Below are 70,681 nucleotides of genomic sequence, written 5' to 3' on the forward strand. Positions count from 1 at the left end.
TTCCAATGCTTGTGTGGCTCCTGCCCGTGAATAGATGCCTCAGTAAGCGATGTACATTATCGGAATAAAACGAGTGATAGCTCTTATCTCTGTGTGCCAGACAATCTCTCTCCATACCAACAGCTCTCCTTTAATGCACCTTTCAAGCTCTCCAAGTGCTTATAGAGAGGGCAGAAACATTTTAAAACCGTCAAAAGCAAGTAAAAGGGCAAAGGGATAGAGATACTGCACATCTATATGAGAGAAGCCTTTCAATAGGGAAATGCTTTTCCACAGCACAAAGTAGCCCGCATCTCTAGTTCAGCTAGCTATGACAACACAATACACGTTATGTGCTTGTAGATCTGCTTTTTCTGCCAAATGTTGGCTCCCAGAATAGGGATGCTAGCCTAGAGTTTATTATAGTTTTTATGGCCAATTCAATTCATAGTCCAGAGTTTACATGGACTGGACTCTGCTGAGATGTGCGGAGACCAAAATGATACAATAGTGATGATGTGATAAGGATAAGGATAGGATGAGGTGATGAGTAGACGAATATTGATGAGTTCTCAACCTTTTCAGGCCGGGACCCCCAAATAGTCATATTTGAACTGGGTAGGCCTACCCCCCAAAATAATCATATTTGAACTGGGTAGGCCTACCCCCCAAAATAATCATATTTGAACTGGGTAGGCCTACCCCCCAAAATAATCATATATGAACTGGGTAGGCCTACCTCCCATAATAATCATATTTGAACTGGGGACGCCCGCACCTTGACAAGCACTTGGAATTGTAGCAGTTGAGGCGTTACATTTAGTTTGACTCCACAGATAAATATTGTGAAAAACGCACAATTGCGAGGCGTTGTGAGCATGTAGATCGGCTATTTTCAAAATCTTTGTTTCTTTGTTATATCATTTGACAATTTGGCCAATGTTTGACCAGTTTTTTATCTTGTATTCGTCAGAAGGCATTTGTAGAATAAATACTGTCTCGCTCCCCAAAAGTAATATTGACTTCTTGACCAAACGTCAAACGGTGACTTGAAAAGGGTACCCTTCCAGTCAAACAGTGACTTCCCGGCCACTTCCGCACTTCAGGAATGCGGGAGTGCAGTTTTCAGAACCAAGACGGTCCGAGAGTCGCCGTGCGGAGCGTTGCGAAGTCCGATCGTAACTCATATTCCCCAAAAGTCAACATGTTGCCCCGCCTTCAAGCCACCATTTGACATTTGGTCACTGTTTGCCCCAAGAAGTCACAATATGACTTTTGGGAGTTAAAAGAGCAAAATTATAAGCCCTGGTCTGGATGGCGAGAGAAGGTGACAGGTGGCAAAAGCCTCCCCTGATAATCAGCTCAAGGCGGGTTCATGGCACCACTTAGCGCGCATCCCTCTGACTTCCTCCCGTCCGCATGCCTCAAGTACTTTACATTTACAAAAACCCACCGCATGCACGCAGACCACCTAAGTCCACATTGTGTGTGTGTGTTGGCATGGAAACATCACACAGCTGTCCCAGTAAGCCCATGCAGTCTGAGTACCTGTCACTCTGTGCTGTATAATATCATTCAACAGAGCTACTGGATCCCGTAGACCCGGAACCGAAGAATCGCTTCCGAAATGACTGATGGTGGAAGAAGTACTCAAATTATAATGTATTTTTTAACCCATTAAGACCTGAGGCCGATTCTACAAATGTCTTCTAAATACTAACTGTTTTCTGAGAAACTTATGTTGCTATAATGTCAGTGGTTCTCAAACTCTTTCATGTCAAGGACCCCCAAAGTTATGTCTTTGGCTGCCGACCCCCATCTCAAAATATCTTGTTCCAGGGACCCCCAGAAGCAAAGATTTGAGTTAAAAATGTTCGCTTAAAAAAGTATATATATTCAAAGAGCAAAAAAGATTGTTCTAAAATAGCAGATCTACAAGCTCATTGCTTGAGCTTGAGCTTGTATATCTGCTATTTTTGTAGCTAGCAACTAGCAATACCACAATATAAAATGCTCTATTACAAGTAAAAGGATGTATTCAAAATTTTACTTGAGTAAAAGTACCAAATTATTTGCATTAAAATGTATTTACAATGCCAAAGTAAAAGTCACAATTTGTTCAAAACTAGCCGATCTATTGCAAGCTTGTAGATCGCCTATATTCAAATAGCCGAAGTATAAAATAGGGCTTAAGTTGGTTAATGTCCGATTTGTATTCATCTAAATCTGCAAAGTAACTGGTAATTAAGACTGTCAAATAATTGTAGTAAAAAAAAAGTTCAATATTTGCCTCTGCGATGTAGTGGAGTATTGAAAAATGTTAAATACTCTGGGGAAAAGAATCTCAAAATTGCGCTTACAGTATAAGTGCAGTGCTTGAGTCAAATGTGCTTAGTTACTTTCCACCACTGATTTACAGTGTGTGTGCCGTGACACACATCGTGTGCCAGTAACCCCCGGTGAACAGACCAGGATGTGGTCAGGTTACTATGTTGCACATGCCATACTCCCCCCTTCCTCCTTTGAAGTACATCTCCACAAGCAGCAGCGACATACATGCGATTTTTTGCTCTGAGGTCACACTGGCATGTTGAACACCACCCTCTCCCCTCTCATGCCGGCCTCATTCCATGTCATGAAAGGCAGCCCAACTTCATCAGACACAACAATGAGATGGAGGCGCACAGCACGGCCGCCTGGCATCGCCTCGCGACCACACGGCCACAGCTCATGGTCCTGTTGGAGTTTTTTTTTCCATTTTTTTTTCATGTCAAGGAGCCCCAAAGTGATATCTTTGCTGTCGGGCAGAAACCTCTCATCTCCATAACTTTTTGTGTTTTTTCGTAAATTAACGCGAAGCATATTACCTTACCATGCCCCATCTCACTGCTGTTTACCCGCAGTAACGGCTATGTAAGGTTATATTTTTTTTACATGTTATAAAAGCAGCTTAACTGGCATTCATTAAAGGTATTTACTTTGTTTTTTTTTGTTAAAGCTAAAGCACAGATGACAGGTTGCAAACCCAACAAATCTATCCAGAATATACAATAGGCTACCTGTGTGTGTGCACACAAGCATACACTGTATGTTCATGTGTGTGTGTGTGTGTGTGTGTGTGTGTGTGTGTGTGTGTGTGTGTGTGTGTGTGTGTGTGTGTGTGTGTGTGTGTGTGTGTGTGTGTGTGTGTGTGTGTGTGTGTGACATACACACGAACATACACTGTATGTTCATGTTCGTGTGTGTGTGTGTGTGTGTGTGTGCGTGCGCGCGTGTGCGTGTGCGTGAAAATAATTATGAGTCAGAGAGAGAGAGAGAGACAGACAGACAGACAGACAGACAGACAGACTGTAGTAGAGAGAAAGACGGTGAGAGAGACAGAGATAGATTGAGAGAGAGAGAGATGAGAGAGATACACAGACACACAGAAAGTCAGACAGACAGAGGTGGGTGATAGATGGCATCATAGATCACAGCAGATCACTGCTGGGTCCTGTGAGGAAAAACAGACCAGAAAAAAAAGGCCACCCAACGACCACTTAGGAGGAGGGAAAGGACAAAAAAAAACACTTTCTGAATGTCTTCCAAAAAGGTTCAAAGGCTTTGTAGAATTAACCCTGGCAAGCTACCTTGCATTTGACAAACAACTATATGACAATGTGGTCACATGCAATCAGTTCGTGTGTGTGTGTGTGTGTGTGTGTGTGTGTGTGTGTGTGTGTGTGTGTGTGTGTGTGTGTGTGCGTGTGCGTGTGCGTGTGTGCGTGTGCGTGTGTGTGTGGTGGGGGGGTATTGACAGTCTCTTGTCAGCGGCTGATCCCACTCAGCCCCAGTCATGCAGACAGGTGGTGTTTCTGCAACAAGTGAACAGGTGTGTGTTTGTGACTGAGCCACATGAACAGCAATCATCATGGGACAAATAAAGTCAACAGCCAGGGGTAGGGTCTCTCTCTTCTCTACCCCGCCATGATTGCTCATGCGAGCAGTGGTGGAAAAAGTACTCACATGTTTTACTTAAGTAAAAGTATCAATACTGCAATATAAAAATACTGCCAATACTGGTATTGGCATCAAAATGTACTTTAAGCACCAAAAGTAAAAGTACTCAATATGCAGAATGTCCTGTTTCAAGTTTTCAAATGTATACCCATCTTTTTTTGAAAATAGCAGATCTACAAGCTCACAATGCATCGCACCGCGACGCATTGTGAGCTTGTAGATCGGCTATTATCAAATGGCCAAATTGTATATTGGGCTGAAGTGGTTAATGTATGTTTTGTAATAATAATCAACATCTACAAACTATAACTAAAGTTTTCAAATAATTGTAGTCACAGCAGTTAAGCTACAGATTCTGGGCATGTCTTAATAGGCATAACATTGGCAAAAATGATCTACCAGCTCACGACTGAGAAGTCGCATTGTTTGTTGTGAGTGTGACATGTTGTGAGCTTAGATCGCCTATTTTAAGTGAATATTTGGTGTAGAGGGAAAAAAGAAAGCGACCAAGTACAGACTCCAGGGAGGTATAGGGGTTAAGTGATTAGATCAGCCATGAAGGAAAGACGAAATGTTCAGCAGCACTCTCTCCTGATTGGATGCTGTATTTTCTGTTTACTAAAGAGCTGGAGAGGGGTGGAGAACCCTGTTTCTGCTGAAAAAACACTCTATGGTAGTGATTACTATCGATAATATAGAGTTTTAACTCTTCAACAAAGAAAACGTTTCATTTTAGCAAAACAATGTCAGTACGAAACTTGTCACAGAAGTGTTCCCTTTGATCAGAACATGGCTCATGGTTTACCGCTGTGTGATGATGGAATGCTGAACTCTATTAACCATTTACTGGTTCTTATAGTATACAAATCTGTTATTTCCGTCGTGCGACAAGGCATCGCCTACCCCTAGACTATAGGCTTTACAAGTCCTGTCAGCAGGGTCTGTGATGAAGGCAAATGCTACATGTGACAACCCCCAAGGTCAGCACTCGCAAATGTCACTATAGTGTGACTTGTTGGACTGCTGTAAAGTCAGTTTGTTCGGATGGCAGTAATTAGACCTTGCCTGCAGCAAAGTGTGGCAGGATATTGTAATAACTCCTGTATGTGTATCTATGTCTGTGTGAGTCGTGAACAAAATAACCCGAGGATGGATTTCCATGAAACTCGGTGGGAATGATTCACCTTTGGGTCAATTATGTCCAAATCACAAATCACATATCTGCATGTATATTTTACATTGCAGCTGTGCATTTTCTCTGGTGCTCGCAGTTCAAAAGTGGCCTTTATCCACGGTATAGTCTGTCTGTTAATGAATGGTGGCCTTTCCACCGTAGCAAGTGTCCAAACTAAGAAGCCACCGTCTTCAATTATTGAGTGGCCACAACATATTTATATACTCAATCTGACCTAACTGACCCAAACACATCATGCTGAGATAACATAAAAAAGACATGACGCATCGTTCTATGACTATGATTATTACACAGTCAAATCCTCAGTGTTAATTTAACTCATTTGTACACCCTCAGGGTGATATGAACACTCAGGTATGTAGGGTATGGGATGAGGTCTCAACAGGAAGCTCCCAAAGACAAGTACATTTCTCCATTTTGACTGATTGAATACTTTAATACTTTACTTTTGAATTTTAATCAATTTTAAACAGCACAAAGGTACAGTAAACGTCTAAAAGGAATTGTGGGCCCTAATTACTTGATGTGATTACATACCACAAATTCTCACTGAACCCATGGGCTACATTGGGCTGACCACCTCACAATCACCAGGCTTTCCACACAGCAGAAAGCCTGCATGGCTTTCGTTCCGAACTTACTGTGTGATTTGGTCTAGGCCAGTGGTTCCCAAACTGGGGGTCGGTCCCCAAATTATTTTTTTGGGGGGGGCGGGGGGGCCCCCAGATGAAAAACAGTTTTCTCACTCAACAGTAAACAAACCAACATACAGTGTAAGTCTCTAAAGTCTAAAGTGACAATTTAAGGACGTTTACGACCGTTTAAATACCTCTAAAATGAATAAATGAGACCATTACTGCATCAAACGTGACCAACGAACTATACTATAAAGAATTGGCCAAATTGTCAAATATTACCTGAGAAAGAGGCACATATTGTGCCGATCTACAAGCTCACAACGCCTCAGGCGTTGTGACCTTGTAGATCGGCTATTTTCACAATATGTATCTGTGGAACAAGAGTCAAACAAAATGTAAATGCCTCAACTCCTATACTGTAATTCCAAGTGCTTGTCAGGATGGAGGGTCCCCAGTTCAAATAGGATTATTTTGGGGGTTCGCGGTCTGAAAAGTTAAAGAACCCTTAGTCTAGGCAAGACAGCAGCATCTCAGCGAAGCCCTCTGTCCTCAGATCCATCAACGTTGGAGGGGGGGGGGGCAGACCGGACGAACAGGGGGGGCCCCCGAAGTGGACCCCCCGGCGTCTCATCTTTGCTTAGACTAAAAAAGCTGCTAAAAGCTGGGATCAATTGGGCGGCGGTATCAGTCAGGATCATCCTTGTTTATACAGGCCAGGAGGAGGATTACCTCACTGTTACTGGAATGAATGGCCGCTACAACGGTGGGACTTACGCGCCGCCTTTTACTGTTTACATTCAAGGTAATGGGGGCCCTAGTCTCGGCTCTGTGTGTGAGAAAGACAATTATACCATGGGCCTTACGCCGCCGTACAATGGTGTCACGTGCCGAAAATTGGTGATCTACAAGCTCGTGAGCATTGTGAGCTTGTAGATCACCTATTTTGGGGGCGCGTGACACCTTTCTGCCGATGAAGTATAAATGAGGATTTACACAGACCACACCCACACATAAGCCACAGTTGTGTGCTTGATAATCACATTCAAACAGCTGAAAACGATGAGGATTACAACTCTGACTGCACGTGAGGCAGAAAATGAATACGCTTTTAACGTGTGTGGTACAGTATGTTTGAGATGACATGGAGGTACAGTGTGATGGTCTTTGGGTGTGTATGCCTGTAAGTTGTCCACAGTAGTATTAATTAAGCCCATTAAGACCTGAGGCCGATTCTACAAATGCCGTCTAAATCAGCGGTTCTCAAACTTTTCTGTGCCAAGTACCCCCAAATTGATATATATATTTGGTTGCGGAGCCCCATCTGAAAATGTTTTGTGCCAGGTACCCCCAGAAGAGACGATTTGTGATTCAAATTTCAAACGTTTTCAAGATCTTTCAAACATTTAAAAAAAATAGCAGATGTACAAGCTATTAGCTTGGCATGAAGTGACACGCTGTGAGCTTGTAGATCTGCTATTATTTAATAGCCAACGCTAAAATCTAAAATGATTTGCTTTCCCCGTTTTAAATTGTTTCTTACTGTAAATGGTAGTACAATTCTACAGTATGTTCTCTCTCTCTGTGTGTGCGTGCGTGCGTGTGCGTGCGTGCGTGCGCATGCTGAACACACTTGGGATCAACAAGTATGTTAAAATGTTACGCATGCATGTATCTACCTATACTGTAAATCTACTGCATCATCAGTCTACTTTATGTTTTGATCCAAAAAAAGAGAGAAGGATCTGGATCAGAACAATTAGCAAGTATCAAGTGAATGGTAACACCTTATGTTTCAGCTTAAAGGAGCACTTCACCCATTTCCAACTTATCTTAAAGGGTAAGACCACTTTGGTAGAGGTTTGGGTTGTGTAGTTTCCTTGCCATGATGTAACTCCAAAGGTGGGCAAAAAATCAAAAATAATTGCTCCATTGATTAGAAATTGATTATTCAAAATATGCTCCTCATTGACTTACATTGTACGGTAAAACCGCTCTCAAAGTCACTCTTTTAGCACATAAATTAACCCAAACATAGCCGATTCAGACAATATAGAGCATCACCAAACCCAGTACTGTTTGTTTTTTTAATAAAAATGTCAACTTCCTGTTGATTTTACTATTTGAAGATCTGGATCCGGATCCGCCGATCCAGTCCGGGTTTTCTACTTATTAAAAATGGCAAATTCAACAGGAAGTTGACATTTTTATTTAAAAAAAAAACAGTACTGGGTTTGGTGATGTTCTATATTGTCTGAATCAACTTTGTTTGCGTTCGTTTTTGTCCTAAAAGAGTGACTTTGAGAGCAGTTTTACCCTACAATGTAAGTCAATGAGGAGCATTTTTTGAATTGTCAATTTCTAATCAATGGAGCAATTATTTTGTATTTCTTCCCCACCTTTGAAGTTACATCATGGCAAGGTAACTACACAACCCAAACCTCTACCAAAGTGGTCTTGCCCTTTAACAGCATAATTGGTCCTCTCTAATGCTCATCATAAAATGGAACAATTTCTGTCTCTGTGTCTCAGAGGAGGACTGTGGACAGTTCAGCAACCTGTCTACCAGTGACATCATCGGTAGGCATGGCTTTGGTCATTTCAAACAAGCTTTCAAACTTCTTCTTTCTTTTATGCAAGAACAATGGCTTTATTTCAGATGTCTGAAAATCCAACATATTAGTATTTGCAAAGATAATGTATGAACAAACAAACAAATTGGAGGCTCTATAGGCACTGTGGGCACTGTGGGTTGCCTCCAGGCCTGGCTCCTCATTCGTCTGACCAGAAGTAGGGGATTTTCTGTTTGTTGCGTGGTCATCGTTGCTGCTGGGCACAAACCTAATCATTAGACCCTCCCTGCAGGTTTCACCGCAGGCTGAAACCTGCAGGGAGGGTCTAATCCATCAAGGTTCTTTGGTTCTTCCTCACAGAAGATAGTCACCTGTGGAATACTTCCATAGTCTCACATCTCTCAATAATCAGCTAAATATGGTGAACTAGCTTTGAAAGCCTCTTTTCAAGTTTTATGTAAGGTACATTATTTTGTTAAATAAATGAATGAATGAATGAATGCATGCATGAAGGAATAATTGAATGAATGAATGAATAAATAAATACATAAATCCGGTAAATTTGGAACATGTTGTATGACAGGATATTCTCTAATAATTATTGTAGATCGGCTACAAGAATTCCCAAAGTTTGACACATTGTAACTTTGAGAATGAAATAAATAAACAAAGATAAAGTTAAATGGGCCATTCAATGGTTAGGCCTGGGCTACTTTTATTTTGGTAGTATATTTGTATGTCAACATTTTTAATTTGTACTTTTACTCAAGTGACATTTTGAATACAGTCCTTTTGCTTTGTAGCCTATACAGTCTGTAGGCCGATTTCTATATTGTGGTAGGCTACTGCTACTTTTACTATAAGTAAAAAAAACAACAACATTAGGCTAGTTCTTCTGCCACTGCCTACAAATAGGCTTACATACAGGCCTGCCCCTCATCATCACCTGAGGGTTTCATACACTGTTTCTTTGACTGCATCCTATCGATTTTATACATTGCTTGATTGATTGATTGATTGATTGATTGATTGATTGATTGAATACTTTATTAGCAGTTTGCAACAAAAAAAAGCACAGTAAAGTACAGTTCAATACACGGTCTGCTAAGAGGATTTTAAACCCAAGAAAGCCTATGGCTTGTTTCTATTGGGGTCCTTTGCTGCACTCAATTCATCGAAACATTTAATGACAGACAAATAAATGAAAATACAAATAAATGACAGACGTACAGGGGCGGGGCTCTGTGTACCCACTTTAAACCCCAGCATCCGTAATTGAGGACGATCGCCAAAAAAACAGCCAATCTACAAGCTCAACGCCTTGCAACTTGAGGCGTTGTGACGTGAGCTTTAGCCTCGGATCAAGACTATAGATGTATTTGACCGATTTCTACATTTGCATACCTATCTATGATAGGCTTCTAAAGTAAAAGTCAGACTCGATAAATGACACATATGATAGTCTTGATCCAAGGATATGTGAGATTGTGCATCTGCTATTTTTGGCAAAGAGATTTGGTGTAGAGGGGAAAAAACGTCACTCCAAGGAGGCTGCAGCTTTAAGTCATGTCCGTTTCACTAAGAATAGAGGGTTTAAGTGGTTAACGGACTCATCTCTATATCCTTCTCACTTCTGAATGATCAGCGTGCCCCCGGCTCTATTAAACCCATGGTGCTCTATTAAAACCATGCCACATCGTGCGGGAAATGCCGCGCATTCATACTGCGTTCTGGCACGGAACTAGCCCAGAAACATGACTGTCATGGAACCGTGTGTTCCTGGTTTGAGAATATTTTCCATTTACAACCGCTACATCTACATACACGTTCAAATTTCAAATATAAAGTCCTTCCCCCAAGCCACTGATGTAACAAGTTAAAGCGGCCAAGTCTAAGTACCCGTATCTTCCGTATTGTTCAATAAAAAGCATTTTAATCCGATTGGTGGCCATTTTCTCCGCATTTTCTCCATATGCGTTTAACTACGCGCTCTTATCGGTTGGGAGGTGTATTGCACTCTGAAAATGGCCGCCAATCGGATTAAAATGCTTTTTATTGAACAATATGGAAGATACAGGAACTTAAACTAAAACGATTTAACTTGTTACATCAGTGGCTTGGGGGTAAGCACTTTATATTTGAAATCTGAACGTTTGTGCAGATGTAGCGGTTGTAAATGTAAAACATTCTTAAACCAGGAACAAATGGTTCCATGACGCTTGTGACAGACGAGCGTCATGTGAACCATGGATAGCACGGAACGAGTCGCCGGAAAAATGTGCGCCCTCCTCTCCTCTCCTCTCCTCTCTCCGTAGCGTTTTCGTGTCATCTCTCGACTCTCGCTGGTGCGGATCGATATTAAAACCACGATCCGGCGTTTTTTCATCACGAAAACCGTGGTTGGGAAGCGCGTCCCGTCCTTTATAACACTGTTTCCCTAAACACTGTCTCGGGACCCATTTGTGGGTCGCGGACCGATTTCTATGGTTCGCGAGTAAATGTCCCCCTTTTTTCCTCGTTTACAACAATGCATTTTAAATTATTTCAAAGAAATAAAAATTCTAACATTTTTCAAAGTAACTATTAGATGCTAAATAATCCAAGGAATTCCATAAATACAAGGATAAAAAAAAACTTTTAAGAAGTAGTGAAAATAGTACATCTGATGCAAAGTGTTGTGTGCTTGTAGATCTGCTATTTTCACTATTTCTTTCTCTTTTGGGTCTCGAGCTACAAAGTCTGGGAACCAGTGCTTTAGAACCCCGGCCATGCTTCAAGCAGTGAGATCACTGCTGTTATAAATATCTCATTGCCAGCAGCGACGACTCTCTCTCTCTCTCTCTCTCTCTCTCTCTCTCTCTCTCTCTCTCTCTCTCTCTCTCTCTCTCTCTATCTCTCGCTCTCTCTCTATCTCTCGCTCTCTCTCTCTCTCTCATACTATACTGCAGCCAGCCAGGGGGTTATAATGCCCAGGATCGTCTGCATGGTACCGCATGCGTGCGTGCGACTGCGTGCGTGCGTGGTGATTATTGTTGTCGTGCGCACAGAAGCCAATATGCCAGAAGAAGGAGGAGAAGTGGCCTAAAGGAGCGATCGATTCTCTCGGAGTCCCGTCTGTGGAAGAATGCATGTTATTCCTCCTTGGTACATTGTAACGGTCGCTCACTGGGTGATCTACGCCGTTGGAGGAGCAGCAGCAGTAGGGCAGCGCAGGGGGTCTGAGGGCCAGCAGCTTGGGGACGAAGAGCAGGTGACAGTGGTGCTGGAAGAAGTGATTTATTTTATTTTATTTTATTTTATTTTATGGGGGTAGAGCAGGTGACAGTGTCGATTTATTTTTATTGTTCATATTTAACAGTGGTGGAAGAAGTACTCTGCAGTGGTTGGCAATGTTTTATAATATCATCATTTTGTATCAGTAAAAGTACAATATTTACCTTTGAGATGTAGTGGAGTAGAAGTAAAAAGTATTGAAAATACTCCAGTAAAGTAAACATACCTCATTTACACAATACTTGTGTAAATGTATACTTTACACCACTGATATTTAAAGTAAAAGTAGCAATAGGCCTACCATAGTGTAGAAATACTCTGTTGCAACAAGTAAAAGGGCCTGTTGGCTATTACAATTTTGAGTACAAAAGTAAACTATTGGTTTCGAAATGTAGGCTATTTAAAGTAGCAAAAGTAGCCTGTAATGCAGAAAGTCACATTTCAGTTTTTTGTTTTAGCAAAATATTTCAAAATTCTCAAACATTTAAAAAATTGCTCTACAAGCTACAAGCTTGTATATCTGTTTTTGTTTTTTATATCTGTTAATGTATATTTTTTTTAGAATTAATCTAAATCGGTAACTAGTAACTATAAAGCATGTCAAATAATTGTAGTAGAATAAAACGTAGTCTATATTAAAACTAGGGGGGAAAAGCCTAACTATGCCTCTTGAGTGTGTGTCAAAAACCTTTAAGGAAACGCTCAAGTAAAGTCAAAATTGTGACTTAATGACTTGAGTACTTAGTTGTACTTAGTTACTTTCCACCACTGAGTAAATGTACTTAGTTCCTTTCCCCCCCATGCATGCACTGCCAGGGGATCAGCTCAGGGCGCAGGGCGTGCAGGCTGTACTGCAGGGTGGGCATCGGCTTCCACCTCCAGATACACCCAGACGGCAGAGTCAACGGCAGCCATGAACCCAACCATCTGAGTGAGTTCACTTGTTACTCTGACCTGCTACTGACAACAGTTCTGTCTGTCTGTCTGTCTGTCTGTCTGTCTGTCTGTCTGTCTGTCTGTCTGTCTGTCTGTCTGTCTGTCTGTACCAGCCACCAGTCAGGGGGTTCACAAACTTGTTCAGTCTCCCCAGGACACATACACACACACACGCACGCACGCACGCACGCACGCGCACACACACACACACACACACACACACACACACACACACACACACACACACACACACACACACACACACACACACACACACACACACACACACACACACACTCACACACAAAATATTATGAATTAAGCACTTAAGCCCTACTTCCAAAATAGTGAAAATAGCAAGGCCACAATAAGTCTGTTAGATGTTTTAACGATTCTTTTTAAATATTAACATTTCTAGAATGTATTTTCTTCAGAAAACCATCTTTTTTTCTTCTTTATTTTTTAAATTTTATTTTTTCAAAATCAATCATTGGTTTTATTTTATTTCTGAAAAAAAAGTTATTTGAAAAAGAAAAGAAAAAGAAAAAAAATGTAGGAAAGTAAAAAAAAAACTACATATTCACGATCCATAAAAATGGGTTTGCAAAAGACTGGTCCAAATCTCCTACACGCACATGATTTGCATTTGAGTCTCTGAGAGGGTAGGCTACACAATGGAACCAAATGGACCTTTACTCAGAGTCACAAATGGATTAAATCGCTGCTCGACTAAGATCGGGCGCCGGCAGTCAGTCAGGAACCTAAACTTAGGTTGCCTGACATGACAGTGAGAAATAGAGTGTGCTCTGGCGGGCCGGCCGGCCTCGCTGCAGGCCATCTGGTTGACATGCCTTGTTTGTGTGGCTTTAGGGATGTTGGCAGGTACGCTATTTGTGGAAGTGACAGGTGCAGCGGAATGGGAACGAGGATGTTTTGGATTGGACTGTCATCGGGACAATGCTGTGTGTGTGTGTGTGTGTGTGTGTGTGTGTGTGTGTGTGTGTGTGTGTGTGTGTGTGTGTGTGTGTGTGTGTGTGTGTGTGTGTGTGTGCTGTGTGCCCAAGATGGTTAAAGCTGCAATCCGTTAAAAAAAAAACGTATGATAACATCTGTTCTGTTGTTACTTACTGCATCATTTGATATCTTGGTAAATGTCTGTGGGTGTCCATATTGTACGTGGTAAAATTGTCTGTGTTGTTAATTCATTCATTTGTAACTTAGAGTGTACAGTACAAATGTCACCAAATGGCCTCCTAAACGGGTTCATTTGTGCACTCTCAGAGTTACATACGCACTCAGGACTGTTACTGTACTTTGAAGCTTATGAAAAAGCACTTATTTCTTTTTAAAAAAGCACTTTTTTCACGGTTCCCTTCGGAAGGAGATGTCAAGTTACATGGGACTTATAGAGACCGTGGTCTCTGTGGCTTCTACATATCACCACTGGAATCAACTAGTAAGACGAGTGTCTTACATTTGAAATATCAGGGTTCATATATCATACTGAAGTGAATTACACACGCACGCACGCACGCACGCACGCACGCATACACACGCATACACACGCATGTGCTCGCACGCATACGTGTGTGTGTGTTTGTGTGTGTGTGTGTGTGTGTGTATATATAGGGTATTGGACAACAACACAGTCTTAGAATGATACAGAGAGTCTGTACCCTCACCCGTCGCAGTTGGTATAGGAAGCTGTCATCTCTTTGTCGTTTCTGTTCACGAAAATATATTGTTTACTAAAGAGCTGGAGATACGGGACACCTCTGTTACTGAGGTGTCTGTTACTCACTGTATAGCAATGAGTACTATCACAATATAGAGCGTCAACGTTTTTACAAAAAAAAAACGTTTGGTTTTAATTAAAAGAATTATCACTTACAGCACCTTTAACCACTTAAACCCTAAATAGCCTAAATTGTTGTACATAAAATAGAGTAAAGAGCCGATATAGAAGCTCACAATGGGGTGGCGAGGCGATGCGTTGTGAGCTTGTAGATCAATTTTTTTTGCCGAATGTTCGCCAGTCATGTAGGGGTGTGTCGATATATCGTCCCGCGATTATCGCGATTTTTTTTTACAATAATAATAATCAGGCATGCAAACAGCCCAGAAAAGGGTGACAACATGTTTTTTTTTTTCGGGTCAGGTGTCACACTATTGCCCTATTTGGATTCAAAACGGCTATTGTAGCTGAAAAGCTACAAGTTTGCATGTCTGAATATAGCAAAACAGAAATATTTGTTTGCATTTGCTCCCCCCCCATATATTTTCATAATAAAAAAGTGCCATATATCGTATCGTATCGTATATCGTTATGAAATTAGTGTATCGGCACACCCCTACAGTCATGACATGGCCAGAACAGGGACGCTTAGATTGATTGTTGCTGAAAAATATCAAAAATGTTATTATAATTTTGAATTATTTAACACAAATCTTCTGGGTGTTCCTGACACAAAACAGTTTGAGAACCAGTGCTTTATCCTCCCAGGTGTCCTGGAGCTGTTCGCCGTATCCCAGGGAGTCATCGGAGTCAAAGGCGTCTACAGCAACAGATTCCTGGCTATGAATAAGAGAGGAAGGCTCCACGCCACTGTGAGTGTTTCTCGCGACCACACTAGTACTAAATGGCTTTTTTAAAAACTATTATCCTGTGTAATATAAACTCCAACGAGTGATGTGCATGAAGCTCTGAGCACTGCTTATATGTTTTGGTCAACTCTGCTCTGTTCATTATCTTAAATCTAAACATGCGCCCACTGCACTACAAAAAAATAAATATATATATATATATATATATATATATATATATATATATATATATATATATATATATATATAGCAATACCACCTGTCAACCGGTAGTGGTCCTACTCGATCACATGATCTAAATGTGTCAATAGAAGGGAGACATACTCTACCATACAGATTGGCTAAAGTAAAATTGTATTCACTAAAAAAGGTACGGATTGCAGTTTTAAGCCATATAGCCAGCCAGCCAGCCAGCCAGCCAGCCAGCCAGACAGACAGACAGACAGACAGACAGACAGACAGACAGACAGACAGACAGACAGACAGACAGCAGGGGTGGACTGGCCATTTTGCATACCGGGCAAATGCCCGGTGGGCCGCTGAAAAGTTTGCTCCCGTTTCAGGATTATTACGGTCATTTCCGGGTCGCGCGGCCCAATCATAAGTTACGTTAATGTTTGGGCTGGGATGCTTTCCAGCAGTGGCCTCAGTGCGGCTGCAGAGTGCATGTGCAACCTAGGTGGTGGCCTATGCTTTACATAGGGTTGCTGGGCTGATGCGTTTTTTTCTTCAGGCCGGGGGGTGGTGGGTCGGTTCAGACCAAAATGCCAGGGCTGAATTTTGGTCCCAGTCCAGCCCTGACAGACAGACAGACAGACAGCCAGGGAGCCAGTTCCAATGAAAAGTCATCTGTGGGGGCCTTTGGCAGGCATGTAGATAGAAGTGGTTCCCTATTAGCACGTGTTAATGGGAAGAGCAGATTAGGCCCTGTCTGTCTGGGCTGGCTGATAGCGTACAGAGCACAGCCATCATGCCACTGGGAGAAGACCAATACGGCACAGGCACATGAACAATCTGCGGGGGGGGGGGGGTGTTGATGAGCCACGCTTGCCACTGCCGCCACATCCCCGGTCAGAGCTGCCGCCCTCTGAGCCAACTGTAAGGATCCCCAGTGTCCGTCGTGGCTTACAGTTTTACCAGATGTTGGTGTTGATCAACTGGGATATGTGGCTAAGTAGCAGCCTCCCACTGTGAGTGGGTTTCAACCACTTACCCTGTTTCAGCAAAAATAACCAATCTGCAAGCTCAATTCAATGTTATAGTCCTGAATCACAGCAAGTTGCCTCAAGTTGTCTCTAAATATAGAGCAGAGACGCAGCATTTATTGCAACGATGGCAAAGAAAAACTCACGGCTCACAACAGGCCACGTGTCAAAAATGCTAAAAAAAACAAAAACAAAAGAACAATCACAATGTTTGAACAATGTTGACAATTTTCCAAAAACCTTTCCTAAAATGTTGGACACATTTTGAAACAACAAATTGAAAGCTATACACAGTCCTCCTACTCTCTCCTATTCCGTACTGTCAGAAACCACAGCCTGTGTCAGCTCAAAGGCCAAACAATGACGTCAGTTCATCGCAGCAAAGTTGTTGTGTCTGCAGACTCTGCACGACCCTGAATCCGAACAATCAGGGGAGAAAGAAAATCTGCAAGCTCAATTCAATGTTATAGTCCTGAATCACAGCAAGTTGCCTCAAGTTGTCTCTAAATAGAGCAGAGACGCGGCATTTATTTCAACGATGGCAAAGAAAAACTCACAGCTCACAACAGGCCACGTGTCAAAAATGCAAAAAAAAAAAAAAAAAGAACAATCAAAATGTTTGAACAATGTTGACAATTTTCCAAAAAAAAATCCTAAAATGTTGGACACATTTAAAAAACAAATTGAAAGCTACACAGTCCTCCTACTCTCTCCTATGCCGTACTGTCAGAAACCACAGCCTGTGTCAGCTCAAAGGCCAAACAATGACGTCAGTTCATCGCAGCAAAGTTGTTGTGTCTGCAGACTCTGCACGACCCTGAATCCGAGCAATCAGGGGAGGAAAAAAAAAAGACAAAGATAACGTTGATGCCCTTAGAACAGAACTATCCATGAGCGTCGCTTCTGGTATGCAGGGACGACACCGCTATATCCGCTGTTACTTTGTATCGAGATATGCAGCCGATGAATCCCGATTTGTAACAACTTCCAACCTGCTGTCCCTATTTTGGGCATGTCATTATAAGAGAAACATTTCAAATGTTTTCTAAATGTTTTCTAAAAATAGCCGATCTACAAGCTCGGACCCAAACATTCTGACACTGGTGGGTCGGGCTCTGGTGAGGGAATGCGGAAAAAAACAAAAAGGCCAGAATGGGAGCATGAGTGCCAGTCAGCGCTGCGGCGGACACGGGCAGCAATTAGGCCAGCTGTGGCGGTTCCATCGGCGTAGAATTAGGTGGGATTTACCTCGCGGGCCGGCTACAGTTGCACACAGGCTCGCGTGGCGGCTCTAGTGTTGACTCGGGCTGGTCGAGAAGGGGGGGGGGAGAAAAATAACAAGCCAGTGGCCGCTGGTGCTCTGCAGACAGCCCAGGGCCTCACGCCGGAGTATCCGGTGACACACTGTCTTTATCTCCTTGCGCCGTCTGTCATATTTAATATTTAGATGTTTTCACAGTGGCAATTTATTGCCCAAATAATGGGCAAGGAGACAGATGCACATTACAACCGTGACCTACCCAGCAAGCCATTGCAAACATAATCTTTTGAGGGGGTGAAAGGGTCACTTGGATTTATTGAACAAACAGCAAGTGAATGCTGGCAGGGGGGGGGGTTGGTGGAGGAAGGGAGGGGGGTGTCGATGGGGGGGGTTCAGACAAAATGAGATGGGTACAGACGCCAGGACAGAATGCTGGGAGGCCCAAAGACAATGGAGAGGAAAACAGGAATTTTGCCTCTGAGGTTTTCCTTTGACGTTATTATTTAGTCGCATGCTCTTTTCATTGGTTTAATGTTTATAAAAAATAAAATATTTTTTTTTGCCCCACGGTTTTCTTAACTTTTATATGATGTTATGATATCCTAGGATGAATGGTACAGTAGAAACATGTCATAACTCCATCCCGGGTCCGCCACAGCTAAAAACGCACGGCTATGGGCCTTGCGCTAGATCGCTTACTGTATGTTAATAGCTTTTTTTTTTGGGTGGTGAGATCTGACGTTCATAGTGCCAGAACACTATGCAACGTGATTGTCTTGAATGCGCCCCCACCGGAGGTCTCACTAGACGAGATTTCAATTTTGAGATTTCAATCTCATCTAGCGATCCGGTGAAAAAAAAAAAAAAAGCAATTAAAATACGCAATCTAGCGCAAGGCCCATTAGGTGCACGTTTTTAGCTGTGGCGGACCCGGGATGGAGCTATTGGACATTTATCATAGCATAGGATATCATAGCATCATAGAAAAGGTAAGAAAACCGTGGGGCAAAAATCCCCTTTAACTCATGAAAGAACCTTCTTTTGGATGAAATATGGAGATTAAGGTTTCTGACCAAATGCATGGACCGGGTTTAAGTTGGCCTGGCGAGTCATTTGTTGGATTAATGTCTAAAGTTTATCATGTGACCATTTTGTTCATACTGTGTACAATAGATAGATAGTTGATACTCCCCGGGTCCTATGTTCCCCGCTGTCCTAGGGAGAGCGGGGAACATAGGACCTAACCTAAACCTAACCCTAACCCTAAGCTTAGTGGGGGAACATAGAACCCGGGGGAACACAGGGATGACCCCGTTGATACAACCAGTGGTGTACCCATTGTCAGTGGGTGCTACGATGTCTGCCGCGTCATCCATGTCATTTTTTGTCATTCGCGGGCGACACCCGCCATTCACGTCGCGTCGTTCGTGGTCGACGGCCATCGATTTTCTCAGCATTGACTTGGATGCAGGTCTAGAATTTCACTGTTTTAGGGGCAAGGCCGTTTGGCCTTTTGGTGTAGTCCATTTTTTGAGGGCACAAAGGCCAAATGCCAGGGAAGCAAGACCATCAAATAAAACAAAGATTTGAATTGAATTCAAGGGTTAAGAGGGATTTCATTTTAGATGGCTCACAAGGCGTCGTGCTCACGTCGCAAGGCCTTGTGAGCTTGTAGATCTGCTATTTTGGGCTATTTTGGGCTTTCGGGCTTAACCCTGAGGATCATGGGAACGTTGTGTTTTAAAGACTGTGACCAATCCATCAGGGCAGGTGGCAGGTTCAACAGATGTGCACGCATTATGATTCCAACAATACAGAATGTGTGGAATCCACTTTGGACCATTAAAACCCACCAAACGCCGCAGGAAGCCCTCACTTCTTCATTTTATAGTGTGCATGCCTTTGTTTATACAAAAATCTCTCACATGGCTTAGGAGGATTAATAAAAAAAAGAGAACCTAGCGCTGGTTCCTCACCTATAACTGCTTCACGGTTTGGGCTTAGTGTTAGGGTCAGGATTAAATTTAACATCAGGGAAATGGCTCGTTTTGTGTGTGTGTGTGTGGGTGCGTGTGTGTGTGTGTGTGTGCGTGTGCGTGTGTGCCTGTGCGTGTGCATGTGTGCGTGCAAATCTGCAATAGAGGAGCTTGGTCAATAACATCGCACACCACCCATAGCTGTCACTAACTAAGGACCAGTGGCGGAAAGTAATTAAGTACTTTTACTTTTTACTTATAGGTGAAGAATCTGAGTACTTCTTCCACCACTGCTAAGGAGGCTTTTCCCTTTTGTATTTCTAATCATTTCTCAAAACAACAGCCAAGAGGCATGGCGGTTGGATTTGGGAATAACTTAAACGTTTGCACTCTTCGTCTGCTAGCTGCTGCTGCGGCGCGTTGCCTTGTGACTGACATGTTTACCAAACGTAATGGCATCATTTTCTGCTGTGCTGCGCTCGTCAGCAAAGCAGAACCGCTCTGTTTGTTCAGAGCGGCAAGAGAAAAGGTTATACAATGTCTCTGTCGGGGTGGAAACCTCGTATGTCCAAAACTGTTACTTTTCAGGATTAAAATTCAAAATGAGCAAAAGTAGCAAAAGTGAGCAAAATGAGCAAAAGCACCGCGAAGCGGCGCGTTTCGAGCTTGTCGATCTGCTACTTTTGATGCTTTTGTGTGACGCTGTATTATGATCAAGTAGGGCATTCATTTACGAAAAAAAAAACAATACATTAAAATATGGAGATAAGAGGTTTCTGCCTGACAGCAACGACAAGAAAGTCTTATGGCAGGGAATAAGCAGACATCCCAGGGTACACGGTATAGTTTCCCACCAGAGGTATTTTTAGCAGCTAAACAACAGCGAACATTCAACAAATATCTAAGTTTCAAAGGATGACATTGAGTTATGGGTTTGCGTGGCGCATGTACTGTATGCTGCACCGGTGCAGCAAGCCAACACGGTACGGTGCACGCGCCGTTTACGAGACCTTGGAATATGGACGGAAAGTAGAACGCTCTTAAAGCGGCGGTCCGTAACCTTTATGTCCTACCTGGAATTCGGACCTATAAGTCTCCCTGGCAACAGACCAAAGTTCTACCTAGCGCTCAGACGAGAGGTGATAGCGCGGGACCGAGTGCAGCGCTATGTAGCTTGTAGATCTATGAGCTTGTATATCTGCTATTTTTGAATAGCCAAATCAATCTTAAAATGACACAGATGCGTTCCCGGTCTTAATGGGTTAAAACAAAAGATAGGATGGACATTGGACAGACTTCCAATACTGTGGAAATGCTGGCCTGGGGCCTTGTCAATCCCAAGTGCCTTTGTCTCTGCTTAGGTTGATTCAAGCACAGCAGATTGGGAGTAGGCCGAGGAAGAGTGGATCCACCAAATATTTCAGGAATCGTAAACAACCATCCACGTCCTTTGGTTGCATGTCAACTTAGCTTGCCGCAGGATTGTTGAGTATAGCACTTTGAATTAAAAACGTATGTCTATAATATAAAATCATAGTTTTAAAACAAGTTGGAGTGAGTTCAGGAGACGAAAGACCTTCACTCGCTTGCCTAGCACCTCGCTCGGACGAGGCTCATGGGGCTCAATTCGTCTTCTGGCTGCGCGACTGCCTTGTTTGAAATGTTTGATTTTTTTTTTTTGCGGAGTTGGGACTGAGAACGGCGCTTCTGCATTCCAGTGGGCAGGGCCACCGGGAACGTTGAAACAGGAGATTGTTGGCGTCACCAACTACTCAAAACATCAACATCCAAATAAAATAAGTCCTTATGTATAAACAGAGCCCAGTGCTCACTACTGTGTAGCCCGTTACTGAGAGTGAGTTTGTGTGCGTGCAATGCGTCTCAACTTCCAAGTTCATTGTCACATCACAAGTTCGTTCACAGGTTTAAAAGAGGGGGTATTATATTTGCATACAATCTCCCACCAAGTGCGTGCGTGTGCATGCCTGCGTTTCGGGGGCGTTCCTGTGTGCATGTCGAGCCGCGCCATTGCGCTGGATTCACACGCAAATCACTGTCACCAGTGCAGATACCTCCATGATGCAGTGCTGCTGCTGGTGCAGAGGTTTCCTGTAAGGAGATAGGGGCCATTTATTTTTCTATGACATAAAGGTAATTATCTAACCCTGTGGTCTGTAGGGGAAACACAGGCTTAGGTTACATGCTACACTGAAAAAATCCTGTGTGGTTCATTTAGCTCAGAGAGCGTGTACAAGTGTAACCAAATGGACCCTTTGGTTACACTTGTAGACTATCTTAGTTAAGGATTTTGATCACAATCAGACTGTGTGAGATTCCAGCCTGAAGGGATGGAACCTTCTGATTGGTTGCGAGGCCGTTTCAGACGTAAAAAATAAAACAACCAAAAATGTAATTTCACTATGTCTTTAAAGGAACACAACTGTAAAGTAAAATACTAACTATAGCTTCAGAAACCAGGGGGGGGGGGGGTAGAAAAAACAGGGACACAGAACACAACACAATTTGTGTCCTGCTGGGGTTCAAGTGTTTGGTGTTTTGTTTTAACCAATCTGAGAACCCATCGTAAAAAAAAATCACACCCTGTGTGAAGGAAGCGGTGCCTTTGGGGCGGGGCTTCACTCATTTCAGTTCGTCCCTATTGGTGGTCTGAGTCCACTTACCAAATTTGTACTTGGTAGCATGCTGCAAACTGGAACAATGGCTGTTTAAAGCCCAGCCAATGGCCAGACAGAGGGGGCGGGGCTTAAGTAATTACAGTTCGTCCCTATTGGTGGTTTTAGTCCATGCGCAAAATTTGTACTCCGTAGCATGCTGCGAACTTGAGTTATGGCTGTTTAAAGGCCAGCCAATGGGAAGACAGAGGGGACGGGGCTTCAGCAATTCATGCTCGTCCCTATTGGTGGTCTAAGTGCACATATTAAATGTGGACTTGGTGGCATGCTGGAAACTGGAGTTATAGCTGTTTAAAATCCCGTGCTCATCCCGTGCTCATACGGGCGGACGGACATAACATACGCTGGGGGTCCCTGGACAGAGGGGGCGGGGCTTCAGCAATTCATGCGCGTCCCTATTGGTGGTCTAAGTCCACATACTGAATTGGGACTTGGTGGCATGCTGGAGACTGGAGTTATAGCTGTTTAAAATCCCGTGCTCATACGGGCGGACGGACATAACATACGCTGGGGGTCCCTGGACCCCTCTTTGATAACCAGTGGCATGTGTGGCCAATGAGAGGAGAGATGGCATAGGCAATCTCCAAGTTCGTGTGTGTGTGTGTGTGTGTGTGTGTGTGTGTGTGTGTGTGTGTGTGTGTGTGTGTGTGTGCGCGTGTGTTTGTATGTGTTTCTTCTTTGCCGTGCTCATCCCGTGCTCATCCGGACGGACGGACATACGGACAAAGTCAAGTGTAGAGCGGTTGGCACCGCTAAAAAAAGGAAAAACAGCGGCCTCTGCTGTTTTTCACTTTTGCATTTGACTCTGGGGGGGGGGGGGGGGGGGGATTAACTTTCCGTGGTTTTGTCGGCTTCGAGGACGCTATTGTTAAATGAGTTTCGGTTTGTTTCCAGAGGGAAACGAACGCACAGATGTAAATCCTGCCCACTACATTTGATTGGGTAAAGCGCGGCCGGCTTCCTGATCTGAAGGCCCGCCCACTTGTAGGCCAATGTGCATAGGTTCTCAACGGGGCTACCAACAGATTCAAGCGCGGCTCTGAATCTGTTCGTGAGAGATTATGTTTTAACATACAACATGTATCCTCTTTGTTTATGTCCAGGAGTGGTTCACGGACGACTGTAAGTTCCGGGAGCGTTTCCAGGAGAACAGCTACAACACGTACGCCTCGGTGCTCCACATGAACCACAGGACGGGCCGCCAGTGGTTCGTGGCGCTCAACAAGCGAGGCAAGGCCAAGATGGGCTCCAGCCCGCGGGTCAAGTCCCAGCACGTCTCCACGCACTTCCTGCCCCGGGTGGACCTGCACGAACATAGCCTGCAGCGCGGCTTCACCGTCGCAGACAGCAGGGCCAAGGACAGGCGGAAAAACCCGCCGCCTCCGCCACCGGCTCCGAAACCAACGCCCCCGGCGGCCAAACCTCCCGCGTCGAAGGTCAACATCCAGGAGAGCACGGGGCCAAGGCGTGCTGAGTTCAAGTACTGGCCCAAATATCGGTTTGGATAAGAGCAGTGATTCTCAACCTTTATAATCGCAAGGTTTGATACGCATTAGGCCACGGACCCCAATTTGATATGATTTTTTTAATCTCTGGGACGCCAGGCTATGCTGAAAGATCTTCAGTGTTCTTTTAACTCTGAGAGTGTACACATGGAAGCAACTCCCTGAGTCACAGACCTGTAACTCCTCAAGGACACCTGGGGGTCCGCGGACCCCACATTGAGAACCAGTACGGGACAGACGTTCTGGGTTTGGCCTCTATGGACAGGATACGTGATTTAGATTGGACTAATATAATAGATGGACAATGACTCTTTGTACATTTTCACAAGCATTCCAGTGGTTTGACAAGCTGTGCTGAAGAATAAATCCCAAAGGGCTTTCAAATAGCTTTTCCTTGTTAAAGCATGATAGAAGTTGAAAGGGTTTTTCACGTGAGACTGAGTTCAAGATTCAATGTTCTATATATTTTTCATTATTTACAACGTTTATTTATTTTTATTTTTCAGAATTGAGACCCAACTAAAAGAACAGATGTAGGCCACATAAATATGATAGTACAAACAGGGTGAATTTTATTACATTTTTGTTCAGAAACATTAAAAATATGACCATAATTTATGTTTTTCCATGACCATGGAGACAAATTGCTTATCTAACTTGACCAGAGAGATCCATATAAAAGTGTTTAAAGGTTCTGTAATTGTAAAAAAAAAAAAAGAAAAAAAAAAGTTTTGTTAAAAAGCTCTATATTCGGATAGTTGTAATCATTGCTATAGACTAGAATAACAGTAACAGGGTTCTCCCTGTCCCTCCAGCTCTTCAGGTCGGGATACCGATTGTATCCAATCAGGAGAGAGAAGCCCACACGGATCATTTATCAGCTTCAATTTTATAGTTTTCCAGTTCCAATTTTGTCCGCTCCGTTTCTTTGTTTCATCGCTTCCATTTGAATTTGTTTATCCTGTATGCTTTATGAGTTTTCTTTCCTGATTGGATGAAGTCCGTATCCCGACCTAAAGAATTGTTTTCTGTTTACTAAAGAGACAAGGAGACCCCCGTTACTGAACAAACAAACTCTATATAGCAATGATTAGAATCAGAATATTGAGCTATTTAACACTCATTTTACACTTACACCCGCTTTAAATATTAATACTCTTGTTGAGCCAGTCACTCTCCACAGAGGTATGGTATTCAAACAAACTGGGGTTCGTTCAGCTTCTCCTGGACAGCTGTTGGGGATCAGCGGGAAAACTGTCCATCAAAACTATATCGTTTTAGCAGCCGGCTGTCACCCGAAAAATCCCCAGTCGTGACCCTACGGCATTCCACCCAGGAGGAGCGACACGGCAGGGATAAAGATGCCTCCTGGCAGGAACAGATCTGTGTTTCTAGAAGGTTCAGGCCCAGGGTTCCATTTGTAAAACAAACTGAGAGGGGATGACATTTGCCCTGAGGACTATATACTTGAAAATATCCAGTCCCCAATGCGGACCCCTATCTCAAAAATGTGTTGTGCCAGGGACCCCCAGAGGAGAAGATTAGTGTTTAAAAACTTTCAAGATTTTTCAAAATGTTTCAAAATAGCACATGTACAAGCTCACGTGACTCGATGTGAGCTTGTAGATCTGCTATTTTTGAATGGCCAACATACATATAAACGGATACAGTGGTTAAAATGATTGTGATGCTACATTAACAACTTTTGCTGCAGGACCCCCTGGAACCCCCCAAAAGACCCCTGGGGGTCCCCGGACCCCACTTTGAGAACCACTGTACTAGGCATCGTGATGTCTAGAGAGCTTGAAAATCGGTTATATTTGGCCGATCTAATAGATCAGCTATTTTCCCTATTTGTCGTTCAGTAGCAGAGGTCTCTCCAACTCATCATGCCGGGATGCCAATTTTTGCCCTTCAGGAGAGAGACCTACCTCATTTATCAGCTACAATGCTATAGTGTTCCAGATGCACTTTTTTCCCTGCAATTGTTATTGTTTCATCACTTCCCATTTCACTTGTTTATTCTGTATCATCCTGTATGAGTTCTCTCTCCTGATGGGATAGAACCCTTTCCGACATGTTGTGAGCTTGTAGATTAACAGATTTTGACAAATTTACCTGGCCTGAATTATCCGGAAGCAACTCTTAGATCCTATTTTTAATACCTGGAATTCCAATACCAACCCTTGAGAGCCCATACCATACATCCAAATGGAAAAGTGCGATCTGATTGTATTAAACAACGCTAAATTCACCAACATTGTAGCTGTACGGAAAGCTTGGATTATCCTCTTTGTATCTGCCAAGTTTTTGTATAATAAAAATCCACCGTAGACATGTTATGAGCTACTTTCTGTGAATAAATACATTTTTCTTAGTGTTGGAATTTTGGAAGCGCTCGTTTTCAATAACGCAACATCCTGCCCCCTGCATTATGTGACATTTAGAAACAGGTTCTAAGCAGGACCGAGTGATTTCCCACGAGCGCTTCCAAACTCCAACACTTGCACAGAATGCATTGACAAAAAGTAGCTCATAAAATGTCTACGGTGGATTTTTATGAAACAAAAACTTGGCAGATATACAAAGAGGATAATCAAAGCTGCAATGTTGGTGAGTTTAATGTCGTTTAATACAATCAGATCAGACTTTTCCGTTTGGATGTATGGGCTGTCAAGAGTTGGTATTGCAACTCTAGATTCCAGATATTAAACATAAGATCTAAGAGTTGCTTGCGGCTAGGCCTAAATAAACGGCCCCAGCGGCCATAAAAATGAATGACCGGAGGGGGGGATATCAAAAGCAGAGACATAGATCCCCCCTAAACCCTCCAGCAAATCCAACCCTGCATGTTAAGTGTATCAGATGGCAGAAAGCACTGGTGTGTCCGGGGAGCAGGGAAGATATGTTGTCCTGAAGATCACAGCATGAACATGCAGGGCCTCTCAGGCTTGATGTCTTTCAGTGTTCTGTGCAACAGCAGGGTTCTCAACCTTTTCAGGCCGTGACCCCCCACAAAATTATCATATTTGAACTGGGGACCCCCCAAAATGATCATATTTTAACTGGGGACCCCACAGCCTGACAAGCGATTGGAATTGTAGGAGTTGAGGCATTACATTTAGATTGACTCGGTTCCACAGATATTGTGAGAATAGCTTAGCAGCTATTTTCATAATGTTGGCCTCTTTCTTATTATTTGACAATTTGGCCAATGTATGACCAGTTTTTATAGCACAGTTTGTTGATTACCTTTGATGCAGTAATGGTCTTTTTTTCATTGCATTATTTTTTTTTTCATTTGCTTTTTTTCAGATATTGATATAATTTTCATTTTACTGTCATCTGGGGACCCCCCAAAATCACGTGGGGACCGCCCTGGGGGTCCCGACCCACAGGTGAAAAGAATAGGGAGGGACAATCAAAACGTCAACATACCGAATTGGCTGGTAATTGCTTGAATTCCAACGCTGTGAAGGGAATGGGGGCATTACGTTAAACGTTTGCCTGGTCATGGGTTGGATTTAGCTGTCAATTATTTACTATATAATTTCTCAAGACAGATTCTGCTGAGAATTTTCTCTTTTTCTTTACCGAATGCGTTCCCAGATAGCTTATTTACTAAGCGTTGTATATACTGGTATACTCCTTGTCATTTCCTCTGCTATTTTATGTGATGAAATAGGCTCTATGCACAGCAGCCATATTGGAAAGAAATCGGGCCTCTACTTACTTCCTTCACAGGTGTTACCAATGATACTAATGAAGGCTCTGTTCCATTCTGATCAGAGTGCTGATATCATGCATGTTGGCTCACTACAAACACTCCATTTTGGTTCCCAAATGGCCCCTTATGGTGGATGTGTAACTCTGAGAGTTATGGGGGTCCTTGAAAATAAGACAACCACTATGCCACACTAAATGGAACAGAGCCTTAATTAGTATAATTGGTAACACCTGTGAAGGAAGTAAGGAAGGGGCCCAATTCATTCCCAATAAGTCACTCACATTTAAAATACGAAATATCTACAGTGGAGAAAGCTTCAGCTACAATACAGAGTGATTTGACAAGTATTAGGTCATTGGAAGTTTTCAGTGGCTGAAATACAGTACATGCGAATATTCTAATATGACCTCTAAACGGCCTGGTGGGTGTGGAGCACTGCAGTACAACTGATCTTGAAGGGAAGGAAGACAGATGACATACAATATAGAGCCCCTACACGCGTGCAGATGCGTGCACACACACGCACACAATTTAATTGACATTACTCAGTTCCATATCATGGTTCTTAACATCAAAACATGCTTTAGCTGCAGTTGGGACTTTTTTTATACAATTGTTTTGTTTGTTTTAGTTTGCCTTTGTTACATTTTTGTCATAAATGTCCTAAAGGAATATTTGTTTTCTATTGAGATTTTTTATAAAAACTTATGTATTAAGTCAAATTATATGTGATATTATATTACAAATAAATATATCTTAGTGATTAAATGTTTCTTAAGCTGAATTTCATAATATAATATACAAGTGGATTTAGTCTATACAGCATTGCTACATTCTTAAAAGGAGACATTGATTGCATTGTATGTTAATCAGACAAATCTTGAATGCGGTGACACCACAATGCCACACAAAAAGGAATTAGTTGCACAAAGCTGAAAAAAACAAAACAAAATGAATTTGTTTAACAGACAAAATTATGTTGCACAGAAAAAAACTAGAAAAAGTGCTCCTCGGAGCACAGGTCTCCGCCAGGTTAGGTAGGTTATTGTGGCCTCCTGGTGGCGCTATAATAGGCCAATGTGAAAAGGGTGCCATTTCTTCTTGGGCCTTTCACGGCAATCGGACCTTGCATTCATGATTTGAGGCATTTTGTTCCAAAAATGTGTTTTGCTAAATTATACCTGCTGGTGGCGCTATAACAGGCCAATGTGAAAAGGGTGGCATTTCTTCCTCGGCCTAGTGGGAATGTGCGTGCGAAATTGCATGGAAAGAGCAAGCTGCGTTCATGATTAGGCATTTTGTTCAAAACGGACCGATCCTGAAAATTTTGGAAGCCAACCTTAGCCAATGAGGTTGAAATATGGAAATCGGACAGATCCGTGTTGATCACATGACTATAGAGATACTGTGTATCAATTTGCATGACGTTTGGATAAAATCTGTAGGAGTAAATGGGTTTTGCACAAATCGGCCTCCTGGTAGGGCTATAACAGGCCCATGTGAAAAATGGAACTATAGCCCATAGCAGCCCGCTTTGCTGCGAGATCAAAGCGTGACGTTACTCTCTCTTCTACACACTGGAGGACTCTAGTCATGAGCTCGTCACCCAACCAGGCTCAGCTGGTCCTCACAGCTGATGGCACTCATGGCAATCTGATTCTTCTAGGCCACAGGAGAGGTGAGGAGATTGGCTGAGGGGAGGGAGTGAGCAGGAGCAGAGTCACAACAGGGCAAAACAGGGGCACGCTAGACAGGACGGGACTTCCTCTTTCTTTGGCGCATAAACCCTAACCTTTTACCTCACAAAAACTATGCCTAAACCTAACCTCGAAACCACGTCCACCTGGGCGAAACACCGGTCAGGTCAACACAGAGAGTGTCCGGACAAGGAAGGTCAGAGGCAGAGGCCATGATCGTAACAACAACCAGTTAGTTGTGGCTGTTCTCACCCCGGGCTTCACACACCTGATCAATCATGTTTCAGGTTTGAATATTTGATTGAATATTTTATTAGGCAAAAATGTAAAACAGAACAGTTACATTTAAAATACTTTGTCTAAAAGGTCCGTTCAAAAAAGTCACTTTTGGTGAGAGAATAAAAGCATCCAAATCCACCCTTAGTCATTGCATGCAAATGGATGCTTACCTGTCTGTTCACTGTCACTGCTAAAGAGCACCTCTTTGGGAAGGGTGAAGCTCACACACATCATCTCCTTGTTTGGAGATACATTTCGCACCAAATGCACAGAGCATCGATCCTCCAGGGAGAACCCAAGGCTAGAGGACGCCCTTTCCACTATGTCCTTCTTAGGGTCGTCGTCTTTAGAGAACCCGTAACAGTGCACTATGGGCAGGTTGTTCTCACAGGAAAGCCCCTGGCTCAGGAGGCCTCTGAACGCATCCAGAAACTCCAGAGCCAAGGCGGGCAGGTTCATAACCACGTGAATGCCGGCTGTTCCCTTCAGCAGGGCGGGAAGCTCCTGCTTCATAGGCCCCTGAATGAAGGCCCTGCCCTCCAGGTTGAAGGCCCTGACCTTGCTGTCCACTTTGTTCAGCTTGCTGTTGTGCTGTAGCCAGCGGTAGGACTCCGGGTTGAGGTCATTGGCAAGTACGATGGCACCACGGCGGGCAGCAGGGAGGGCAAAGGGTCCCACACCTGCAAACACATCCAGTACGGTGTCTCCGCGTTTGAGGAGGTTCACCACTCGCTCGTGCTCCGTGCTTAGCCTGGGGTTCCAGTACACACGGGAAAAATCAAACTCGTAGGTCACCCCATTTTCTTTCACTTTAGCCACCATATTCCCCTCTCCAGCTAGCACCTCCATCTTGAAGTTGCGGTAAGTCGAGTCAATGATGTTCAACTTATTGACCACACAGGTCACCCCTGGGTTTTTGTCCATTATGACCTGGCCTATGAGGTTCCTGTAAGGCAGCTGATGGTCTCTCAGGTTCATGTGTACGATGTGTCCGACTCGACTGAACCCTGTGGCGACGTCTTGGCCCTCAGGAAGCACGGCTCGTAACACCTCCTCACTCTTCAGGTTATCGTAGGTCAGAGGCAGCACATAGTACTGGAGCTCCTGAGGAACATCAAACGAGCGCATGGCCTCAGCTTCAGCCTCACTGAAGGAACCTGCAGAAGACACCCTGCCGGGATCCAACAGCAGTAAGCCGAAGTTATCCGTCTCACTGCTTTTCTCCTCCTTCACAACTCTGGGGACCCCTGAGCGCGGGATTGCGCATCTTTTCAGAGTTTTCACAACTTTGTTCATCACTCCTTTGGGAACACGCAGGGCTGGGACCATAACTGTCTGGGCGAAAGCCTCTTTGTCTAAAGTGGTCATCCCACGGACCTCTGGAGGGGCCCTGTAGAACTGTGGCTCCATCTGACTCTGCTGGGAATCAGTCATAGCCTTAGGAACAAACGCAGGATGGGCTGAGACTCGGTGTGAAGCTGCAGAACAGAAGCTGCGCTGCAGGGTGGGGATGTTCACCTTTCTTAGAGTGTACACAAGTGTGAAGACCCTAGTGGAAATCCTTAACATTGCCTCTGTGTGCTAACACAGGTATTGTAGGAATAATCTGTATTATTCCTAGAAGTTACTGTATACATTTTCATACGTATAGTTGACTTTTCTAATCAATAAATTCCAAAATATTTCTATTCACCAAAATACAGAAGAATTTGGATCAAATTATATTTAAATCACCAAAAGTAAAACTACTAATTATGTAGAGAAGCCCATTTCAGAATAATACATATTACTTTGTTGTATTGTCCTCTTATAAATTCACAAAATCTGTATAGGACCCAGGGAGTACGGTGCCGAGTGGGAAGTCGTCCGGATCGCCGCTAGTCCAAAGATATGAATAAATCCGCAAATATCCATATATGGAGTAACCTGATGTCATAATGTCATATACTGGCCTGGACTCCATATTTGGGCATGGCTGTTACGGACCTCCATATTTGGACATAAAAGATACGCAGGCAGACAGACAGATACAGAGATCTCCATATAGGAATAAAAGGGAACACAGAATTATCAGTGAGTGTGAGTTTTTGAAATAATGTAAACATGTTTCTCACTGCTGTACATTTGGCGAAGGCAAAGTCCAAGACAGTCCTGGTGCAGATGATGAGCGCTGCAGGGACAGGATATTTCTTCAACACAAAGAGGAATCGTTTCAGAGAGAAACTGGTGTTTCGTAAACACGATCCGATTGTGAACAAGCACGTCCTTTTCTTTGAAAAGAGGAAGATCAGATCGATTTAACAACACATTAGGATATGGATACTTTATGGACAACAAAGGATCTCAAATGGACTCTTCAATTGTCACAGATTCTAAACAGCCGTCTGATTGGTTGACTTGTTCTTGTCAGATTATTCATTGTTATTTTGATCAGCCTCGATCCTAGGTTCTCTGTCATGTAGTACTAGATCTGTTCTGTTGAAACTGATGTTATATAATGGAAAGTCCTTGATTATGATTGGCTGAGACATATTCCCAGCTGTTGTAAAATGCTTTTTGTTTGTGATTTTGTTGTGAATTTTGTACAAAATGTACAAAAACTGTTTCTCGTAACATTGTAGGGGAGAAATGGCCTGTGTGCACTGGCTCAACATTGATTAATTAACTAATAATGCATGACCCATTCACATTTACTTCCATTTACAATGTGTGTCCATATATGGAGATCCCTGCTCATTTAATGTCAATGTGAACCGTCCGCCCGATGTCAGTACTATATGACATCATATCGATGACATCAGGGATCTCCACATATGAAAATAAAGGGGACACAGACATCCACCCATAAACTCCATTTATGGGCGTAAAAGCGACCCAGGCAGACAGACAAAGATTTCCATATATGGGCATAAAAGGGACACAGACAGACAAGCCTATCAATCACCATGGTCAACTCCAGCCCAATCGCTGATCTGATTGGCTGAAGAATCAGTATAGCAGTGCTGGGTCTATACTTTCATGATGTCAGAGGGAGGGAGACGTGAGGAATGACATCACATTTGTGGAAGACAGTCCAGGAAAATGATCTGCATATCTGGGTAGACTGTAACTCCAAATGTGAGATATTAACCTCTATAATCTCCTCTTAGTGAAACTGAGCTACTTTAATGGGAAAAACAACATGGCGGCTTCCTTGACAAGGAAAGTGCCTGGTTTGCTGAGGCCGCTCATTGTCAGCACCGGAGCACCAAAGCTCTGCCTGTTCTCTCACATCATTCAACCTCCAACTCTGCTGCAGAAACCATCAGCTCCTGTCTGGGCTTCTATGTCTGCTTCTAAGTCAATGGTTCCGAAACTGTATAACTTCAAGGACCCCCAGTTTTGTCCCATTGGGGCCACGGACCCCCGTAACTCTGGGAGTGTGCAAATGGAACCAAATGGACCCGTAAGGGTCCATTTGGTTCCATTTGCACACTCTCAGAGTTACAGACCGGTACGACGGGTCCATTTGGTTCCTAACTATCAATGGAACCCCTGGAACCCCCTCAAGTTTGCTATCCCGGGCCTGTTCCGGCAGCCAATCAGAAGCCTTACATACATCAGCGTGAAGAAGGGGAAGAGGAAGTCAGTGGAGTCCGTAAAGGACAGGTTCTTGAGGCTGCACTGTGGCCTCTGGGTCAGACGCAAGGCTGGACACAAGAAGAAGCTGTGGAGGAAGCTGCCCGCTCGAAGGAGCCGGCTGAGGCAGCACGTGTTCTGTAACAAGACACAGAGCAAGGTGTTGGACAAAATGACCACCAAGTTCTGGAAGAGGAGGAACTGGTACCTTGACGACCCGTACTTTAAGTACCACGATCGGGTCAACCTCCAAGTGTAGTTACTTTTTCTGATGTGTGGTATTGCACTGATTCTCTATATACCAGAGTCCTCACATCTGCGTCGCAACGCCGATCCGTCCTTGTCCCTTTTATGTCCATATATCGAGAACCCTGATGTCATCAGTATATGCCCATGTATGGGCATGTCCCCTTTTGTGCCCATACATGGGGCAGACTGATTTGTTTGCGCCTGATGCCATGACGACACATTGAGGTTAGATAACACACTCCATATTTGGGGCCATGGCCGTCGTAGACCCTCAGTTTGGCCACAGTGGCCTTAATGCCCCAGCTGACTGTACCACTTTCTCCTCTGTCTCTTTCTTGTCAATATGTAGACGCCAGTGTCTCTTTCTTGTCATGTGTCTTTTGTTGAGAATCTGAATTCTTAACTCCCCTGAGGAGTCCCCATCTTTAAACCAATCCAGCTTTGATTGGTGCAGGGCTGAGCGTGGATCAGATTGTAAATACCATAATTTATGTATTTCAATGCAGATAGTCTACATTCTACAAATTTAAAACCATCCTTAACCCTTACATTCAATATTTTTTTTCAATGGACTAAAATCTTGTTTTATTTGATGGCCTTTGTGCCCTGACATTTGGCCTTTGTGCCCTAAAAAATGGACAACACCCAGCATCTAATATGAGAGTGACGACACTATAGCGTTGACTCCCATGTAAGAATGGGATGCGGAAATGCTCGTTCTATCTCAATGTGATAGTTCCAATGTTTGGAACTACAGCCCATAGCAGCCCGCTTTGCGGCGAGATCAAATGGCGTCACAACCCTCTCTCTCTATGGGTCTGACAACACCAATACAGGCCAAGTGGCCTTGCCCCTAAAATTACGAATCCAGGCCTGCCAGCGACTAAAACAGAATTGTCAAAACAAAAGGCTTATGATGTACAAGAACATTTTAAAATATTGTAATGAATAAAATGGCTGTCCTACAAAAGGTCATTATAAAGTTCATTCAGTTGAAGACCATCAGGTGACAGACACCTGTTTATTTGTGTTCTAAGTTAGTAGCTCTCACTCACAGTGAACAACCATACCGTCTGCACTTTATTAATTGACCACTTGATGTCACTGTTGAACTATTTTCCATGCGTCTTTGATCGGTTTCTCGTGTAGGGGGATTTCTTTTTCCAGTGGTCTTTTTTTTAAACCCTAAATAATAGGCTCTATGCACAGCTGCCATACTATCACTTCCTTCACAGGTTTTACCAATACAATACCAATACTAATGAAGGCTCTGTTCCATTGAGTATAGCACAGTGGTTCTCAGACCTTTTAATTTCCACGACCCCCATAACTCTGAGAGTGTAGGCTACAAATGGAACCAAATGGACCCGTTACACACCCGTACAGGGCCATTTGGAACCCCCTCAAGGAACCATGAGGGTCCCTGGACCCCAATTTTAGACCCACTGGTGTAGCAGGGTGTTTCCAGTGAGCCAACATGCACAATATCAGCACCCCGACTCTGTTTGACCAGAATGGAACAGAGCCTTCATTAGTATCATTGACAACACCCGTGTATTTCTTCACAATATGGATGCTGTGCATAGAGCCTATACACTCACTCTGGTTGAATAATGACCGCTGGTCCATATTCGTCAAACCTTGCCTTTATTTTGTTGTCCAGCGGCCATGATTTCAATAACATTTAGGCTACCAAAAACGTCGACTGTTCCCCCCTCATAATTGTCTGAAATATCTTAATCCATTGTTAACTGAGTGCACAAAAGGAACCAAATGTACCCGTTAGGGTCCATTTAGTTCCTTTTGTACTCTCTCAGTTAGATTAATATTCAGAATTTTAATGGTGTGTATATAGCCGAAGCAGTGGTAAATAGTAGCGTGTACTCAAGTAGCGTAGGCCTACGGGCCTACTTAAGTACAATTTTGAGGTATTTTTTTTACTACTGGAGTATCTCCAATTTTCAGTACTTTTACTTTTACTCCACTACATCTCAGAGGCGAATATTGGACTTTTAGTCCAATACAATTATTTGAAAAGTTTAGTTACTAGTTACTTTTTATATATACATTATTATATTATAAAACATACATTAACCACTTTAGCCCAATTTCATACATAGGGTATTTGAAAATAGCCGATCTGCAATGCAGATCAATCTGCTATTATCAAACATTTTAGTACTTTTACATTTGGTAGCCTACTTTAGGTATATTTTGATGCCAATACTTTTGTACTTTTACTCAAGTAACATTTTGAACACAGGCCTTTTTACTTGTAACAGAGTATTTTATAGTGTGGTAGTGGTTGTATTGCTACTTTTACATACGTCAAATATCTGAGTAGGCCTACTTCTTCCACCACTGAGCCAAAGAATGTAGCCTTGAAACAGACCCTCTTGGCTAGTGAAGGCCTGTTATATTTACTACACGGCACCTTCTCTCATTTTATCGCCATTAGAAAATGATATCAACATTTCTGCTGATGTCAGGAGGGAATTAACGACGTCCCTTTACGACGAAGCTTATAGAGGTGAACGAGTTTAAGACATATATAGGATATCCATTAGTTTATCACAATTGTTAATTTCTGCTTTGGTGAAATAAGGAGATATAATTATACTGTTTAATGTCATGCTTTCTGAACTAGAAACGGGACGCGGCTGTTCTTATGGCCTACTGATTAAACTGAACAAACCTATACATCTCAGAAGTTGTTGTATAAGGCAAGCAATGGGTCTTGCGTTGTATAATAATAATAATAATAATAATAATAATAATAATAATAATAATAATAATAATAATAATAATAATAATAATAACAACAATAACAATAATTTTAATAATATGAATAGTATTAATAATATTATTGATAATAATAATAATACGTGATTATGATGATTATGTTGTTATTTTTATTTGTTGTTTTTTCCTGGGTTGACGGCTTATAATAGGCTTTAAAAAATAAATAAATTGAGAAGCTATAGGATTATGTCTCATATTTATTTGATGTCTTCTTTAACTGTTTTATAGCTAGGTTAAATTGTACAAAAGCGTAACGTGTATTTGTTCACTGCAATGCTTATGTTTTTTTAAAGCTTAGAATATAGCTGGATATTACTGAAGGCAAACAGCTTGCTGTCAATTAGTGGCCATATCAAATATAATGCAGTAGAGAAGCCTAATTTCCTACAGTTTCCCTACGTGTATACAAACATATAATTAACGTATTTATTTATTGTTGCTGTCACCTTGTATGTCCAAAATATGTATGTCCTTCCTTTTTATTATTGTTAAAATAGCAAAATAGATCAAAATAGCAGCTCACAACGTTTCGTTCACATTGCTGAGCTTGTAGATCTGCCATTTTCCCTACTTTTGCGTGACACTCTTGTATGAGGAATTAGGGCATTAACACACACACACACACACACACACACACACACACACACACACACACACACACACACACACACACACACACACACACACACACACACAGGTGCTGGATTCAAACAGAAAACAATAAATCAGGGGAGAGCCAGTTGAAAATAAAGCTATTTTATTGTCAATGCATTCAACATGATTAGATAAACAGCACTGTAATATCCTGAGTGTTAATTCAGCTCTAGTGTACAAATGGAACCAAATGGACCCTTAAATGAACACTCAGGATTTTACAGTTTCCAGTTGTAATCGTCAGCAAAAAAAAGAAAAAAGAGAACCACAAACTATTCCCCACTGACACAAAATATTACACTTTGTATTTCAATTAAAACAAATATTTACATTGCAGTGTGTACACTGCATCAATATTATTTAAGTTAATAATATTAAATCAATATCGTTTAATATTACATGCACTCTGAAATATAGTCTGACATAATATTCCGATTTGTGTCAATATTCATTGTAAACATAAAAAAACGTGTTCGCCTTGTAAACCGTGAAGTGTCTGTATCTCTTTCTCTAGTATATTTGCATTTCTATGATATAAAATACAACTTCCTGTACATTTACACATATTTATAACCGTCCCTCATTTTCAAATGTTAAGTGCTTCATAAATAGATCCTTTTCCAAAAGTCAAAACGTTATTTGCATACACCCCAAAAAACGTGACACGTCGAAATAGTAAAAAATCGACATACTGAAAAAAAAAAGAAGAAAAAAGAAAGGAATACGAGAGCATCGTCCGTGAAAGTGAAAGTGACAACAAAGTGCACAGGCTTTTGTTATTTTCTCCATTGTTGTTGTCTCTCCAGGGTTGTGGGGGGGGGTGACGCCTACTCCGGTGTCGCGGACCAAAAATAGGCGATCTATAAGCTCACAATGCTCACATTGTGAGCTTATAGATCGCCTATGCTCGGCACACGACGCCGTCCTACGACGAAATATAAATCGGGCTTAAATCCACGCCTGAGCCAGGCAGCGTCAATGCCCCTCCCCCGCCCCAAACCGTCCGCTATTAAAGTCAGTTGTGGGAGGTCATGTGACGTGACAGGTGATGGCGCTCCCGGAACGACTCGTTGCAGATGGGGCACTTGAGCTTCTCCTCGCGCCGCCGCTTGACCAGCGGCTCCATGGCGAACTCCTTCTTGTGGTGCGAGCGCATGTGGTAGACCAGGTCCGAGGTCATGCGGAAGGACGCGTTGCACTTGGCGCACCAGTTCTGCGCCGGCAGGCAGAGCGAGGTGAACGATGGCGGCAGGAGCGTGAGCGCCGACGGCATCTGCAGCTGGATGGGCCCCGAGCTCTTGGGCCAGAAGGCCGTGGCGGCGTACACGAACGGGCTCTGCTTGGCGGCGGCCATGCCGCCCGGCACGGGGCAGTTGGCGCCCAGCTCGGCGCCGTGCAGCTTGGCGGCCAGGTGGTCCGCCTGGTAGAGTCTGCTGGAGGAGATGGTGTCGCCCACCGCCGGGTGGCAGTCCAGCAGCTTGGGGGGCATGACGAGGGGCGAGATCTGGGAGAAGGAGGAGCGGTGCGGCTGGCTGAACGCGCTCTTCCTCGGCTCGCCGCCGTTGATGCCGTGGCCCACCGAGGTGAAGGCGCTGCCCACCGGCGACGTCTGCGGCGGCTGCGTCTCCGACAGGACCTGCCTGATGTTGAGGTGCTTCTCCGAGGGGCCGCCGCCGCCGCTGGGACGGCCAGCCTCTTTGTTCTCCGAGTTGGAGCTCTGGAGGGTTTTGGCGGCGCCGTGCTGCTTATTGGCGCTCTGGGCGGACTTCTTGACCTCCGTGAAGGCGCTGCGCTTGGCCTCGCCCGGCTCGCTGGTTCTCGGCGGAGAGAAGGCTCGCCGGTTCTCCTCCAGGCCGTAAGCCCCTCGGTAGTTCTGCGCCGAACTGGCCAGCTCGTCCTTGGACTTGGTCACGGGGAGGCCGGGGACCCGGGGCTCCCGGTCCTCCACCTCGGAGAACTTCCTCTTTCCCAAGCTCTCGCTCCGTATTTCGGCCTCCTTGTCGCTCGGCGGGCTGCTGTTGTTCTCCAGGTCCCGGGCCAGGTTGTGGAAGTCCATGGAAGGCTTGTTGGTGTCCTGGGCGGCCGGGAAGCCCTCCGAGCGGCCCAGCTTAGGGCTGGTTCTGGTCGGGGTGGTGGTGCTGGAGCGCTCTTCGGTGCTGTCCTTATTGCCGGCGGGTTCCTCCTCGGCTCCCGCCAGGCTCTGGAGTCTCTTGGTGCAGCGGAACCTCAGGTGGGCCAGGAAGGGGAACTCGAACTGGAAGCGCTGGCTGCAGTCGGGGCATGAATGAGGGGACGGACCTGGAGATGGAGACATGAGCCTATGAGTTCAGTCACGAAGAAAGTGTTCACTACACTGTAAAATAGTCACTGTTCATTTTATCCTGAGTGTAAAAATATAATAAAATATGTAATAAAAGTGTCATATTGGCATTTAACGCACTAAATAAACAGAGTTAAACAAAGCTGAGACCTTTGTTTAAAGCTGCACTATGTAACTTTCCTATGCTACCCCGGATTTGAACCTGGTTTCCTGTGCAAGTGCTGACATTGAGCAAGAGCCTGCCTTGCTTGCTCAGGGGATACATTGAATCTTGACCATCAGGTCAAAATTCTTGTCAGATCCTGTGTCTAGGTGAGACATGACCTTTGACACATCTAAATATCTCAATAGAAGAGCAGGAACACAAAATACAACCACCCCAATTGAATAAGTTATATTGTATTAACATACTCTACCATACAGATTGGACACAGTTACATTTTATTCATTAAAAAGCAGTTACATAGTGCCGCTTTAACACTGTTTATTTAACTCTGAGTGTGTCAAATATAAAAATAAATAAATCACATCAAATGGGGTGGACTATAATGCTTGGAATAAAAAAAGGTTGAGAATAATTGCATCATTGTACTTTATAGGCTATACTCATGAAGCAAAAGAACCAATGGCCTATATACTTTGAGTGTACAGGCTATTGGTTCTCAAAGTGGGGTCCGAGGACCCCCAGGGGTCCTTGGTGGGGTGCCAGGGGGTCCCCAGCAAAATGTGTTAATTAATATAGTGTACAATCATTTTAACCACTTTAGCCATATTTTATACTTAGGCTATTTTTTGAGAAATCGTGAACATCTGTGCAAATCTTTGAATGTATATGTTTTAAACTCAAATCTTTGCTTCTGGAGGTTCCTGACACAAAACATTTTCAGATGGGGGTCCGCTTTCAAATAATATATCAATTTGGGGGTCCTTGGCACGAAGATGTTTGAGAGCCACTGCTTAATAGGCTACTAGGCTATAGGCTAACTCACCCTTGCTTTTGGCTGCCGGCGCTCTGGTGGAGGTGAGCAGCAGCAGCTCGATGAGGTCCTTGCCGTACCAGACCAGCAGCTCCTCGTCCTTCTCGATCCTCCGCAGCGAGCGGTAGAAGAGCTGGCCGCTCTTCACGTAGGCCTCCAGGTTCTGCTCCTCCCTGTCCCGGGACGACTGCACCAGCCGCAGCCACATCAGGCCCTCCGAGGTGCTGTTGGTGGCCGAGGTGTCCACCTGCACACACACACACACACACACACACACACGTTTGTGTTAATATACTTGTGAGGACACCAATGCCTTACTTGATTATACTACAGTGTCACACAAAGGCATCAAAAGTAGCAGATCTACAAGCTGATAACGCGTCGCTTCGCGCCACGTTTTGAGCTTGTAGATCCGCTACTTTTGCTACTTTTGAAATTTGAATCCCGAAAAGTAATCGTTTTGGACATATGAGAGGTTTCCACCCCAGCAGAGACGATACAGGAGTTTGATTTTATGCCTGTTTATTTTATTTCCGGGCACCAAAATACCTGATTTACAAGTTCACAATTCAATTCAATGGAGCTTTACTGGTATGAGAAAACATGTTTACATTGCCAAAATACGTGTCAAAACATAATAAAAAACAATTTAAGAAAACATTGGGGAAGTATGTATTTAATTTGGGGTGGGGGGGGTACAGCATTGTGTTAAACAGCTCTATATCACATTGCAATGGTATAAAGCTGCTCACAAAGCGTTGCAAGCTTTAAATCGGCTATTTTCGGTGAGCAACACCGGCTTGCAACTACAAATCGAACATAACTCTAACCCTATAACCTCAGTCCTGACCTCCTGACCTCGACCTGCATCTTTTCCTTCAAGGCTTTTCTCTAAAAATCGTTTTTAACCAAAAAACAACAAAATTCTCTTGCTGGAAACGTGTCTAGGCCTATTCCTTAGATTCGACTACAATACGTTATGTGGAGACATTGGCCCCACTTGGCCCTCACAAGTACACACAGTCACAAGTAGGCCCACACGCACGCACACACGCGCAGTTGAGTACATATGTACTTAGTTACTTTGCACCACTGGGGCTTACCCTGAATAGTAAGGTGAATGGTAAAGTAAAATTGCACTTAAGCACAGTACTTGAGAAAATGTAGTCTACTTAGTTACTTTCCACCACTGGGGCTTACCCTGAATGTGCAAGGTGAATGGTAGGCTAAGGTAAAATTGTACTTTAAGTACAGTACTTGAGTAAATGTACTTCGTTACTTTCCACCACTGGGGCTTACCCTGAATATGTAAGGTGCCGTCCGTTTGTCCGTGGCTTTCAGGGCGATGAAGGCTATGCTGTCGTACAGCGACGTGTGGCTCAGGACGCAGGGCCCGAAGATGGCGTTCTGCGGGATGTCACAGGTCGTGTAGACACTGGTGAAGATGTCCGTCAGACACTGCTGCACCGCTTTGGCGTCCCCACCGTCCCACACTAACTTAGGCTGCGAACTGGACTCCTCCATTTTATTTACTGCAAGAAAATAAACAAATAGAGAATTAGGATGTGGAGAGAGAGAGAGAGAGAGAAAGAGAAAGAGAGAGAGAGAGAGAGATTCCACTTTTGTGGTGGAAGAAGTAGGCCTACTCAGATATTTACTGAAGCAAAAGTAGCAATACCACAATATAAAAAAGGCCTGTGTTCAAAATGTTACTTGAGTAAAAGTACAAAGGTATTGGCATCAAAATATACTTAAAGTCCCAAAAATAAAATCACGAAATGTTTGAAAATAGCTATTTTCATTCCCATAGGCTATTTCCAAATAGCCTATGGTATAAAATAGGGCTAAAGTGTTTAATGTATGTTTTATAATATAATAATTCATATCTGCAAAGTAACTCAAGTTTTCAATTGTAGTGGAGTAAAAGTACAATATTTGCCTCTGAGATGTAGTGGAGTAGAAGTATAGGCTAAACTAAAGTATTGAAAATGGGAAACACAATGGGAAACTCAAAATTGTACTTAAGTACAGTACTTGGTAAATATAATTAGTTACTTTACACCTCCGCTTTTGTTCAATGTAGACGTACGTAGCCTATGTTTTCTCATGCCAATTAACTCCCTTTGAGAGAGAGAGAGAGAGAGCGAGAGAGAGAGAGAGAGAGAGAGAGAGAGAGAGAGAGAGAGAGAGAGAGTGAGAGACACACACACACACACACACACACACACACACACACACACACACACACACACACACACACACACACACACACACACACACACACACACACACACACACACACACACACACACACACACACACACACACAGAGAGAGAAAGAGGTTTCGTTTTACAAAGGTGTCGCACCAAAAATAGCCGAATCTACAGGCATTGTCTATAATAAATGTCATTCATAAATGTGTCCCAGGACAGATTGGCCCAAACAGCTGTCAGGGGGCGTGGTCTGGCCAGGGTTTCTAATGAATTCAAAGCTCATAATAAGTTCATTATGATGGCTTCACCTTCTCCGCTACATGGATGCCCTCCTTGTCTAATGTAGCATACACACCAATACATGATAACGGTATAAATAATATACATTTAGCCAGACACAAAAAAACTGTTTAGCATCATATAATTATGCACAATGTGTGCTGCTGCTATTATTATTATTATTATTATTATTATTATTATTATTATTATTATTATTATTATTATTATTATTATTATGTTTAACCTGAACAAATGTTTTAACTGGACTATTATGTGTCTTGCTATATTGTTATCATCATTTTAAGATTTTTGTGTAAAAGGCTATAGTGTCACCCCCGCCCTGTATTCAAAGGTTGTTTTGATACATATGGCCTATGTATCCCACTCCGGAAAAACAGCAACAAAAAAACGCTAGTGGTTCCCAAACTTTTTAGCTCAAGACCCAAAAAAGAAATGATCGACATTTGCCCGGGAAGTGAAAATAGCAGATCTAGCTCAAAACGCTTTGTGACACATTGTGAGCTTGTATCTGCTATTTTCACTACTTCTTAAACATTTGTTTTCTAATTTATGGAATTTATTTTGAATAGAATCATTGCATTTGTTTCTTGTGTAAGTGTATTTACTTTTTTCATTTTTTGAAAATGTTTTGAAATAATATGATTTTAAAAAAATGTAGGAAACCAAAAAGTAAAGGGATATCTTACTCATGAGTCATGACCCACACAAATGTGCGCGCGACCCACAAATGAGTCCCAACCCACTGTTTGGGAACCAGTGCTAATAGGCTATCATACAGTAAAATCCTCCTTATTGTATCCATGTGTATGCCTGGAACTCTAAGTGTATATGAATGTAATTTCAGACTCAGAGCATATCTAATGGATTTGAAGTGTGATCTAACCTTTAACTCCTATATTCTACTGCTCATTAACATAATATATTACATATAAACATATACATATCTAATGGATTTGAAGTGGACTGTTATAGTGTGATCTAACCTTTAACTATATTCTACTGCTCATTAACATAGTATATTACATATGCAAATATATATTTACATATACATGTCTAATGGATCTGAAGTGGATTGTTATGGTGTGATCTAACCTTTAACTCCATTCTAACTGCTCATTAACATAATCCACCGCTTTCCCTCTGAGACCGTAATTAAGCCTCATTTAAAGCCTCATTTATAGACTCACTCAGCTGTGTCCAACGGTGTCGAAAAGAACGCGTTAGCATGCACGCTTCATTATTATTGTTATTAGTATTATTACTATTATTATTAGTATGACTATTATTAGTAGTATTTCATTTATTTATTTATCTCTCTCTGTGTGTGTGTGTGTGTGTGTGTGTGTGTGTGTGTGTGTGTGTGTGTGTGTGTGTGTGTGTGTGTGTGTGCGTGTGCGTGTGCGTGCGTGTGTGTGTGTGTGTGCGCGCGCGCGCACGCATGGTGAAATATGTGACCTCACACACACCTTTGAGCCTCTCAGTAAGTTATTTAGGGTCATACAAATAAATAAATACAAATCTTTGAAATGGATTTACCACATTAATCTGAATCAAACACGTTTTTGTGTTGATAAATTGATAGCTGAATGCAAAGTACAGTTAATTATCCAAGTCTAAACTGAAAATAATAATAATATATATTTTTAAATAGCACAAATACATATGTGTTGGGCTTCTATAGATTCACTGTGCCTGCTGTCTCTCCACTGAATGACTCATATTCTGATAAAACCGCATACATGATAAATCATCTGTTAGGGCCTCACAGCGCGGTCCGACAGGCGTTAAAAATATATTGATATCAATTAAGAATTGTGCAATTCTAGCCTGTGGTTTATTTGTATAACGGGTGTAGATTATAGTGATTATTAGAGTGACACAAATATTGTCACCCAAAATGTATAAGCCACTGTGCGTAATGCCAGCATGCAAGCTTTGCAAAATGATAGACATTTTTGCTGATTGACTGATTGATTGAATACTTTATTTCTTCAATAGGCTACTTTATTAGCAGATTGACAAAAGTTGCTTTCATTTCTTTTGTGAGAAGTGCCGCGTGGCGAACACACGCACAGCTTTCACTAAACTGACGGATGTATAGAATCATAATCAAAACGTCCAACTGCGTGATACGTAGCCTACAGTAGGCTAGGCTACAACTAAAGATATTTTCTTCGCCGATGCAAAACTCACCGTTTTTTATTTTTTATTTATTTGTTGTTGAGGTTTAAATTGTATATTTGCCGAAAATAACTACATTTACAAGCTGACAACGAGTTTTTTTAATCTTACGGCAAGCAACACCATCAAAGAGAAATTTGATGTCTCCCCGGCACCCAAATAGTATAGCAGATAACAAACATTGAATTTGTTTCTAATTCATGTTTGTTTTTTCTTGAAAATGTTTTGGAATAAAAATAATAAAAAACCTATATAGGAAAAAAACACATACATAAAGGGATATTTATTTACTCGTGACCCATACAAATGTGTCCGCGACCCACACATGGGTCCAGACCCACTGTTTGTCATACACTGCCATACAGCCCAGTGGTTCTCAACTTTTTCCGCCCGTGAACCCCCAAAATAATCATATTTGAACTGGTGACCCCCCCAAAATAATCATATTTGAACTGGTGACCCCCCCAAAATAATAATATTTGAACTAACTGGCGACTCCTCAAAATAATCATATTTCAACCCTGACAAGCACTTGGAATTGTAGGAGTTGAGGCATTGCATTTTTGACCCGGTTGAGTCGGTTCCACAGATGTTGTGAAAATAGCAGATCTACAAGCTCACAAGGCGTTGTGAGCTTGTAGATTGGCTATTTTCACAATGTTTGCCTCTTTCTTATATTATTTGACAATTTCGCCAATATGTATGTGGGGACCCCCCTGGGCTCTCGACCCACAGGTTGAGAACCACTAGCCTACACAATATATAAATCTGGCTTTAAAACGGTGGCTCTGTCACCACACACACACACACACACACACACACACACACACACACACACACACACACACACACACACACACACACACACACACACACACACACACACACACACACACACACACACACACACAGTGCGATAAATGCGCATCTGTGCGCTGACTGAACGTTGGGACTCCCATTTAATGTCCTCTTTTCTCCCAACTTGGGAGAAAAGAGGACATTAAATATATGCATCCACACAATAGAGGATACGTTTATTCTGTCCAATTGCTTGAAAAAAAGAAGTGTTGTTATTAATCACTTGAACCTCAGCATCCATATTATATGGGGGGACCTAAGCCAAAAAACGCATTGTGAGCTTGTAGATCGGCTATTATTTTTTGTGAAGATGTAGATGATATTTGGTGTTTGGCTGTTAACCCCTTGAACCCCATCATCCATATTATAGGGGGAACATTAGCCAGAAAAAAACGCATTGCGAGCTTGTAGATCAGCTATTATCTTGGACAAAAATATATTATGCAGATCCATAAATAGGAGGAGACGTTAATTCTGTCTATTTGCTTGTTTTCTGAAAAGCCCATGGTGTTGACATTTTTTTTGTTATTAACCACTTGAACCCCAGCATCCATACAACACAGTCCAAAAAAAGCATTGTGAGCTTGTAGATCAGCTATTATTTGGGGTGATCGATTGATTCATTGATTGAATACTTTATTTGACAGAAATGCAAAACTGCACGAGTACAGTCATACACTTGGTCTAAAAGGATTTGCACAGAAAAGGTCCTAGTGGACTTGTTTCCATTGAGGTCCTATGTATTCAATTCATCAATATAACATAAAAATAACACCAAAAATCTATATCATCACAAATATAAAACGCTATATGTGAAGATATTTGGTGTATAGAGGAGACGTGAAATAAGGGATCCATGTGTTGTGGCTCAAGTCTGTTTCTCTACATTAGAGACCAGAGGGTTTGGTGGTTAAATTACGGCTTTTCTCTTTTTGACTGAGGCGTTTTGTCTGCATGTATGTGCGCTCCCCGGACCCCCCGAACATCTGCGGTCCCCCCCAGACCCACAACACAACACAAGACAACACACACAACACACTGCGCCCCTTTCATGCGCCTTTTGCAAAAACCAACAAGCACACTGCGCGTCTGTCACCGTCCACACACACACACACACACACACACACACACACACACACACACACACACACACACACACACACACACACACACACACACACACACACACACACACACACACACACACACACACACACACACACACACACCCATTCCAAACCAAACCAAACCAAACCAAACCAAACCCCGGTGGAATAAAATAATAGCAAAAATAATAATAGTGGAATAAAATAATAGTATTATAGCCTTGGATCAAGAAGACTATCATGTATTTTATGAAAGTCGGACTCAATAAAATACATCTATGATATAGTCTTTCTTGGATGATGTGTGAACGATGCTATATAGGATTGGATCGAGACTATATCAAATGTGATCAAATACATCTATGATAGTCTTGTTCCAAGGCTATATACAGCGTCATTCACACCCAGAGACGGTCAAGTTTATCCTTTAAAGCAGAAAGAAAACGTACCTTTTTTGGTTGATTCCAAACAATAATCCACAAAAAGCGTCAAAGTGATGCTATACTGTGGAGTATAGGCTGTAACGGTGGCAGTCAGATATATATAGGGATGGATAAAACGGTCGCCAACGGTCGCCAAAAGCGGACTAATGTGACGCCTCGGTCCTCCGCTGTGGTCAGTACATTGTCCCTTGTTTTAGTGAGAGTGACAGTGGATACACTGCCGTTATAAGAGCCTAGTATACCCTGCTGGAGGATAGAGAGACATCGAGACACAGAGAGAGAGAGAGAGAGAGAGAGAGAGAGAGAGAGAGAGAGAGAGAGAGAGAGAGAGAGAGAGCGAGAGAGCGGGGGGGGGGCGTGCAGATGGGGCTTTGCGATGCACTGACTGGCTGACTGGCACACACACACACACACACACACACACACACACACACACACACACACACACACACACACACACACACACACACACACACACGCACGCACGCACGCGCGCGCGCGCACACACACACACACACACTTTTTGTTTGTGGCACATAATCTGCCCAATGAGGCGTGTCACTCTGCCTCTGTCTCCTCCCTTTAACACTTCACTGGCCGACTGGCATGGCATCCGATGACATGCATGTATTAGAGAGAGAGAGAGAGAGAGAGAGAGAGAGAGCCTAGACCCGTTTTTTTATTATCATAAACAGTTTGCGGTTGTTTCCTAGCTTATACAAGAAGACTATAGCCTACATATAATTCAATTACTGTCTGAAGGTGTAAGTCCCTCCGGATAGATAGGCTAGATGTATGTGTGTCTCAAGAAGACATTTAATATATATATATATATATATGTGTATATATATATATATATATTAATGTAGGGTAGCCTACTTATGGGCAACTTATTACTATTTTTATTATATTTTTATTATTATATTATTATTATAATCATGATCATTATTATCATTATTATTAATAACAATAATAATAATTAATGATAATAATATCATTATTATTATTATCAATACGCATTGAAATATCAGTTTATATTCGGTATGAAAATAGGTTTTGAGGTGTGTCTCTTGGGGAAAAGAACAGCTCTTGATTGACGCGACACCGTGGTACCAGTGGAGTATACATGCTTAGTAGGCTCGCTGTCCCGTGGAGCTGTGTGTGTTCAGCAGGTTCATTTATAGGGGGCGCCAGTGTCGCATGATTTGCATTTCTTTGGTCGATTGGTTTCACATAGAAGTGAATCGAGCCTCCTTTTCTCTTCAGCTGTAGAGGAGCTGGTTGGGTCTCTGTTATAGTGATTACCAAACCTTTTCAATTCAAGATGGACCCCCAGTTTGGCATACATTATTAGGCCAGTAGTTCTCTAAATGTTTCATGTCAAGGACCCCCAGATTATAATATGGATTTGGCCACAGACCCCCATCTGACAATATTTTGTGCCAGGGACTCCTATTCATAATTTATTGTTGTTAATATGTTTGTTGAGATTTTTTTTTTTAATAGCCGGTTATAGGGTTAAAGTGATTAAACTGGGTTTGATGCTATATATTTACTGAATTGGCTGTAGGGAACCCCCTGGCACCCCCGTCAAGGACCCCTGGACGGACCCCACTTTGAGAACCCCTGCTTAATACCATAGACCCCCATGAGACTGTACACATGGAACCACATGGACCTTAAATATCCATGTGGTTCCATTTGAACACCCTAAGACTTACAGACATCATATAAGGGTTCATTTGGTTCCATACTCTCAGAGTTACAGACCTATAAGGGTCCTTCTGGTTCCATTTGCACACTATCAGGAGTTACAGACCTGTAAGGGTCCATTTGGTTTCTAACTATAAAATCATTTTACTGGCCCCCCCCCTGGAACCCCTTAAAGGATGAGCTTGCAGATCTGCTATTTTTGATCAATCTTGAAAATTTGTCAAAGGTCATGGCACAAAGTTTGACCTGATGGTCAAGATTCAATTAAGAATGTGCTAATATAGCATCACAATCATTTTATCCACTTTAACCATATTTTATACAAGCTCTTACAAGCTTTTACAAGCTCATGAGCTTGTAGATCTGCTGTTTTTGAAAAATCATGAACATTTGTGCAAAAATCAATAAGTATATTTTTTAAAGCGAACATTTTCAACTCAAATCTTTGCTTCTGGGGGTCCCTCATGGCACAAAATACTTTTGAGATGGGGTTACGCAGCCAAATACATATCATTTTGGGGGCCTTGCTTCCATCTGGTTTAGGACCAGATGGAAGCAGATAGTCGCAGATAGTCGCAGCCTTATGTTCCACAGGGAACGAAGAGGATTAAGTAAGTAAGCACTAAAGAGCTTTGAGAGAAGGGGAGACCGACCCCCCCCCCCCCCCCCCCCCCCCCCCCCTATGTTAGTGAAGGTTGAGACCCACTGAGCTCTATAACATCTTTGCATCAGATCCAGTCCGATTGATACGTCGTCGTACAAATTGCAGACGGGCGCCGCGTGGGGTCAGGTCCCTCGGATGACGTGACGTGACAGCTGTATTGTGGTCCATCCCATTCATGTGACATTCACATGTTTTTTTTTTGTCATGCCTCCCATAGTCTACTCAAAATCATGGCAGTGAATAGTGTCATTTATAGAAATGCTGAGAGCATTCAGGCTGTAATATAGCCGAGCAGACAACGGAGAGATGCTTGAATTATGCGGCTGTCTCACCCGGACCAAATTGGAAGTGTGCGTTTGTTTGTTTGAGGGGGGAGATGTTTCACTGTGTTGTTGACCCATGTTCTAGAATTTGTCGCTAACAGATCCAGTGATTTCCCACTAGTCTTCTTAGCTGGGCTTGAGACTGATTTGTGACGCAGTGATTGTTGCAATCATGAATTCTGAGAAAGACTAGTGGTTAAATAAATTGTACACACACACACGCACACACACACACACACACACACACACACACACACACACACACACACACACACACACACACACACACACACACACACACACACACACACACACACACACACACACACACACACTTCACAGTGCACTGACATGGACATACACGTCACACAGACAGGACAATAACACTGTGAGCGTAATGTATTTATTTTTTTCACAGCCCCTCTCTACACCCCTCTCTCTCTCTCTCTCTCTCTCTATCTCTCTCTCTCTCTCTCTCTCTCTCTCGTGGCTTGGTGGAGAAAATCCCATCAACGGACTCATCAGGCCTAATTGAATTTGAGGTCAAGTGGTAAACACCATGCCTTTACAAAAACATCCAACATGGGCCTCACATAGGCTATATTAAACAAATACTTAGCAGGAAAAACACACACAAAAAACACCCTTTTTGTACTACTTGTCATCATTTGTAATCCCAACATGGTTATTTCATATGTGCTCACTGTTGTTTTAGTTTGAACTAATGACAAGATGTCCCTCCTTTCCTCGCCACTATGTAGATTTTGCAAGTAAGTGATAGATATATATGCTTACTTACAGTACATGCTTCCCCCTTTATAGGTTGAATATTAATTGAGATATGGCTATTTTAAGCTCCTGTCAGCCATCGTGGATGCCACCTTGAAAATGGAAGTGAAAATGGAAGTTATATTTTCCTGGGGTTCAACCTATACTGACCCATCTAATATTGGAGTTTCTGCATACCGGCCACTAGTGGGCCAGCCCAACTTGAATGCAGGGGTTTTTGAAAACCTTACACCCACACTTAACACCATGACAAAAATCTAAAACTTTGTCACTAAGTGCACAATCTTTATGTATGATATTTGGCATATTCCCTCTCAGCTATCACAACCACAGCTTGTAGCAGTTTGTCCTAGCTAATTAATCTCGCTGATCTTGGGCCGATCAGCACCAAATTGCTTGTGCACATTGCCGAAAGGTCACAGACGTATCTCCACAATCTTTTGCCCACATATGTTTTACACTTTACAAAAAAAAGATATCTAACTGTAATTGTATTTATATATCCACAAATGTGATCAAATATGCAAATTATCTCATTAAGTATGAACAATACCAAAATATGCTCCCTGGTAGGACGTAGCGCGTGGAGGGAAAACGTACCAACTAGTTCCTTTCCCCTCCATCAGGCGCCCTGGCTGACCAGGGGGAGGCATTATAGATACTAGGATTACTGCATGTTTTTTGTGAGGGTACCTACTACCTACCCTATAGGACACAGGGTTTTTCTATTAGTTTTTCCTTCACAGCTTTCACAGAGCTTCTGGAGATGACATCTGAACTTACATCCACTGTAAACAGGTTTCCCATTAAAGGTGATTTATACTCATTGCAGTTGCCCGCTGTTGCACGCCGATAATAGCTGATCTACAAGCTCGCAACGTGTGATGCTGCAACGCGTTGTAAGCTTTTATCAGCTATTTTTGGCAGAATTGGCACGCAAAATGTGACGAGTACTGACTTCGAGATAAAATATGACCCAAATGCTACTTTCTTTTATTTTTTCTGATGCAGTCCAGTTTCAATGGAGCATGGTTTAACGTAAAAAAGAAAAGAAATAAAAGAATGATGACTGAACTGACTGAACAACACAGCAGCAACAGGACGCACACTGAGGATGAGTGAGACTTACCAGCTTCTGTCCAAAGGAGGGCAGGAGAGGAGAGCAGAGGAAAGATGCAGCACCTCTCAAGCCAAGAGGAAGTGTGTGTGTGTGTGTGTGTGTGTGTGTGTGTGTGTGTGTGTGTGTGTGTGTGTGTGTGTGTCTGTGTGTGTGTGTGTCTGTGTGTGTGTGTGTGTGTGTGTGTGTGTGTGCGTGCGTGCGTGCGTGCGTGCGTGCGTGCGTGCGAGGCAGAGAGAGAGAGTGGGGGGGGGGGGGGGGGGGGGGGGGGAGGGAAACAAAGAGAGAGAGAGACCCAGCAAAAGTAGTTAACACAGCATCACAATCATTTTAACCACTTTATCCATTTATATGTTGGCTATTCAAAAAAAACAGCTCAGCTTGTACATCTGCTATTTTGAAAATATAAAAAAAAAATATTGAAATGTGATTTGGATTTCTCTTTCTGGGGGTCCCTGGCACAAAACATTTTCATATGGGGGGCCAAATACATATTCAATTTAGGGGTCCTTGACATGAAAAAGCCAAAACCACTGGTGTAGCCGAAGCCAGTGTGTCACACTCTGTTCTGTCCCTCCCCGCAGAGCACTTTGAGTTAACCTGCCACTTTAATCCCCGCGGCGCTCTTTAAATTAACTCCTTGCTCCTGCTCACACGGACATCAAAGACACACGGAGAGTGAACGAGAGAGAATAAAAGAAATACATGCAGGAGGGGAAAGAGAAGAAGGAACAAGAAGAAGAAGAACAAAAATAATAACTGGGAAGGAATGAATTAATAATGAGCCACTTTTATACTGGATCCAGCGATTACACAAAATGGGGGAAACGGCCAAAAAATATTCTGTACGGCATATGGCACTTCAGCTGCCATATGTGCCAGTTTTCACAAAAAAACTGGCACCGAGGCTCACTATGGTCAGTAGGAACTGCCAACAACACAGCAAGGCCTGCATGGAGAGAGAGAGAGAGAGAGGGGGAGAGAGAGAGAGAGAGAGAGAGAGAGAGAGAGAGAGAGAGAGAGAGAGAGAGAGAGAGAGAGAGAGAGAGAGAGCGAGCTAGAGAGAGAGAGAGAGAGAGAGAGAGAGAGAGAGAGAGAGAGGAGGGGAGGAGGGTATTGGGGGCTCTTCAATAGGCTCTATGCACAGCAGCCATTTTGGAGAAAAAATTGGGCCTCTTCTGACTTCCTTCACAGGTGTTACCATGATACTAATGAAGGCTCTGTTCCATTCTGGTCAAACAGAGTCAGGGTGCTGATATTGTGCATGTTCAAAGTGTGGTCCAGGGACCCTCATGGTTCCTTGAGAGGGTGTAACTCTGAGAGTGTACAAATGGAACCAAATGGACCCTCCCGGGTCCATTTGGTTCCATTTGTACACTCTCAGAGTTATGGGGGTCCTTGACATTAAAAAGTTTGAGAACCACTGTGCTACACTAAATGGAACAGAGCCTTCATTAGTGTCATTGGTAACACCTGTGAAGGAAGCAGGGAAGGGGCCCAATTTCTGTCCAATATGTCTGCTGTGCATAGAGCCTATTGGCTTTGTTGGCTTCACTCAGATTCTTCTTTCCTCTAACCCAGTGGTTCTCAAACTTTTTCATGTCGAGGACCTAGAAATTGATATATATTTGACATTTGGGCATTTTGGGCATTATTGATGGTACATCGTACAGAGGGTAAATAGTACAAAAACGATAATTATGGTACATCCGGCAACACTGGTGCTTCCCCATGGGGAGGTTTTCCAGGCACAGCCCAGCTGGGAAGAGACCACAGGCAGACCAAGGACCAGGTGGAGCGTTTATGTCTCCACGCTGGCCTTGGAATGCGTCAGGATATACCCCAGTCAGAGCTGGCTTATATGTGGCCAGGGGAAAGGGAAGTCTGGGATTCTCCGCTGGAACTGCTGTCTCCGCAACCCGTCTCTGGATAAGTGCTTGAAGATGGGATGGATAAATGGACGGACGGACGGACGGACGGACGGACAGACAGAGACAAATTGTCCCATGTTGCAAGTACATGAGCACAACCAAGAAAACAATAATTATTCACCATTGACAGAGGTCGTCTCCCTGCTGCCTGAAGTTAAGTGGAATCAGAATGTGTCTATTGTCTGAGTACTGAATGGCCACAGAAGGTATTTGACTCAGTGCATTGCTCTCAGACACATTGTAAAAACTACTACATTCAGCACGATAAGAGAAACCGTATAAAATCAACGTATGTGTAAGTATCCGGCCTTTTGCCACCTGTCCCCCTGTTACAGTGTATCTGTACGGATCGTTAATGGGGGACTGGCTGTGCTGAGACTATTGGGGTGGGTGGGGGAGTGGGTGGCTGCACGCCTCCCCCCCCCCCCCCCAACCCCACCACCATACTGGGGAGATCCCAGCGGTCACCAGGGCTTCGTTTAGCTTCTGACCCCCGCTCGACATCGATAACCGCAGAGGAGTGTGTCGCTGTGAAGTCAGTCTCGTTTGCAACATTTAAGACAAGGAGGTGACACCCCCCCCCCGCCACCACCCTCCTGACCCCTAGCTTAACAAAGCACAGGAGTTGCCTCAGGCGTGTTTTATTCCCGGGGTCTGTTTGGGGGTCAGTGAGTCAGTCAGCCCCCCCCCCTCCGGTCCGGAGTATATCGACCTTGTTATTGTCACATCAGGGCTTGGTGGAATGCGCCATATCGTGTGTGGTGGGGGGTGGAGGTCAATCTACACAAACGATTGACCTAATAACAAACCCCCTTTTGACCCATGTTAAGATTCTCTACACTAGAGAATATATCAGTTAGCTGCTGCTTTCTTTAACCACGCACCTTACAGTACAACCACTCTACTCATATAAGGAATATTTGACACGTCTATCTCTTATTATTTTCCCCTTTTCTGCAAATTGCAAATGATGGGAGCTTGTATGACAATTTTCTTAAAATTCCAATCATCTTTACACCCCAGACCCCACCATTCCTTTGTGGTGCAAATGATAAAAAAAAAATACGATCCAGGTTTAAAAAACAAACAAAAAAATGTCTATTTATTTTCTTTCTGTAACGTTGCCTCTGCTTGAGTGGGGTTTTCACGTAAAGCGAATGTGACTCGAGGCTCGGGCCAGTGAGGGCTCAATGTCCGCTTAAATATTGCAGAGATTGCCCAGAGTTTTACTGGTATCGCTAAGTGTGCCCATTTAATCCGGCAGCTCTCGAACCACGACACACCACAGCGCTCATTACTGTCACATTAGGCTGACCCTCTGGAACTTAGCGGACGGTCACAGAAGGATCGAGGCCGGGGCGATCGCCAGGAGGGATCTGCAAAGGCCATCGGCCCGCGTCCATCCAAGGCTCTTATGTTCATCTGTGGTGTAAACGCCATGGCCCTGGACTCACTGTCCATTGGTGGACGAAGTACTCTGAAGTAAAAGTATCATCTATGAGGAGACCACAAGGGAAGGTAAATGTAAATTCCCATCAAAAGGTGGTGTCATAGTGTTTGTATTTGTTGACATGACATGTATTAATATGTTCATCTTTTATGCTATGTTGATGAATTAAATACTTAGGACCACGATGGAAACAAGTCCCCAGGACTTTTTTGTGTTATCCTTCTAGCCTTAATCCACATGCTGTTTATATTTCTGACCGATAAAGTATATACTGTACCCTGCATTCAAAGTTTTACTTGAGTGAAAGTCAAAACATTTTGCCGTCAAATTATACTTGGAAGTACTCATCATGCACAATGCCCCGTTTCACAAATCATTCCAGAATATTTCAACATGCTTTCAAAAATAGCAGATCTAAAAGGTCACAATGTGTCACAATGAGGCACATTGTGAGTTTGTAGATCTGCTTTTGGCAAATAACCAAAGTAAAAAGAAAAAAAAAAGGCCTGAAGTGGTTTGTAATAATAATCAAAATATGCAAAGTAACAATTGGAATAATTGTAGTGGAGTAACAAAGTAGAATATTTGCCTCTGAGATGTAGAGTACTTCCATTTAATGAAATGGAAGTACTCAAGCAACCACCACTGCTCATGTCACCGTCCCTCCTAAGCCACTATAATCCCATTAAAAGTTCACACGGCGGGCGCAGATGAAAAGAAAGTGTGCTCCATTGCAGCCCTGGCTGTCCTAAGAGGAACGGAATCCCACGCCAGAGAGACGCAGTGTAGATGCGACGCTGCGATGTGCATTACGGAGACAAGAAGGCCTCGGGGTGGAATGAGACTCTTGTCAGCTGATGGCCCTGCGAACGAAGACGTGGAATGGATTCTAGATATCCTAAAATGCCCATCACGAGATACGAACGAGGGCCGGCTCAGCAGAAAAGATTGTTTTAACTGGCTGCTCCCTTCAAGCGAACCCAAGTTCCACTTCCCCGTCAAAAAAGTTATTGCAGTTTTGAAGCAGCACTATGTAACTTTCCTCTTCGACCCCGGATTTCAACTTGGTTTCTGATTTTTTTTTACCATTGAGCTAATAGAGCCGGCCTGCTTGCTCAGGGGATAAATTTAATCTTGACCATCAGGTAAAGATTTGTGTCAGATTCTGTGTCTAGGTGAGACATGACCTTTGACACAATCTAAATGTCTCAATAGAAGAGCAGGGAGACAAAATACAACCACCCCAATTATATAAGTTATATTGTATTAACATACAGATTGGACAACATTTGATTGTATTCATTAAAAAAAGTAATACATACATAGTGAAGCTTTAACTTAGAGAGCTCTAAATTCTGGGTTCCGACGCCGATACCGATTTTGGAGAGTTCTAGATGTCATTTCAAATTGATGTTGTGACAGATATTTTTGTCAAAAAAGAGCAACAATTTAAAAACTATTTTAAAATCTTGTGATTTTATTCCAATTTCTATTTGAGAAGAAGAAGAAAACAAAAATATACACCTTTTTGTTAGATCAAAAAGTTCCACTTAAACATTTTAAACATTTTTAGACATTTAAAAAAATAGTCAATCTACAAGTTCACAAACGCATCACATTGTGACACGTTGTGAACATTTGGATCTGCTGTTTTGGAAACCATTGAAACCTTTCAAAACCGTCGTCAAAACCGTCAAATGATGGCCGATATATATCAGCCAAACCGATACACATATATATATAGGCCTATATATCGGTCTGGCTCTCGTTTTTAGCCCCTCAGCACTGTGGAACTAAAACAGAAACCTTCAATCTTGTGTGATGAACTTGTCAGCTTACATCAGGTTGTAGACATACAGAAGCATTCCATACCGCTCTCCTCATGGTGACTGAGTGCTTTCAGTAATCCGTCATGAGGCTCTTTGGGAGGGAATATGTCTCATTGTGTCTCTTTGTTTGTTTTGCTGCTTTCTAGGTTACAAGCGCTGAACTTGGACAATTCCCCGTGTTCTCCTTTCATGGGGAATTGAAATAAACAACAGCTGAAATCACTTAAGTTGGACTGAATATTCAGAAATGTTCTGATACCGACTGTCAAAGAAAAAGAAAAAAATACAACCATGTGTTTAGTCCCTCTTGGTCTTCGCTGGGAATGTACCAATGAAATTATGATTTAAATTTGAGAACTGTCCAAAATGTTCAGAGATTTTGGAAGCCAACATTTGATACCCTTATTCAAGATCAGATATGAGATCTACAGTACGGGCCGTGGTGGAAAGAAACTAAGTACATTTACTCAAGTAAGTAAAAATGTTGCGATTTTTCTTTACTTGAGTATTTACACTTTTTCATAATACTTCTACTTCTACTGCACTACATTTTAGAGCCAACGTTTTATTCAACAACAATTATGTCTAACAGCTTTAGATACTCATTACTTTCAGATTTTGTGACAGTGCTGAACCAACCTGCTTGTCATTTAAAGTCGGAGATTTTCCAACGTGAATGTCGGGAGACATTCATTCAGAGCGCATGGTGACCTCCAACAGATCGCTGTGTCCTTTCTGAAGGAGGAACAGTGACATGTGGCCACCGGCTGGTGGCTGCAGTCTTCCAACAATTCCTCAAAGGTCAACAACACATGTTTCGGGATTTCACCTTTGGTGAGTATAGCCTATATAGGCCCTACCTGATCATTGCATCCCACTCGGTTGCATATTGCAGTGGTTCTCAAACCTTTTCATGTGAATGATTATGCATTTTGCCGTGGACCCCCATCTGAAAAGGTTTTGGGCCAGGGACCCCCCAGAAGAGAAGATTCATGTCAATTGTTTTTGATACTTTTCAAATATAAAAAAAAATAGCAGATGTACACGCGACACAAAGTGACGCGCTGTGAGCTTGTAGATCTACTATTTTTGAATAGCCAACATATAAATGGATAAAGGGGTTAAAATGATTGTGATGCTATGTTAACTGCTTTTGCTGGGGACCCCCCTGGACCCCACTTTGAGAACCAATGGCATATTGGATTCTTAAAGTAGCACTTCACCCGTTTTCAACCTTATATAATTGGTCCTCAGAAAGGCTCATTATAAGCCACTGTCAAGAGGTGGGCTGTGAAAGTTCAGAAACCTTACTCTAATGACATCATCGGTGGTAAATTCAAACAAGATTGCAAACCTTTTGACAATAGCTTCCATTTTAGCATGCTAACCTTCCAGGAAGAGAAAGGCTGTAGTTTCTATTAGATCCGCACCGATTATTTATTTTGGTATATAAGGCTTCTGAACTGTCCACAGTTTCCGAACTGTCCATCAAAAGTATAACTCGGGCTTTTATGTGTTTTAATAACGTCATCCTCCGCGCTGCGATCTCCTCGGGCAGGGTTAAAGCCTGCTCGCCCTCAAGCCCTCGTCGCTAATGTCTGGTGACACACCACCATAACCCCCCCACCCCCCTCGCTGTCCCCAGTCTAAGCGCTTGGGAAGACCTGAGCGGGGAGAACAAAAGTTGATGGGTTACTTGGGGGTCGGGGTAGATGGAAGAAGAAGGGCCCGCTCACGCTACTGAAAATGGCAGCTGTCAAGAGATGTGACGCTCCTTCCCCCCCGCCGTTCTGTTGCAGTGACTTTGTCACATGCTCTACATATCGCAGGTCGTCAGGGTAAATGCGGGCCGGCAAGCTTGTCACGTTAAGAGTGAGATGGAGGCCCGGCCCCGTGCGTTATGATGGACTCATGCGCCGCTGTTTAGGTAAAGTCATTAATAGGAGCGAGAGCAAAAACAAGGGACTTCTTCCAGATAGACCTAGAACATTAGTCCTTAGACCTTGAACATTAATCGTTAATAATGTTTGATCTGCGGTACAGTATATAAATCACGCCAAATGTTTACCAGAATGCATTCGTTGTCGGCAGACAAGATTTCCTTATGGTTTTATATGCTCCATGTCGTGCCTGAGAGCCCGGAATATTCTCCCCCCCAAAATAATCAAGTCATTTTTATTTATATAATGTCAAATCACAACAAGTTGTCTCGTTCTACCTGGATTCCGAGAGGTTGATTTTTCATTCATTCATTCAAACCTTTATTTATTCTCGAAATACATTGAGGTTGCCCTCAACCTCAAGACATTGAGGTTGCCCTCAAACTTAAAAGAAGCTGGCACCTTAATAATGTGTACAGCCATGGGAAGGTCAGAGGGAGTGATATCTCTACTTCACACATGTGCATGTTTACATTCCACATGGCCCACTATCATATATGTTTAATGGCAGGCAGCACTCATATGCCATACAGTAACAGTCGATAGCGAGCTCAGGTCACAGGGACACCTGCCACAGCCACTATAGAAAGAACAACACACAATAACTTTAACCAATTGAACACTTTCAACCTGGCCTCCCATTATAGGTGAAAATATAATAACAACGACATCAATAATAATAAGGGTAATAATAGTAATCATCATCATGATAATTCACAAAATATATATATGTATCTTTTTTAAAGCATATACCAAAATTACCAGATTTTTGCTATTGATCGTATGACAAAGTACATATAGGACATATTTGGTTATTATAGTGCTCACAGGGCTTAAATGGCCCTGGAAATTTGGGGAAATTGTCTGCAATAATGATATATGCTTAAATTGGGACACCAGGTTGAAAGCGCTTTAAGAGACCATGACAGGCTGAAAAAGAAGCATTTTGCAAGATGAACTCTTAACCATCAACTCCCTTGCTCAGGTTGCCCAGGGCGGTTTGAGCTGGTGCTGGTACACAGCAAATGATGGGAGAGGGGTTTGTGTGTTGTATCGGAGGAGACTGTGGGGGGGGGGGGGTTATTTATTGCTGAGTTAAAGAACAGCTAGGCTCGTATACAGTGTGTGGAGTTCCATCTTTAAAAGTGTGTCCCCCCCTCGGGGGACAGCGGGCTAGCGGGACAATCATTAAGCTGTAAAGGAATGGGCCTCACCAATCAGCCCCTGTCAGCGTGGAGGCCTGGATATGCGAAGCAACAGCCCATTTGAAGGGGCTTCCTTCCGCTCCCATGTTTCCATCAGTGCTGAGACTGCCACGACTCCCTCCCTCCCTCCGTCTCTCTCTCTCTCTCGTTCTTTATTGAGCGCCCGGTACATCCATGTGGTGTGTGTGTGTGTGTGTGTGTGTGTGTGTGTGTGTGTGTGTGTGTGTGTGTGTGTGCTCACTTATATATACATTCAAATGCATGCACGGTCAGTTGGACACAAACACACGCTAGGTTCTCGTCATGTAACTGGCACATCAGTGGTTTTCAAACTTTTTGTGCCCGAGGCACACCAAAGGGCAAGTCATTTCTTTCTTTCTTTCTTCCTTTCTTTCTGTCTTTCTTTCTTTCTTTCTTTCTTTCTTTCTTTCTTTCTTTCTTTCTTTCTTTCTTTCTATCAGAGGCATATCGTTGCTGTCGGGCAGAAACCTCTTAACTCTATATTCTAACTGTTTGTGTTTTTTTTGTAAATGAATGCCCTCTTTGATCATTCTAGAGCGTCACACATAAGCATCAAAAGTTGCAGTAGTATTTTTTTTATTAGAATCCTGAAAAATAACAGTTTTGGAGGTTTCCACCCGACAGATATATTGCTTTTTCATTCACTTGATGGATTAATTTTCCTATTTTTCTACAAACCGGGTGGGCCCAGATTTAATCAGGCTATAGGCCTGAACCTTGAGCCTCACGATCATTGAATGTGAACTTTTGACCACGATTTCTGACCCTCTTTACTGACGACTTTCCCACAGAGGAAAAAGCACATGTCACTTTGGTCACCGTTCCTCATAAAACACTATAGCCAGTTGTGACTGGAGCTCCTGCCATCCGTGCCTCATCAACGAACCCTCTTTCAGAGTCAATCAGATCTTTTTCTCGTGCCATCTTGACCCACAATCGAGGTCAACTGGGCGTGTTCTGTTGGCATTCTCATGCATGCCACGGACCATGATAGGATGTTAATTGAGTGTGAACATCGACCTGGGTATGTTGTACGTTGCGGGAGGGCTAGAAGAGTGGTCATGGGGTCAGCAAAATCAGTAGAGGACATCCTCTGGGGCGCATGAAGGAGGTGGAACGTAACCCACCACAAGTACTCTCGTTGTTGTCAAGATATCTCGTTTGATGGACTAACATTTCCATCCTTAAAGAAGAGAAAAGCTTGGCACCCTGGCAGCTCACCTGGTAGAGTGTGTGGCGTGGCCATATTACGTCTGAAGCCTGATTTATACTTGATTGCGGGCCGGGTGTGTCGCACACTGAATATAGCAGATCTACAAGCTCACTCACAACGCATCGTGGTGCATGCGAGACACTGGCCAACAACTAGGCATAAATCAGGCGTAAGTCCTTCCTGCTGCTGGCTGGGGTTCATGTCATCCTCTTTCTCTCTCTCTCTCTCTCTCTCTCTCTCTCCCCCCTGCCTTACCTCTCTGTCTACTCACTGTAACTATCAAAATAAAGCAGAAAATTCCCAAAAGAAAACAAAAGAACGCCCCACGAACAACTTTTAAAAAAGGGCTTCGTTCAAGTTAAGTATAGTGTATTTTTGAATTGACTATCGCCTGCTCTGCACTCCCCCCTCACCCCGGCCTCAACTCCGGAGTGTATTAATCCAGACTTCCCCCTTTTAATCCAATTAAACATGGGAGCAGAGGTGCTGTCACTGCCAAACATGTTTCTGCTCGGCCAGACCAAAAGAAAGGCCTCCAGACAGATTAAGGCGCGGGAGATCCTTAATTTGTTAATCACTGCAGCTCTGCTGTCAGCGATAGGGCGAGTGAACATGTCTTCATACACACAGGCGCTGATGATAGATAGGAGGTGTACGCAGTCATCCGCGAAACACAAAGGGAGAATCAGGAGCAATTACGGGAGGACGGGGATGGAGAGGAGAGTAGCCGGCAGTGGTGGAAGATTTCTTTCTTTTTTTTTTACTTAAGTAAAAGTAGCAATACCACAATATAGAAATACTCTCTTGCGTGTGAAAGTCCTGAAAATTCATCAGGACAAACATGGTCTAATGACTGAAACGTCGACTGAATAAAGAGGGGTTTTTGCTAGTTCCAGACAGTGTGCGGGACCTCTTTCTTTATCTACCATTGATATCAAAGATCACTTCAAAATCTGCAAAGTTATTTGTAAGATGCCATCATAAGATGGCACAATTTCTGTCAATACTTTCTCTGTGTCTGTTGTTGTGGTTGCTGTGGACAGTTCAGAAAACCAGTTCAGAAACCTGCCTATACCAATGACATCGTCGATGGGGATTCCAAGGTGAGAGAAACTGTTACTGGACAATTTGCATCCTGAAATAGAAGCCATTGTACTTGCATAAACAAATAATAACAAAGAAGAAGTTTGAGATCTTGTTCGAAATGACCAAACCTGCCGATGCGTGGCATTGATTGACAGGTTTCTGAACTGTCCACAGCCCTCCTCTGAGACACGAAGATAAGGTCAAAAATGGGTGAAAGCGGTCCTTTAAATCATTGGTTCTCAAAGTGGGGACCCCCAGTGGTCCTTGAGGGGGTTCCAGGGGGTCCCCAGAAAAAGTAGTTAACATAAAATCACAATAATTTTAACCCCTTTATCCATGTATATGTTGGATATTCAAAAACAGCAGATGTACAAGCTCGAGCTTGTACATCTGCTGTTTTTGAAAAATATCGAAAATAATTTAGAATCTCTTTTGAACATAAAACCTCTCTTCTGGGGGTCCCTGGCACAAAACCATTTCAGACGGGTGTCTGCGGCCAAATACACATCAATTTGAGGGGGGTCCTTGACACGAAAAAAGTTTGAGAACCACTGCTTCCAAGTACAGTACGTGAGTAAAAGTACCACGTTACTTTCCCCCACCACCACTAGCTGATGATAGATAGGAGGTAATATGCAGTCATCCGCGAAACACAAAGGGAGAATCAGGAACAATTACGGGGAGGCGGGGACGGAGAGGAGAGCATGTAGCCGGTCGTGGACTTCTCTTCATTATCTGGGATGACACCTCACTCACTGTCACTCTGTGGACGGTGATGTGTGCGCTCGGCGCAGTCAGTGTACCCACAGTGAAACGTGTGCGTCATCTCTTAGATGAAGTACATTTGGCTCCGGGGCACACTGGTGGCTCGGCCCAGTTTGGCATGGACTGGGGGGGGGTGGTGGAACGTAACCGATCACAAGTGCGCTCGTTATTGTAATTGATTAGCTTTCCTTGTGCGCCACTTAAAGGCTATCTGTTGTTTTAGTGTTTCATTTCTGTAAAGTGACGTGTTTCCATTTTCTCTCTCTCTCCTTTTCTTTCTGAATTTAGAAAAGCCAATCATTTTTTACCCCTTTTTTCTCTTTAGTCGTTATGCCTAAAAAGGAGTAGTTCAACCAAAAAAACTACTTATTTTCTATCAATTACACACCCCATGAAGCATTGAATTCACAGAGATTTGTTTTGTTTTTGTCGCATTCCTAAAACAATCATTTGATGACCGGCAGTCTCTCCAGTAGGAGACTCAAAGAGTCTCATTTGAGTCTCCTACCGGATACATTAGTATCTTTCTGCCACATAAATCCAATTATTGGCTTAGGAATGCGAAAAAAAAAAAAATCATTGCTTCATGGGGTGTGTAATTGATAGAAAATAAGTACTTTTTTGGGTGAACTATTCCTTTAAGTTCTGCCACTGCTGTTGTACCCTACTGGCTCACCAGTGAGGAGCCCCCACCAAGAGGACGTATACTGTAGCAGCTCTGTCCTACTCCTCCCGCTCAACACTCCCCGCTGACAGGTGCCGCCCCCAAGCCCGTGCGGTGACAAATATCACCCTCCCGGCCCAGCTTCCCTCCTCCAAACAAGGCCAGTTCTGTTTGTATAGACCCTCGGCAAGTCGGGTGCACCACCATGGATCCGAACCCCTAGACCAGTGGTTCTCTTTTTCGTGCCAAGGACCCCCAAATTGATATATATATTTGGACCGTGGACCCCCATCTGCAAATGTTCTGTGCCAGGGACCCCCAAAAGAGAAGATTTGTGTTAAATAAATCAACATTTTCCAAAATTTGTCAAACACTTTCAAGATTTTTCAAAAATAGTACGAGCTTGCAGCACGGCACGAAGTGATGCACTGTGAGCTTGTATATCTACTATTTTTAACCTGACCTGGAGGGTCCCCGGATCCCACTTTGAGAAGCAATGCCCTACTAGACGCTGCGATGGTGATGGCATATATTTTCTAGTGAAACAGGAGCTGTGCCTGTCTCAGCCAATCACAGTGATGAGGGCTGGGATGGACATGCACATATACATGTCTTTTACCCAGCTATGAGCTCCATGCCTTATTGGGCCAGTGGCCCGCCTGGATGTCACGTCGATCTACAAGTCGATCTACAAGCTGTCGCACCAATTTAAATCATCACATGGGGACACATTGTGAGCTTGTAGGTTGGCTCTTTTTTGCTGTTTTTGAAAATCATACCGACGTCCCGTTGGTCCGACTGGCCCCATTTAAACTAACCCTACCCCAAACCCTAACCCTAACAGTCGGAATTATGGGATGTTAAAATCAATACTTCGACTTTCACGTACGTAGATTTTCGATGAAATAACTCGTCTGCCTTTGGAAAGTAGGTAAACAGTAAGTAACTGTTACTCAGAGTAGTTTTCAAAAGAGTATAGTCTCAAGTAGCTAGACAATCAGAGATCTCCACCTACTGATGATGTATGCAATCTAAACTCAGTAAATGGGCTTGGATTTATGGGAGAGAACCTTTGGGTAACAAACCTCTGCCCACTGCTTTGAAAACCAATCCTGATACTGTCCCATATGAAGGGGGAGAGCCTCTTTCTATGGTGTTTCACCCAGGTAGGCGTGGTTTTGAGGTTAGTTTTAGGCGTAGTTTTTGTGAGGTTAAGGTTAGGGTTAAGGTTAGGGTTAGGCATAGTTTTTGTGAGGTTAAGGTTAGGGTTAAGGTTAGGGTTAAGGTTATAGGTAAAGTTTTTGTGAGGTTATACGGTTAGGGTTAAGGTTAGGTTTAGGCATAGTTTTGTAAGGTTACTGTTAGGGTTAAGGTTAGGTTTAGGCATAGTTTTGTAAGGTTACTGTTAGGGTTAAGGTTAGGTTTAGGCATAGGTTTTGTGAGGCTAAGGTTAGGGATAGGCATATAACCACGCCCAGCTGGGCAAAACACCAAAGAAAGAGAGAGTCCCCATATGAACTGTCCTAAAATCTTTGCATTGGTTCAGTGAAGATGTTTTTTTTTTTTTTCTTCTTTTTTTTTTATTCCAAAGTGGCGTAGATCTCTGCTCCTCTGGCTGTACATGAGACAAAAGACCTACATTTACTTGTATTACTTGAAAAGTTTTCAACACAAGTAATACTAATGATACTTGAGTAATATTTAAGTCAGTTTAACAAGACCGATGGCAGCTTTCATAGACAGAGCAAACATTGAATACCCTGCAAGACACACACACTCACACGCACGCGCGCACACACACACACACACACGCACACGCACACGCACCCACACGCACACATAGACACACATAGACACACATAGACACACACGCACGCACACCTCACGCAGTGATTGATAGATGCTGTTTACTCGTGGACAAGACGCTCAATTTCAACTTAAGATGCCACTGGTGACAAACAATGCTTTCTCAAAGAAGGAAAAACAAGCTAAAATAACAGTTATTAAGATAATTATGAGTTATAGATGCTATTAGAGGCAGATGAATCATTGTTATTGTGGGCTAATTTTTCCTTTGGTTGGTTTTCTTGAGGCGCTTGGATTTTCTGACGTCTCGGCAATTATCAATAATGAGCCTCTCCCCCGTTCTGAAACAGTTGTGCGGTAAATATCCTGTAAACCACTTCAGTGTCCTTCAGAAAGGACGTGACGATGGAGCAGGTATTATCCTATACTGTGGGACAAATACATCTTTCTAACATAACGTAGCCCTAGTTCTCAAACTTTTTCATGTCAAGGACCCCTAAATGTATGTATTTATATATATATTTATATATGTATAAGGCCAAAACAGTAGTGCTCCAAAACAAAGTGGGCCAAAGAAGAACCTCTGCCTGAAATCTTTCTAATCGGCCTCATGGTGGCACTATAACAGGGTGCTGCATGTAGAGTATGGTCTGTATGGTAGAGTATCCTAATACACAATAGAGAGTGTCGCGCATGCACGGCTGTATGTGTGTTTGTGGGTCTGCATGGTTCATACGGGTCCTCATGCTCTCTCTCTCAATACAAACTGATGGTCACTCGACCATGCTCTCTCCGTTCTCTTTCTCAATTCAAACTGATGGTCACTCGACCATGCTCTCTCCGCCAAGACAACGTTACGTTTTCGCTTTCGTTTTTCGCCTCTGCGCACCGCTGTCCCAATGAACATCTACAGCCCACTAGACCAGAGCCCGGTGACAGCGGCTAGACGGAAGGGCCGCTCAGCGACCCGCACCTCTAGTGTTATACAATATAACTACACAGCTGTATGGTAGAGTATGTTAATACAATATAACTAGTACAAGTGCAATGGTTGGAGGTGGTCACCCTACTATTCCATTGAGACATTTAGACCCTGGTGTGACTGGTTGACAAGTAGTACTGCCTGAAGCTCAATATCTCCCCTCGAAAAGTAGGCTGTCTTGCCAGAGCGGTAGAAGTTTGGTGTCTCTCGCGGGAGACCGGGCTTCAAGTCCCACGCAGGAAATGAAACTTGCGGGATTAACACAGTTTTCCAATGAACACGACATAATGTACCTTGCAATTATTTGACCGATTTCATCTATTGATGTTCTGCTGTCAATCGGGCGTTTCTGAGCTTTCCCTCTCAACTGCAGCAATTGTTTATTTGTACTTGGATGGTTGCAGTTTCTCATGTCTGTTTCAACACCTCACTGCATCCACCAATTATCATTGTTATGTCTGTCACACGTGATTTGTTCTTGAAAGCCTAAAAACTCCATGACAAATCACCATTCTTTTCAAGCCACTTGATCCTCCTATATATTATTTCTGAAGCACTGCGAGTAAATAGTACTTGTTTAATACACTGTAAAATCCAGAGTGTTAATCTAAAGATGGTGTGATTTTTTGTTGAAATAATTGCGAAGTAATCAATCACTGATGTATAGTGTTTGTTGGTCTCCTCGTATCTCAAGCTCTTTAGTAAACAGAAAATATTTTTTTCGGTCAGGATACCAATTTGATCCATTCAGTAGAGAGAACTCATACAGGACTTAACCTGTATCACTTCACTTTTTAACAAGAAACAATAAACATCTTTAGCAAAAGAATACCACTACCTTTAACTCTGAGAGTTGCAAATGTATAAATGTACATATCGAGGATACTAGCAACCTAAGAGTTAGCTAGCATATATACTGAAACCAAATAGTGTGCAAACATAATTAACATTCCAATTATGATCTAATTCGACTTTGATTAGACAGGTAATTACACTGTTCCTGTTCTCTGGAATATCTCAGATTTGATGAGGTGTGTTTATGGTAATCACCTTGCTGATGTGGTGACAAAACAACAAGAAAATAGATGGAATTGCATTGCACTATCAATGGTATGTGGCATGATACATTTTATTATACAGTGTTATTCGTACGTACAACTATTTATTTCCAAATTGGATTTGATTAGTCTTGTGTTGAGGTGGGATAGTTTTTAATGAGTCACACTGTGTCACGGCTGGAAACCACAACATGAAGCTATGTACACCAGTGGTTCCCAAACTGGGGGTCGGGACCCCCAGGGGGTCCTCAAATTATTTTGGGGGGTCCACTCAACAGTAGACACACCAACATACAGTATACGTGTATACAGGGTATCTGCATATTTCTAGAGTGACAATTTAATTACTTTTAAGACCTTTTTAATACCAAATCCGCCAAATTGACAAATATTCCGTAAGAAAGAGGCAGACGTTGTGAAAATAGCCGATCTACAAGCTCACTAACGTCTCGCAGTGTGAGGCATTGTGAGCTTGTAGTTCGGCTATTTTCACAATATTTATCTGTGGAACTGAATCAAACTAAATGTAACTCCTACAATTCCAAGATCAGATCAGTCCTGATCAGATCCTGCCTGCTGAAGGCAGGGGGCTCTCTTCATGGGCCCCCCGTAGATAGGACCAACCTGCTGCTGGGGCGTTGTCGGAGGTGGGTGACCTGAACTGAGAGCATGAGTGAGACGAGGTACTGACTTTTAAAGTGACTCTGTCAATCAGCTCAACTGATCTGATTGGAGCAGGACCAATGAGGGGATCGAGTTGATAGGTGAGGAATGTAAGGAATGAGGAATGCTCAGTCTCTCAAGCTGAACTCTCGTATTAAAATGTCCATTTCCAAATAGTGAAATAGCTAACCCTATAAAAAAAGATATCAAACAACATTTCCCAAAAAGAAATGCATGTATTTAATTTAGTCTGACCAGAAGTAGGGATGAAACCCGACCGGAGATTAAAATGAATGGCCAGAGGGGGGGGTGTCAAAAGCAGAGGTAATGACCCCCCCCCCTCCCCGTAGTAAATCCAGCCCTAGAGACAAGTGGAAGAGATGACAGGTGTGTGATGCCTCCGAATGGGAGCTATCTGATGGAATGGTGTTAGTGTGGTGCGTCAGCTGTGGTCTGTTAAAATGTTTGATTTGCCCATTACTATTTGAATTCCTGATTACATTTGCATGGAAATGCACGGCCTACATATACGCTATGGATGTTTAATGTTGCCACATGCTTTTCAAAATGTGAATTATGAATTGTTGAAAGAATAAACACAAAGCTTTATTTATTTTAATACGGTTCAGAGTTTACTTGAGGGCGGAAGGAGGTACAGTAGAGCGGCCATCTAAGAATTGGAAGCTTCCTGGTTCGATCCCCAGCTCCTTTTTGTCCAAATGTCCCTGAGAAAGACACTGAACTGCATTGCAGCCCATAAAAGAAAAAGAAACCTGAAGTCTGCTTTATCGCGCTTTACCCCCCCAAAATAATCACTGCCCCCCCCCCAGAATTAGGAGTTGACGAATTACATTTAGTTTGACTCGGTTCTACAGATGCATATTGTGAAAATAAAATATTTTCAAATCTAAAGTGTCTTTCTTATTATTTTAAGGTTCAAGGTTGTACTTTATTATATTGTTACATCGTGTGTACAGGTTCAGACAATGCAGCAGCAGATAATAACAACAACAGAATAATGATAGAAATCGTAAAAAGATTTAAAGAAAAGAAAGAGTGCAAAAAAAGGAGTAAAAAGAGAACAAAATAGAGCATCATCAAATGTACATGTGCATAAAAAACTTGGTTTATAATATACACCAACAGCATTTTTTCCCAGTAGCTGCCACCTAACTTTGTGTAAACAACTTCTTCACAGTATATCCTATATACAGCTTCAATAGTGCAAGTAAAGGACGGATTCCCTTTGCCCTGGTTCGTTCTGGTTCTTGTCAGATCGTTCATGTACCTGATTGTAAATGCTTGTTTGCAGTCTATTGGCTTTGAGACTGCGTAGCCGCTTTTCATGCGGAAACATCTCAAACAGTCTGTGGTTGGGATGGTTTAGATCTTTGATGATTCTTCGTGCTTTGCTGACACAGCATTCGTTGTACAGGCCTTGGATTGGGGGGAGATCACATCCGCTGATGCGTTCGGCTGTCCGCACAACCCTCTGTATTGCCTTGCGGTTGAGGTCGGTGCAGTGAAGCAGCCAAGTCAGGATACTCTCTGTGGTGCCTCTGTAGAAAGCTCTGAGGACTTTTGGACCCATGCCAGCTTTCTTCAGTTTTCTGAGAAAGCAGAGGCGTTATTATGCTTTCACCACTCGCCCTGTCTGCACTGCCCAGGTGAGATCTTCAGTGATGTGCACCCCCAGGAATTTGAACTCTCTGACCCTCTCCACTGCAGCGCCCCCGATCTGGATGGGAGAGTGATCTCTGGGAGGCCTTCTGGATGGGAGAGTGATCTCTGGGAGGCCTCCCGTAGTCGACGATTAGCTCTTTTGTTTTGTCAATGTTGAGAGAGCCAGATGTTCTCCTGGCACCATTGAGCTGTTTCAACATTGTTCGTGATCAAGCCTGTCACTGTGGTGTCCTCTGCAAACTTGACCACTTGGTTGGAGCCGAACAAAGCCACGCAGTCGTAGGTGTACAGGGAGTAGAGAAGGGGGCTCATAACGCATCCCTGAGGGGCTCCTGTGCTGAGGGTTAAGGGGGCAGTAGTCATTGTTCCCATCCGTACCACCTGACGTCGTTCTGTCAGGATGTCGAGAATCCAGCTGCAAAGGCTTGGGTTTAGACCCAGACTCTTTAGATTGGTGTTGTTATCTGACAATTTGGCCAATGTTTGACCAGTTTTATAGTACAGCTTGTTGATTACTTTT

General features: G+C 43.0%; 5 protein-coding genes across 5 annotated transcripts; 3 read left to right on the forward strand and 2 right to left on the reverse strand.

The window, feature by feature from the left end:
- Window positions 1-11,505: 11,505 nt before the first annotated feature.
- Window positions 11,506-23,837, forward strand: fgf5 (fibroblast growth factor 5; the record flags this gene model as incomplete). The annotated part of the gene is made up of 4 exons (XM_084055361.1): window positions 11,506-11,631; window positions 12,471-12,585; window positions 15,094-15,197; window positions 23,433-23,837. 4 exons carry the CDS (start codon window positions 11,506-11,508, stop codon window positions 23,835-23,837), a joined length of 750 nt encoding a protein of 249 aa, XP_083911487.1.
- A 5,326-nt stretch (window positions 23,838-29,163) lies between these two features.
- LOC311043939 (tRNA (guanine(37)-N(1))-methyltransferase-like) lies at window positions 29,164-31,095 on the reverse strand (the record flags this gene model as incomplete). Its single annotated transcript, XM_084055363.1, has 3 exons — window positions 29,708-31,095; window positions 29,388-29,404; window positions 29,164-29,223 (listed from the first exon to the last, which is right to left on the reverse strand). Exons 1-3 carry the CDS (start codon window positions 30,969-30,971, stop codon window positions 29,164-29,166), a joined length of 1,341 nt encoding a protein of 446 aa, XP_083911489.1. The 5' UTR covers window positions 30,972-31,095.
- A 545-nt stretch (window positions 31,096-31,640) lies between these two features.
- On the forward strand, window positions 31,641-31,838 carry LOC311043781 (large ribosomal subunit protein bL33m; the record flags this gene model as incomplete). The annotated part of the gene is made up of 1 exon (XM_084055142.1): window positions 31,641-31,838. The coding sequence occupies one exon, from the start codon at window positions 31,641-31,643 to the stop codon at window positions 31,836-31,838; it is 198 nt and encodes a 65-aa protein (XP_083911268.1).
- Window positions 31,839-32,718: 880 nt separating this feature from the next.
- On the forward strand, window positions 32,719-33,414 carry LOC311043940 (large ribosomal subunit protein bL35m-like; the record flags this gene model as incomplete). Its single annotated transcript, XM_084055364.1, has 2 exons — window positions 32,719-32,850; window positions 33,115-33,414. 2 exons carry the CDS (start codon window positions 32,719-32,721, stop codon window positions 33,412-33,414), a joined length of 432 nt encoding a protein of 143 aa, XP_083911490.1.
- Window positions 33,415-37,870: 4,456 nt separating this feature from the next.
- Window positions 37,871-41,681, reverse strand: prdm8b (PR domain containing 8b; the record flags this gene model as incomplete). The annotated part of the gene is made up of 3 exons (XM_084054667.1): window positions 37,871-39,158; window positions 40,170-40,404; window positions 41,457-41,681. 3 exons carry the CDS (start codon window positions 41,679-41,681, stop codon window positions 37,876-37,878), a joined length of 1,743 nt encoding a protein of 580 aa, XP_083910793.1. The 3' UTR covers window positions 37,871-37,875.
- Window positions 41,682-70,681: the final 29,000 nt, after the last annotated feature.

Source organism: Gymnoscopelus microlampas (assembly GCF_963454915.1).
Source record: "Gymnoscopelus microlampas genome assembly, chromosome: 4".
Classification (NCBI taxonomy): Eukaryota; Metazoa; Chordata; class Actinopteri; order Myctophiformes; family Myctophidae; genus Gymnoscopelus; species Gymnoscopelus microlampas.